The sequence below is a fragment of the Aotus nancymaae genome, unplaced genomic scaffold, assembly GCF_030222135.1.
Source record: "Aotus nancymaae isolate 86718 unplaced genomic scaffold, 86718_ANA_hifiasm-v0.15.2.pri h1tg000006l, whole genome shotgun sequence".
Taxonomy (NCBI): Eukaryota; Metazoa; Chordata; class Mammalia; order Primates; family Aotidae; genus Aotus; species Aotus nancymaae.
Window position 1 is genome coordinate 69,236,119 of NW_026988417.1, and position 54,209 is coordinate 69,290,327.

Here is a 54,209-nt window from a genome sequence, read left to right on the forward strand (position 1 = left end):
GTATTACACTGTGGTTTTGCTTTGCATTTCCCTTATAATTAGTGATGTCTAGCCTTTTTTCATATGTTTGTTGGCCATTTTCATATCTTCTTTTGAGAATTTTCTGTTCATGTCCTTAGTCCACTTGTTGATGGGATTGCTTGTTCTTTTCTTGCTGGCTTATTTGAGTTCCTTGAAGATTCTGGATATTAGTCCTTTGTTGGATATATAGATTGTAAAGATTTTTTCCCACTCTGTGGTTGTCTGTTTATTCTGCTGATTATTTCTTTTGCTGTGCAGAAGCTTTTTAGTTTAATCGAGCATCTGGACAAATTGTTACAAATCATTCCTGCAGGACTCCATTCAGCCTAGACAACCACACCTTTGACCCAGTTCTCACAGAATTTCTCCAGAAATCCTGTCTCCTCAAAGTAATAAAAAGTTTGCATTAGCAATCAGGCAAATATCAAAGATAATAAAAATAACTAATTGGGCTTCTTATGATGATTACCTACATAGCTTTCTCCATTAACTAACTCTTACAACAGCTCTGTGAAGTAGGCAGGACAAATATTACTATCCTCAGTTCACAGTTGGACTACTACTACTCTGCATAATAATAATTCTTGAGGGATTCTTAAATGCTGGCACTGTGTTAATTTCTTTACATTCATCGAATGCCCCCAATAACCCTATAGCTAGATACTATTATTTTCCCCATTTTCAGGCTAGGTAATTAATTAATGAAGCTTAAAAATGTAAGTAACATGCCCCCAAGAGTGCATAATTATTAAGTAGCAGAACCAATGCTTATATTTAAATCAGGAACACTCAGAAGTAGCAAATGACTTTAGTAAAACAGAAACACACTCTCATGCAATCCTTATTATGCGGTCACGTGCCTACCAGGGCCGACTGGATGGTACTTGTCTGCCAGAAGTGAGTCGAGGCAGAAGAATCAACAAAGGAGCTGGAAGGGCCTCTGGAAATCAGCTGGGGACCAGAAACAAGAGGCTGTGAGACCAAGAGAGTTCCAAGCCCTCCAGGAAAACATCTCCCTGCTAAAAGCCTTTCCCAACCTTTAGAAATATATTCCAAAAAAAAAAAAAAAAAAATTCCTTTTCCTCCTTTCCATCTTTTTTTTTTCGCTATCTCTTTACCGCTCTTCCTGCCTTCTTCCTTTCTTTCCTTCAGTAAACTTTTTTTGAAACGATGATGTGCAAAAAAAGACCTGATCCAGTCTATGGCGCGTTTCTATGAGATGATGAACACGCCTTCCCAGCAGAGTAAAGCATGATTATACCAAGGACCGGTTCCCTCACCCTTTCCCCGGCCAGGTCCACGTCCCCAGACGTCGGAGAAGGGGTTGGGCAGCGCAGTGGGGCCTCTGAAGTTGTCGAGAACCCCAGGCAAACGCGGTCAGCCAGTGGCTACGCGGTCTCCTAGCGACAGGGCGGCGGCAGGGCACACACACCGCCCAAGCCCGGGCGGTGGCCGCGGAGCTAGGGCCACCATGGCGGACAGCAGGCGGCGGCGCGAGCCGGGGATGTTGGCCCCGGTGTCTGAGGGCGTGAACTGCAGGTCCGGGTAAGAGCGCGGCGCACGGGCCGAGGGCGTATCCCACGTGGGCCGCGCGGGGGCGCCTGGAACCCGCGCTTGCGGGGGCGGGGGCGGGGGCGGGGAATGGGCTCACAGACGCAGAGGGTCTGGGGGAGGTCCCGCCTGTCTGCCTGCCCTCCTCAATGCCCCCTTACGTACACCGTAACACTATAAGACAGCCAGTGCTCGGCGCTGCTCTTCGCAAAGGACTTTTCCCTCTGTCCTCCTCACGATCCCCGCCTCCCACGTCCCCAGGGAGGTAGACTAATATACCCATTTCTGATGGGAAAGTGATGGTCGCGAGTCCTCTGCGGAGGCTGGTTTAGCCCAGGACTCTGAGCCCTCCTGCTAGCCACCCCCCCTTCTCCGGCCTGGCCAACCAACTGTTCTCCAGATGCCCCGGGTCGCCCGGAACCCTGTATCCGATGTTAGGCACCTGCTGCCCGTGGAGACTTTGGCATCCCGATGAGGGCTGTGGCCAAGTGGAACCCAGGGCTGGGAGCGCCTGGGGTACTAAGGAGGTCTGCTGACATTTTGTACGGTTGTCGTAGCCTCAGAGCAGGAACAAGGTTTTTGCCTTTGCCGACTCGTTGAGAATCCTTTGAGAATGGAATTCGTTTCTCTTGGAGACAGCACGATGTGGTGGTGAAGATTCCAAAGTCTAGAATCAGAAAGACTTGAGTTGAAGGCTGGTTTTCTTGTTTGCCTGGTGACTTTAGGCAAGTTGGTTGCTCCTTCTGGGCTCACTTTCCTAACTATAAAATGGGGACAATAACTTAGGAATCAGCTAAAATTGTGAGGATTAATGGAGGTAACACATGTAAACTTGTCCCTGGCACATAGAATGTATTGTGTACATGTTAGCAATTATTCATAGTTGTTTCTAGTAGTTATTCATAAGAGCTTATTTGGGAAACTTCTCTCCCCATTTAAAAACTTTGTTTTGGCCGGGCCTGTAATCCCAGCACTTTTGGGAGCCACCGCGCCTGTAATCCCAGCACTTTGGGAGGCCTAGGCGGGTGGATCACCAGGTCAGGAGATAGAGACCATCCTGGCTAATATGGTGCAACCCCATCTCTACTAAAAATACAAAGAATTAGTCGGGCGTGGTGGCATGCGGCGCCTGCCAGTAGTCCCAGCTACTCAGGAGTCTGAGACAGAATTGCCTGAACCCAGGAGGCGGAGGTTTCAGTGAGCCGAGATGGCGCCATTGCACTCCAGCTTAGTGTTGAAGCGAGACTCTGTCTAAAAAAAAAAAAAACACACGCAAAAAAAAACAAAGTACTTTGTTTTGAAATAACTGTAGACTCACAAGAAGTTGCAGAAATAGTACAGAGGTCCCATGTACCCTTCCCCTAGCTGGTTAGCGTGGTACGTTGCCAAACCAGGAAACGTCATTGGCAGAATATGCTCGTTGAACTATATAGATCTTACTTGAATTTTATCAGCTCTTCTTGCACTCTGTTGTGTCTGTATATAGTTGTGTAACATCTGGTCGTATGTACCCATCGACACAAAACTGTTTCATCCCCACAAAGGTACCACTTAGTGCTACTCCTTTACTGTCACTTCTTTCCCACCCCAGCCCTGGGCAACCACTAAGCTGCTCTCCATTTCTCTAAGTTTGTTCTTTTGAGATTGTTCGATAAGTAGAATAACGCAGTTTATAACTGTTTGAGACTGGCGCTTTTTCATTCATCATAAAACCCTTGAGATCCATCCAAGTTGTCTGTATCAATAGCTCATTTTCGTTGCTGAGTCGTGTTCCTTGCTGTGGATGTATCACAGTTTGTTTGTCTATTCACTTGTTGAAGGACATTCATGTTGTTTTGGACATTCCAGTTTTTGGGCTATTATGAAGAAAGCTGTTATCAACATTTATGTACAGAATTTTATAAGAACTACTTTTTCATTTCTTTAGGATACATGTCCAATATTCTTTTGCAATTCTTAAAGAGGGAAATATCCACATACCGTGTACTAGTGTCTGTGAAAACAGTAAATACTTAGAAAAAATTGTTTTCAGTTTTATTTTATGGGCCAAGCAAGATTTTTCCTGAACCTAACATAATGCAGAGCGGTAAGCTTATTAGCTATGAGAGCCCCATGTGGGGTAGAGGAGAGCCCTCCCTCTAGACTGGTTGCCTCACTCACCTCTTGGAACTTATTGAAAAGAGGGAAGTGGTAGCTAGGCATGGTTGTACATGCCTGTAGTCCCAGCTACTCAAGAGGCTGAGGTGGCAGGATCACTTGAGTCTCAGAGGCAGAGGTTGCAGTGAGCCAAGATCATGCCATTGCACTCTAGCCTGGGAAACAGAGCAAGACCCTGTCAGAAAAAAAAAAAAAAAAAAAAAAAAAAGAAAGCAAGGAAAGAAAGAAAGGGAAAGAAGAAAGAAAAAGGAAGGAAGGAAGAAAAGAAAAGAGTAAAATCGCTCACGCCCAACACTTTGGGAAGCTGAGGCAGGAGGATCACTTTAGCAGAAGTTTGAGACCAGCCTGGGCAACAGAGCAAGATTTTGTCTCTACAAAAACAATTAAAAAAATTATCTAGGCATGGTGGCGCACACTTGTAGTCCCAACTACTTGGGAGACTGAGGTTGGAGTTTCCCTTGAACCCGGGAGTTCAAGGCTGCAGTGAGCTATTGAGCTATAATTGCCATTGCACGCTAGCCTGAGCCACAGAGCAAGACCCTGTCTTGAAACAAATGAACAAACCAGAATGAAAAAGAAAAGCGAAAAAAATAGACTGGATTTCTTTCAGGATCTCTGCCGGTTCTAGCATTCTATGAAGCTTCAGCTCACTGCCACATACATTTCCCATTTTGAGTTGTATGGCTGTGCTTAAACAAAAATATTTGTTTTCAGATTTGATTTCATGAAGTGCTTGGATGCTTGAATTAGTTGTAAACGTGCATAAAATAAACTTTGTGAAGATATTTAATAATATGGAAAGTTACTAATAGGTCATGCTGAATGGGTCATCAATCTTATGATTAGATGTAATTTCAACGTCTTTCTGCCATTTAGCTATTTAAGAATGAATTATTAAATGCAGAGAGTAACTTTTTGTAAATTCATCTTTTTGCGTCCTTTCATCTAGATTTTCACAGTAGAGTTGGGTTAAGCTCTTAAAACCACACGTACACATCTATGCAACAAGTAAGAAGTTTCTAGGACTCACTAGAAAAGAACTGGCATCAGGCTGGAACCTCTTAAAATTTGTAACAATGATTACATTTGGTGTAAAAAGACATTATAGATAAAAGGGGTTTGAAGGTGGAAGAGGCTCCAGGGAAGGACACAAAGACTCCAGAAGCATCTAAGACATTGCAGTATGTGAGGATAATGAGATGCTCAGATTCAAAGTCCTGGCTTTGGTGTTGGCTAGTTGTGTTAGGTTATTCAGGAGCTGGTTCTGTTTCCTTCCTGTTTGCCCATCTGCCTCTTCTGTCTCATCTCTATGCCCTAACTACTCAGTGCTAACAGGGGGCTGGTGGATAAGGAGGCTGAGTGAAGCAGGTGTATATACGGCATTAGGGAGAGGTGGAGTTTGTGAATGAGAGAGCACATGGTTTGTCTCAAGTGGGCAACCATTATACCTGTCATTGGCAGAATATGCTAATTGAACTATACACCTTACTTGGATTTTATCAGCTCTTACTTGTACTCAGGTGTGTTTGTATATAGCACACACATTATACCAATTGTGGCTCCTTGGAAAGTGGACCCACACTGTTCACAACTCTTGAAAAATCTGTTTTTTCAAGAGGAGATTTTTTTTTTTTTTTTTATTGTTTATATTCAAAGGAGTATATATATATATTTTTTTTTTTGAGAGAGAATAGGAAAGAGGAAAAAGGAAGAGAAAGAGAGAGAGAATGGGGAGGAGGGAGAAGGAAAAGAAAGAGGGAGAGAGAATGGGAGTATTGCTTTCTTGCCCAGGCTAGAATGCAATTTAGTAATGGGTATTGAAAAGCTCTTTTATACTGATAATTATACTTAATGATGTAGTCAGGAAGGAATAAGGGAAGAAGATAACAAACAAACAGCCAACCAATATTTAATTTAAACCTATGAAATGCTATGCGATTACTGAGGAGTGATTTACTTCCAATTATATAGTCACCTTTGGAATAGGTGTGAGGTGGTAATGTATGTTTTGTGTATTTGAAGTGGAGAGTTCTATAAATGTTTATTAAGTTTACTTGTTCCGGGTCTGAGTTCAAGTTCTGAATATCCTTGTTAATTTTCTATCTCGTTGATCTATAGAATCGTTAGCTCTTCTTGTTGCATTGACCCTTTTGCCATTATGTAATGTCATTCCTCGCCTCTTTTGATCTTTGTTGCTTTAAAGTCTACTTTATCAGAGGCGAGAATTGCATCTCCTGCTTTTTGTTTATTAGTTTATTTTTATTCTCTGTTTGATTGGTAAATCTTCCTCCTTCTCTCTGAGTCTTTGTGTATTGTTGCATGTAAGATGGGCCCGGATGCAGCATACCGATGGGTTTTGGCTTTTTATCCAATTAAAATATATATAGGTTTAATACCGGCGTTTGATGCTAGCTGGCTGTTTTGCCCATTAGTTGATGTAAATTTTTTATTGTGTTAAAGTTCTTTGCTTTTTGATATATTTTTGGAAAGGCTGATATTGGTTGTTCCTTTATATGTATAGTGCTTCTTTCAGAAGCTCTTGTAAAGCAGGCCTGGTGGTGGTGAACTCTCTAAGTACTTGTTTGTTCGCAAAAGATTTAATTTTTCCTTCGCTCATAAAGTTTAGTTTGGCTGGATAGGAAATTCTGGGTTGAAAGTTCTTTTCTTTAAGGATGTTGAATATTGGTCCCCACTCTTTTCTGGCTTGTAGGGTTTCTGCTGAGAGATCTGCTGTAAGTCTGATAGGTTTCCCTTTATGGGTAACCTGACCTTTCTCTCTGGCTGCCCTTAGTATTTTCTCCTTCATTTCAACCCTAATAAATCTGGCGATTATGTGCCTTGGGGTTGGTCTTCTTGAAGAATATCTTTGTGGTGTTCTCTGTATTACCTGGAGTTGAATATTACCCTGCCTTGCCAGGTTGGGAAAATTTTCCTGAATGATATCCTGAAGAGTATTTTCCAACTTGGATTCATTCTCTTCATCACATTCAGGTACACCTATCAAACGTAAATTAGGTCTTTTCACATAGTCCCATATTTCCTGGAGACTTTGCTCATTCCTTTTCATCCTTTTTTCTGCATTCTTGTTTTCTCGTTTCATTTCACTGAGCTGGTCCTCGACTTCTGATATCCTTCCTTCTGCTTGATCAATTCGGCTGTTTAAACTTGTGCATGCTTCGCGAAGTTCTCGTGTTGTGTTTTTCAGCTCCATCAATTCACTTATATTCTTCTCTAAATTGTCCATTCTCGTTAACAGTTCGTCAAACCTTTTTTCAAGGTTCTTAGTTTCTTTGCATTGGGTTAGAACAAGTTCTTTTAATTCACAGAAGTTTCTTATCACCCACGTTTTGAAACCTGCTTCTGTTATTGGAACACACGTGTAATCTATTAAGCCTTGTTCCGTTACTGATGAGGAATTGCAATCCCCTGTAGAGGGAGAGGCATTCTGATTTTGAGTATTCTCTACCTTTTTACGCTGGTTTCTTCCCTTCATTATATATTTGTCCGTCTGTTGTCTTTATAATTACCGGCTTTCTAACTGGGTCTCTGACGTCCAACTTGTTGATTCCCTGTGCCGAGATCTGAGCAATCCACTGAGCCGGCCAAAACAGTGGTGTTAAGATTGATGGTGCTTTTCTGCCCGGGAATCTCCGGACTCTGCACCAAGAACTGGCGTGCTAAGGCACCAGCAAAACCACCACGCCGGCCACAAGAGTCGCCCTGGCGACCCGTGGGGCTCCTCCACTGGGAATCTCCTGGTCCGTGAGCAACAAATATTCGTCTGAAAGTGTGGCGTCCTCTCGTTCTTTGCGCTTTCACTGGGAGGTACGTGCCCGAGCTGCTAATCATCAGCCATCTTGGATCTCTCTCTGAGATGTTTTTCCTGATTATTTATGTGAACATTTTTATCTATCAGAAACTCTAGTAGAGTGATTAAGCACCTTTTCCTGGAGCCACACTACTTAGGTTAAACTCCCAGCTCTACCACTTATTAGCCATGTGAACTTCGACAAGCGTTTTTGTTTTTTAACTTCTTTGTGCTCAATTTTCTTAACTGTAAATGGGAATAATACTTGTGCCTAATTCATAGGGTTGTTATGAGATTTAAAAATGCTGATATGTGTAAAGCACTTAGAACAGTGCCTGTTATATTGAAAATTCTCAATTTATGTTAGCTATTATGATTCTTATTAAAACATAGGCGGACCAAATGACAGGTTTGTTGGCCCGATGTAGCCCATGGACAGCCATTTTGCGACCTTTGATCCCCTGAGTTTAGGGGGAACCCACAGAGGTTATATGAAGAGCCAAGGCCATTCAGCTAGTTAGAGACTGAGTTGTCACTGGGATCCAGGCTCTTCCCACCCCACTGCACTCTGTCCCTTTTAGTGAAGAGAAAGGGTACTTGGGAAAGGCAACAACTTGAGTGTCCTTCACAAAGTGATTGGAGAGATGAAATGTGGCAGCAATTGAAATAATGAATTAGATTTATACAGAGTGACATGGAAGGGTCTTTAAAATATAGTGCTGGATAAACAAGGAACAGAATATTACCATTTAGGTAAATTAAGAATGCATGCACCCAAAAGGACACTTCAGAATTTCAAAGATGGTACAAACAAAGGATATATTCCAACTCCACTAGAGCAGTTTTGCTTTTGCAAGGGAGACCAGTGAGAGTGGGATGCAGGGATAAAATAGACATGAAAGCAGGAGAGGGGCCTTGTACAGAGCAGCGATACCGTGCTAAGAACTAGGAGTATGATTAACTCCTTCTTCCCCTATCCCTCACCCCAAAAGCTGGAGACCAGCCTTTGTACAACCTCCTTCTCCCACCCAAGTCCTGTGGTCAATATGAACACGCATGTTGTCTTCTAGGTACAAAGAGAATCTACCTTGCAGCAGTTTCACAAAGCACAAGAATGGGCTGAAGTTCCCCACCTCCCTGAACAGCCGGCAGTAGGTATTTCTAAGAAAGGGGCCGGATGACTTCAAGAAGGGCTGCCCCCCTTCCACCAGTCTGGCCACTCAGGTCCCTGAGAAGGGCTTTCTGCCCCGGATTTATCACAGAGCTCCCCAACTGGACCCAAAGAAGAGGCAGATCAGGCTGCCCAAGGAAGCAGACCTGCTTTCCAAGCTCTCGCCAGCCCAGCAGGCTCGGAAGGCATTCCTGGAGAATGTGGAGGCCCGCCTGACCCCACGTCCCTTGGCTCTCCACCCAAATCTGGAAGAAGCTATGCCCGTAGAGGTGATCTGTCCTGGGGTTTGTGGGAGGGGCTTCACTGGGGCCTTGCAAATAATTTTATCTAAATGTCTAGAGAGTCCCCATGAGAGGATGACATATTTATTAAGAGGGGCAATGAAAGTCTCCCCCAGTGTGAGTTCTTACGGGCCTCAGAGCAGCCTTCTGTCCTCTGCTCCCAGAAAACACAACCAGCAGCAACATACACAGTGCTCTCTTTGCTTCCTATGAAGCGCTTCAACTTACAAAGGTGCCACAACCAGAAACATATGACTTCTGTTCCCCATAATTTCTACCCATCTGCTGTACTTTGTGTTGTGATTTTTCGGGGGGAGGAAATAATGAGAGGGAATTGTCTAGTCTTATTTTTGTCTCTTTAGCCTGGTATTAGGAGGTGCCCTTAAATGCTTATTAACAGGTGGAAAGAATGAGACCAGAAAGGATGTGGGGAAAATCCACCTAAGGGTCCAGGCCAGGGCTGGACAGCAGCAGCTCTGTGATGTCACCAATGTCCCAGGCCTCTCCTGAGCTTTAGCTCCATAGTACGCATCTCTTATCCTTCTATCTCAAAGTGGCTTCCATGCTTCCAGGCACTGAATCTGTATTTCAGACAAGAAAAGCGAAGGGACAGAGGCTAAAGGGTGCAGGCCAGCTGACTGTCTTTTAATTAGGCAAATAATAGCTTTCCTCTGGTGTGTGCTGCGTCCCGAGCTGCAAAAGGATGCAAAGACCTAAGAGGGAACGGTGAGGGTTAAGGAAAGACACAGACACAGACAGAGAGAAAGCTGGGCCAGGTGGTCCGAGAGGTGATGGTGTGAGTCTCTTCAGCCCCGACCTGCCTCAGTGTACTTTATTTTATATGTTTACAAAGCACATAGCAGAGGGAGGGTGCAGTACTTAGAACAGCCTGTGGATATTATTCTCGTACTTCAGTTAACATACTTCAGCTAGAAACTATCTTACAGCAAGGTCAGAGAAAGCTGGTTATCTCTCTCTAAAACCATTTGTTCTTCTCCGAGGTATACACATTCTCCTACTGTAGTTTCACTTCCCTGAAGTTCGACCAAAGTTCACAGCAGCCTTGCTGCTGATCCCCCCAGAGCGGGTGGGCTACTCTGGCTCCCTACACTTTCCCAGTAAACATCTCTTTCATCTGATTATTCCTAGTTGGTAGGGAATCTAGCAAATTGAGTTTCAGAGCTGGGCATTGAACCTGAGCAAAACCCAGGTTCTATTAGGTTTAAGGAAGAAAGGCAGAGTGCATTTTGGGCAGGGAGCTAGCAGTGACTGCAACCCCATCCCCATTCCTGCAGCCTGTATTCTACACAGAGAGAAAGACAGTGATTCAGAAAGGCGAATCTCTACTCAGAGCCCTCCAGTGCCCCTTCTTATTCAGAGAAAGCCAGAGTTGTTGCCGGGGTCTGAACGGCCCTGGCGTTCTGCTCTCCACAGTACCCCTGTTCTGCTCCCTCTCCAGCTGCACTCCTGCTCTTCTGCCCTCACTCCTGCCACTCCAACCACTCTGGCCTCCTGGCTGCTCCATGAACATTATCAGCATTTCCAATTCAGCTCTCTGTTCTGGTGCCTGGAACACTTGCTCCAGATGGCTGCTTGGTTGACTCTTTCACTTCCTTCAGATCAGTGCTCAAATATCTTCTGATTAGAGAGGCCTGTATGTAATAGCACTTCCCTTCTACCCTCACACGCTACTTCTTACTGTGCCCTATTTTTCACTGTAGCACTTACCGCCACTGTTCTCCTCCTACAGTAAAAGCTTACAAGAGCAGGGACTTTGTGTTTTTCACTGTGTACCACCAATCCCTGTCCTATGGCGGACACGCAATAAATAATTTTGAATGAAAGAATAAATTAATGATCAGTGGCAGAGAAGTCTACAGAAAGGACAGCTAGAATCGCTATCAGTTAATTACTCTCTGGGTCTTTCCTTCACTGCCTCCTGCAGGCCAGAGCTTCTGAGTCCGTGACAGAGAGATTGTTTTCACACACCTCAGATGGCACATGGGCATGGCTTGGGATTGTGGCACTTATTTTTATGTGTGTCCTCCCCAAATAGGTGTGTTGGCTTCCTGCAGAGGCAGGTTCTCTTATGGTGCTAAGGTGGCCGTCAGAAGATCCAAGTTTAAGCCCTACCCACTTAGCAACCCCAGTAGAAAAAGAACACATTTTTTTGCGTGATCCCAGAAAAATTCCATAGCCTAATTTTCATGGGTCCAACTTTGATCATGTACCTATTCCAAAGTCAGTCACTGTGGTTCTGATTATCTGGTCTGCCTGAGGAGTGAGGATGGGATCAGGCTAATTTACACCATGCATATTGAGAGTGGAGAGAAAGGTGGTTCTCCAAGGAAAAATCCAGATATTAATAAGAGGGAAAGTAGATAGTGGGCAGTCAAAAACCACAGAAATCCTTTAGAGGCACTTCACTCAGTGGGCGTTTGGGGACTAGGCCCCCTCTAGAATGGACATATTCCATTCTAGAGGAAGTAGAATTTTAGTAAAAGCCTGTATACCCAGTGTCCAGGTGATGGGAGGTTTATCCCAGTGGTGCTGATTATATTTCTAAAAGGCATAGTCCCAAACACCATAATCGTGAATGTTGAGATCTCCAAAGTCTAAAATCCCACAAATCACAGTCTTGAAAGATTAAATTCCTGAATATTGAAATCCTGAAAGCCAAATCCTGGGGAAGGGATTAGTGTGGTTTTGGTTATATGCAGGATAGTTGCATCATGGTGGTTGGAGCTATTACTTTGCTATTGTCTTTATTTGGAAATTAAATACGGTTTAAGGAGATGAGTATGAGCGCCAACCTGACAAGGGGTCGACTTGGGGACTTGATTTTAGGTGTCAGTTTGACTGCATTAAAGAATTCCTAGAAATGTGGTAAAGCATTATTTTGGATGTGTCTGTGAGGAGGTCTCCAGAGGAGATTAGTGTGTGAGTCTGAGTGAAGCAGGTCAGGAAGATCTGCCGTCAGTGTTTCAGTACTTCAAAGATCATAGGATAACTGAAAATGCAGATGAAAAATACGAGATCTCCTCTGCCAAATTATTCAATTGTGTACAGTTTCTGCCCCTTCACGTATAACACAATGCTTGCTTTCAAGCATGTGACACCCTTTGTGAGAGAATTACAAGAATTTGGCAAGCTCAGCGACCTTGTCATTTGCTGATATTGAGATTCCTCCAGTGTTATAACCACATAAAATGGTGAACTATTTTTGGTTAAAGATTTGACTGTTAAGAAAGACAGACTTCTTATATTTACCACTAAATCTAACATAGAAAAACTAGTGCATGTTTCACTTTGGCTATTGCGTGGCACTTTCAAGACTGTCCCCACTTCTTAAAATCATTGATATACAATTCATGCCCCTGTTGGATCTGGAAATTCTAAACCTGATCTGCTTCTTTATATGTTAATGACTAGAAACAAGTGAAGTACTTTTTAATCACTTGTTTGAGGATCTGGGGGACTGTGCAGAAGATTTCTTTGAATCCCCAAACCAAAATGACAGGTTTGGAATTAAGTGTAATTAAAGCTTCTAAAAGTGAACTTGAGTTACCAATAAAGTTTTTTTTTCATGTAGTCCAACACATATGACAGAAATTCAGATGAATGGATTGGCTATGTGACATGGCAATGACAGAAACTTCAGTTTAAAAATAAATCATTTCATGATCCTACACCCAGAAAACTAAAGATTCATGCAAAAGACTCCTAGATGACTTCAGTAAAGATTCAGGATACAAAATTAGTGTTCAAAAATCAGTTGTGTCTATACATTATCAATGCTGAAGCTGATAACCAAATCAAGAACTCAATAGTGTTTACAATTGCCACAAAAACTAAAATACCTAGTAATACATTTAATGAAGGAAGAGAAAGACCTCCACAAGGGGAACTACAAAACACTGATGAAAGAAATCATAAATAATGCTAACAAAGAGAAAAATATTCCATGTTCATGTACAGGAAGAATTGATATTGTTAAAATGACCATACTATCCAAAGCAATCTACAGATTCAGTACTATTCCTATCAAATTACCAACATCATTTTTCAAATAATTAGAAAAAAACAATTCTAAAATTTATACAGAATCAAAAAAGTACCTGATTAGCCCAAGTAATCCTAAGCAAAAAGAACAAAGTTGGGGGTCATTATGTTATCCAACTTCAAACTATACTGCAAGACTACAGTAACCAAAACCGCATGGTATGGGTACAAAAACATGCCCATAGATTAATGGAGCAGAATAGAGAACCCAAAAATAAAGCCACACACCTACAGCCAGCTGATCTTTTACAAAATTGACAAAAATAAACAATGAAAAAAGACACCCTTTTTAATAAATGGTTCTGGGAAAACTGGCTAGGCATATGCAGAAGAGTGAAACTATGTTCCAACCTTTCACCATATAAAAAAATTACCTCAAGATGGACTAAAGACTTAAATGTAAGACCTGAAACTATACAAATTCTAGAAGAAAACCTACAAAAAACTCTTCTGGACATTGGCTGAGGCAAATAATTTATGACTACAACCTCAAAAGCAAATGCAACAAAAACAAAAACAGACAAATGAAAATTAAGCTGAAGATCTCTACACTGCAAAAGAAACTGTCAGCAGAGTAAACAGACACCCTACAGAATGGGAGAAAATATTTGCAAACTATACATGTGACAAAGGACTAATGTCTAGAATCTATAAGGAACTTAAACAATTTAACAAGAAAAAAAAAAAAAAACTCCATTAAAAAGTAGGCAAAGCCAGGAGGTCTCCCTGGGAGGTTGAGGCCTCTGTGAGCTGTGATTGCACCACTGCTCTTCAGCCGGGTGACAGAGTATGAAACCTTGTCTTAAAAAAAAGAAAAAGAAAAAAAACAAAGCATGTACAAAGGACATGAACAGCCACTTCTCAAAAGAAGACACACAAGCAGCCAACAAACATGAAAAAATGCTCAACATCACTAATCATCAGAGAAAAGCGGATTAAACCACAATGAGATAACATCTCATATCAGTCAGAATGGCTATGATTGAAATTAAAAAAATCACAGATATTGGCAAGGATGCAGAGAAAAGAGCATGCTTATACACTGTTGTTGGGAATGTTGGTTAGCTCAAACTTTATGGAAAACAAGATGGAGATTTCTCAAAGAACTAAAACTAGAACTACCATTCAACCTAGCAGTTCCACATCTACCCAAAGGAAAATAAATTGTTTTATCAAAAAGACACCTTCACTCATGTTTATCACAACACTATCACAATAGCAAAGTCAACCTAAGTGTCCATCAATGATGGAATGGATACAGAAAATTTGGTATGTATATACCACAAAATACTATGCAGCCATAAAAAGAATGAAATCATACCTATTGTAGCAAGATGGATGGATGGCCATTATCCTAAGTGAAATAACTGAGAATCAGGAAATCAAATACCATGTGTTCTCACGTATAAGTGGGAGCTTAACAATGGGTATACATGGTCATAAAGATGGAGATAATAGATACTGGGGCTTCTAAAAGGGGGCGCTGGGAGGGTGTTGAGGATTGAAAAATTACCTATGGGTTACTATGTTCACTATTTGGGTGCTGGATTCACTAGAAATGCAAATCCCAGTATTACACAACATACCCATGTAATATACCTACACATGTACCCCCAAATCTATAATAAAAATTTAAAAGATAAAAAGTTTTTTTTGAAGGAAGAAAATAAACATGAAAAAAAGTGTCATTTGTTTGCATTGGCATTCCTTACAGCTGCTGAAATTCCAGGAGGTGTTAATAAATTAAAGCCGTATTTGCCTGAAGAGATCAGTGATGTTACTAATTGGTTAAAAAATAACTATAGGCTAAGTGAGATAAGAAGATGGTGTTGCTGTTGGATCACCAGTATTGTTTATGCCAACTTTGGGGTTTGTATATGAGTACATATGAGTATATATTGAATCACAGAAGAATTTTAAAAAGAGCAGTGCCATGTAGAAAATGAATATGAACGTATTCTCCAAGGGGAGCCCTAAAAGAAAAAAAGCAACTCTTTATTGTGATGCAAGACTTCAAAATATAGTTAGTGATTGTAAATGCCTGCCAGTTCTTATGGACTACCTCTGTGTAATTTTCCATAATATCTCTCTCATTCTGTCACCCAAGCTGGAGTGGAGTGGTGCAATTATAGTTCACTGTTACCTCAAACTCCTGGGCTCAAAGGATCCTCTCTTCAGCCTCTTAAGTATCTAGAACTATGGGAGTGCACCACCATGCCTGGCTTCTTTTTTTTTTCTTTTAATTTTTTATAGAGATACGAGTCTTGTTATGTTGCCCAGGCTGGTCTCAAACTCCTGGCCTCATGCCATCTTCCTGCGTCAGCTTCCCAAACCACTGAGATTACATGCCTTAGCCACTGCACACGGACCCATAATGCTTTTTGATTGATTTTGTCAAAAGGCTTAGGTTGTCCATCACTGTATTTCAGATGACTAAAATTATGAAGCAGAGTGCACAGAATTGCCAACCATAGTGATATGCGTTTATGCATTTCACTTTTTAAGCTATTTCTTTATGAATATGGTTTGCCTGCTCATATTATAGCCATGTGACTTTTGCTAGTATACCTGAGTGTTTATGCTTATAAAAATATGTATATTATTGTTGCCTAGTTCATTGTGTATAGTGGCCTATGAAATGTTCTCTCATTTTTATGTTTCTCAAATAAATCACCATTTAAAAATTTAAGTGCCTTTAAAATAATTTTTTGTAATTTTTTTTCCAGAATTATTGTTTTTGGATTTTAATCTTTGGGATTGTGATTTTGAGGATTTTAGACTTTAGGGATTATGATCTTTCAGGATTTTAGCATTTAGGATTGTGTCTTTTGGGACTATGGTCCAAATCTATCCATAGCACTCAGCATGATGCTTGGCACAGAAGTTGGTGAACAGCACTGATGGATTGAAAAGGAAAATGAAGGGCAAGTTGGTCTGTTTTGTTGTAGAATGGGGACTCTTTTCATCAGCATGTTTTTCTTTACCTCTAAGAGTATTTTCTGTTTGCAGCTCTTATTAAGCGTGCTGGAAGTGCTCGATCCTGACCAGAAGCTGGAGGACACATGGGCTTATTGTCAGGATGCCAGGAAGGGAATGAAGGAACCCACAAAGCTTTTAAAACAATGTTCTACCCAAGTCTACCCGGGACCGTGAGTATTGTTCTTAAGCCCTCGACCATTGCCGTCACCCGATGAAACATTCTAGGAATTACCTTCTTAAAGCTTCTCATCTTTAGAATAATTCTAAGGAAGCAAATGTAACTAAGTTCTCAAGGAAGAGGAAAAGGAGCCCTAGGTACTGCTCTGAATAGTGCTTATTTCTTCAATGGATGTGATTTATCCAGCAATGACGCAGACACAAGTGTCTATAAGGAAATTCCAGAGGGAGAGTCCCTTCCTATGCTCCCTATGTTATGATTTTCTAACAGTGAAAGTTAGAAAATTCTTGGTTTTGGCCGGGCGCGGTGGCTCATGCCTATAACCCCAGCACGTTGGGAGGCCGAGGTGGGTGGATCACGAGGTCAAGAGATCGAGACCATCCTGGTCAACATGGTGAAACCCCGTCTCTACTAAAAATACAAAAACTTAGCTGGGCGTGGTGGCGCGTGCCTGTAGTCCCAGCTACTCGGGAGGCTGAGGCAGCAGAATTGCCTGAACCCAGGAGGCGGAGGTTGCGGTGAGCCGAGATAGCGCCATTGCACTCCAGCCTGGGTAACAAGAGCGAAAACTCCATCTCAAAAAAAAAAAAAAAAAGAAAAGAAAATTCTTGGTTTCGAGGCAGCTTCTAAGGCTTTCCAATTTCCTTTAATTCAAAAGTGCTCCACATGCCAAAGCAACATACTTTTTGAGGTATCATCCTTTGTGCCCCAAGAAATGTTAAGGCTGGAGGGCAGTGAAGAGATTATAACTCACTGCAGCCTTGAGTTCCTGGACTCAAATGATCCTTCTGCCTCAGCCTCCTGAGGAGCTGGGACTTCAGGTGTTTACCACCATGCCTGACCTAAGCCTATTTTCTGAGTATAGGTCTACTGCTTGGAGTTTCTACCCATCTTTTTTGCATAACTCGTACCTGTAATACTACCTTCATTGACCCTTTTCAAAGCATTGCACTTAATGAAAGCATCTCCCTTTTAGAACACTTTTTTGATTCCCTAGTCAATATAATATTTAATTAAATAACATAAATGCAGTGATAAGTATTCTGGACACAAATAGATTTGGGATACATATGTTTTCTTGTTTGTTTGTTTTTGAGACAGTCTGTCTCTGTCACCCAGGCTGGAAGAGCAGTGGCGCAATCTTGGCTCACTGCAACCTCTGCAACCTCTGCCTCCTGGGTTCCAGCAATTCTCGTGCCTCAGCCTCCTAAGTAACTGGGACTATAGACACCCACCACCACGCCCAGCTAATCTTTGTATTTTTGGCAGAGACGGAGTTTTGCCATGTTGGCCAGGCTAGTCTTGAATTCCTGTCCTCAAGTGATCCGTCTACCTCTGCCTCCCAAAGTGTGGAGATTATAGGCATGAGCCACCATGCCTGGCCTACATTTGACTTTTGAAATTAAAGACCTCATTGATGGTTGCTGAAGTGTGTGGTGAACTAGAGAGTAGCCTGTCCACAGCACCCAGACACTTCGAGGGGTGTGGACCGTGGTCAGTGTGTTTGGTGGGGGCCATGTAGAGCTTGGTGGTTCACACACATTACCTACATGGAGGTGGATTTAGAGAGAATCCACTGCATTACATTATGTATGTTTGTTAGGGTAACACACAAGGTGAGAGGAACTCTACTCTTGTGATATTTCAGTCCATCTCCTGGTAAATGTAGGAAGGGTAACTGGGCATGCTTGTCTCAGCTCTGCCTTTCTTTCATGAGGAGCAAGATGGCCCGTGGGAAGCACAATTTCTTCTTGCTTCTGCCTTCTAGAGGAGAGGACTGCCCTGGTCCAGCCCTGCAGGGGACTGAGTGGAAGGGTCTGCCAATTTCTGGGTCCTCTTGGACCTAAGCCATGTTGTCTATCAGGGCTGCTGTTAGCAGAGAAGGAGATATTTTGACTTTTGTCTTTGCTCTCTGTATTATTTTTCAAGTTGCTTAGAACTTGGGTGGGGGAGTGAGAGGAGTGTTATTTGTAGGAATCTAGGATATAATAAATATATTTGGTCTTTGTCCCCTGTTGCTGACACAGGGCTCCTAAAAACCTTGGGATTTCATGAGTGACAGAGATGCTTTTTGTTATTCATAACGAGTCCCTTGTAGTCACTGCAGAATTTATGCTAATGAGGTGCTCAGGTTGGGGCCCCCAGATTGTCTTAGAATGTGACTGGTTACCAGAAAGACCAAGTGATTAGAGGGTTAGAATGCTCAGTCCCACTCAGTGACTGCTCAGAGGTGACGGCGGGAGGCATGGCTGGAGATTAAAAATTCTTGAGCAGATAATTTGATGAACCTCCAGGCTGATGATCACATCCAAGTGCTGACAGGATGCAAGCGATACCAGCTCCCCCTCACCATAGAATCTCTCCTTTCCTTTAGAGCAAAATTTTTTGAAAGAGTCATTCATACTCAGTCTTCTTTTTCTCCCTGAATAGCAATCAGGGCTCTTATCTCCAGCACGCCACTGAAGCTGACCTTAGTCAAGGTCACCATTGACCTCTATGTTACTAAATCAGCTCTCAGGGATCACCCTACTTGATGTATACATAGTAGCAATTGACATAATTGATCATGCCCTCTTTCTCATAACACTTTCTTTACTTGGCTTCTGGAATGTCCTCTTTGACGGACCTCTCCATAGTCATCTTTTACTTGTCCCTCTTTGCCTTTCAGTGTTGAAGTACTTTGGTCTTGGAGGTCTTTTCAGCACATTTACCCACAAGCAAGTGACCTCCTCTGGTTCATCTGCATGTGGATAATTCAATATTTGTCCTTGGATGTTTAACTGGCATCTCAGACCACACAAACCCAAAACTGAACTCTTGGTTTCTCCCCCAAACTTATTCCTCCTTCTGTCTTCCCCAGTTCAGTAAATAGCAACCCCATCTTTCCAGTTTTTTCTGGAACAATAGTTGCAAGCAACTATTGCTGCCAGCAAATGGTAGTGGCTTTACTTTTGAAATGTATCCAGAATCTCACCTTTTCCACACCAGTCTTTTCCAAGATTCCATCATCTCTTGCCTGGATCATTGCAGTAGCTTACTAACTGGTCTCATGGCCTCCACCCAAGACCCCCTCTCTCAAGTCTGTTTGTCACACAGTAGCTGATATGATCCTTTTAAAAACTTAAGTATAATGTTATTCCTGTGCTTGAGATTCTCCGGCTGCTTATTTTTCTGAATAAAATAGTAAAATCCAAAGTCCTTACAACTGTCTTTAAAGTACTATATGATTAGGTCCCTGTCACCGCTCAAGCCTCATCCTCTGCTTTTCTACTCTTTAGTTACTCCTCTCCGTGGGACTTTGTTGTTCTTTGAACATGCTCAGCACACTCCCAGCTCAGGGTCTTTGCACATGCCATTCTTTTCTGTCTATTATCTGCATAACTGGAAATGTGCATGGTTTGATTCCTTTCTTCTTTTAGGTCTTTGATCAAATTTTACTTTACTAGAGACACGTTATCTGTACAAATAAAATGTTCCCTACCATCACTCTCCATCCCTCCTGTCCTATTTTATTTTCTCTATATCACTTATAATCACCTGGAATATGTTTGTTTGCTAACTGTCTCTCCTATTCAATTGTATACTCTATGAGGACAGGGGCTTAACTTTATTTACAGGTCAATTCTAATGACTGGCACATAGTCAGTGCTTACTGAATATTTGTTGAATGAAAGGATGAATGTTAATATATGAGTGCTGTGAATAAAAGGTACAGGGGCTATGAATAAAAAGTAGGTCCAGGGGACAGCCAGCCGGTGGGGATGCCTCACTGAGGAAGACACATGTATGTTGAGACATGAAGGGGATGAGGAAATGGTGACAGCATTGCAGTCAGGTGGAACAGCTCAAGCAAAGGCCCAATGGCTGGGAGTAGCATGAATTCACAGAACTGAGAGAAGACCACATTGGCTGGAGCTCAGAGAGTGAGAAAGAGTAGTAAGTCCCAAAGAACCTGGAGAGCCAGGCCTTGCAGAGCCTTGGAGGTTGTGTCAAGATTTCAGTCTTTATTGGAGAATGAGCAAGAGGCTGTTGAACACAAGCTTGTGTCCATAGCAGCATTGTCCCTAACAAGCATGAAGTGGCAACAACCCAAATGTCCATCAACTGGATGTGTTTGTGAGAATGCATAAACAAAAAATGGTCTATCTAGACAATAGAATATTGGCCATAAAAAGGAATAAATGACTAATACATGCTACAACATGGATGAGCCTTGAAAACATTATGCTAAGTGAGAAAAGGCAGACACAAAAGACTACATATTGCACGATTTCATTCAGATGAAATGCCCAGAACAGACAAATCTACAGAGACAGATAAGCAAGTTAGTTGTTGCCAGGAGCAAGGGAAATGGGGAAGTGGGGAGTGATTATCAATGGCTACTGGGTTTCTTTCGGGGAAATAAAAATGTTCTGGAATGAGATAGTGGTGATGGTTGCACAACTTCGTGAATAAATAAAGGGTACTCTTTCATACACGTTTGAAGTGCTAAATTTTATTAACTTCATGGTGGATGAATTATATCTCAATTTTTATAAAGAAGCTATTGATGGCGATGAAGGTGAATGCATTTGTTATGTCCAGAGCTGCATTTTGAAATGACTGCTTGGACTGCATTATAGGGAATGGATTGGGGGTTGGAGGTTGGGGGTGGCATAGGAGTTGATGATGCAGAGACACTAGCAAAGAGCATTTTGAGCAGTCCAGAGAAGGAGACAGAGTTAAAAATCTGCCAGACCGTAACTGGGCTGGATTTTGGGAATGATAGAGAAATCAGGGATGACTCTTACTTGTCAAGGTTGCCGAGGTTTTGGTAGACTTTGAGCACGGTAATTTGGACTTTTACCCAGTACATGTTTTAGTAAATGGTACTCAAAATTTTAAAAATCAATATATAATGGTAAAATGCTATATAAGTTTTAATTATTATAACTAATCATGATATACTAGTCATTACAATATTGGTAATGAGAATGTGATCTTTGAAAAATTAAAATATAATTTGTATGTGAGCTTGCAAAAGACTGTTAGAAACACTTGCTTTATGATCTCCTTTTGCCTCCAAAACCATCTGAAATCCATTTGAATTCATTGTGTCTCATATTGTAATTATTTAATGATCTTACTATCTTTAGTTCCAAGAAGACTTCTGTGTCAAACTCAGGCCAATGGCTTTATGAAGAAAAGCCACATAAAATGGATTTGCCCCATGAAAAGTCTTCGTCTTCATGAAAATGTACGCAAAGCAGTTAGTGACTTCTGCAGCTGGGTTACTACTTTTGTAAGTTAATAGTAATACTTAAACCTACTTTTAAATTACAAGCTCAAAGTCGCTTTTATTAAAAAACAGTGTTGGATAAAATCTAAATCGAATCATCAAAGTCATAAAGGAACCATTGTCTTCTATCATTTATGAATAGAAATATTTCTGGTAGATGAAATTTCTGGAAAGTTTGCAAGCTTGTGGCTAATTTGACCATTTATGTTTACATCTCACATCATTGCAATTGTTTCATATTTTCATTTTCCATTTTAATGTCAGGACTTTCTTTTCTCTCTGTCTTTTACTCCTTCAACTCATTATTCTAGTTATATTTGTCCAGGAGTACTTGGGCAGGGATCCTTGACTATAATCTTCACACAAAAATGTTCTAACATGCCAGGTGCTGGGGCTCACGCCTGTAATCCCAGCCTTTTGGGAGGCTGAGGCGGGTGGATCGTTTGAGTTCAGGAGTTCAAGACCAGCCTGGACAATACGGCAAAACCTTGTATTTTTGTATAAAACATAAAAATTAGCTAGGTGTGGTGGCATGCCCCTCCCACACAGGAGGCTGAGGTGGGACGATTGCTTGAGCTTGGAAAATCGAGGCTGCAATGAGCTGTCATCATGCCACTGCACTCCAGCATGGGCAACAAAGCAAGACCCTGTTTCAAAAAAAAAAAAAATCTGACATGAAGAGACTTTTGACTCACATATCAAAGTCTTCCCTTCTGCTCCATCCAAGAACCTATATAGTTCCTTATTCCTGTTCCTAAGTCTCTGTAGATGTCTAAATACCTGATGCTTTTCTTGGATTTAAGGTCTCTAGGATTTGCATTCCATGCCCCCACCCCGTCTTTTGAGTGTTAGTTTTAGTCAGTGTACTTTTTAGTACTTCTAAACATCAAGCTACTTACTTCATTAGCAAGTGACTGAAATATAATTCAGATTGGTTTGAAAGAGAAAAGGGAAGCATCCAGATACAGTAGGAACTTCAGGCACAGCTGGATCCAAGTGCTGAAATAATTTTAGGTGTTCCTATCTCTTGGCTGTGCAACTTGGATTTTATTCTCAATCAGTATTTCCCCAAGAAATGGCAAAAGTAGCCAATAAAATTTCCAAGCTTATATCCTACTAGCAAGCAACATAAGTGTGAAGACAGCAATGCTTTTCCATCCAAGGATTACTCTCACTGGACTAACTTGGGGCACATGCTTGTGCTTGAATTAACCGTTATGATTAAGATGATGGAATATGCTTATTGGCTAGGCCAGGACATACACCTAACCCTGAAGCCAAGAGTGGGGGTGTCCAGCCCACTGCAACAGAGTGAGAGTAAGAACCAGAGACTCCTCAGAGGGTGATTGGAGCAGGGATGCTGGATGAGGCAGATGGCGCCCACTATGTCTGGTATCCAAATCACCGCTTGTCCATCATCTGTTCAGATTGGATTGCCTGATTTCCAGCGTCCACTTCTCCCATTCCTGCTGCTGGAGACGATTCCTCTTTCAAGGCAGGAAACTTAAGGGACCTTGGAGTAAGAGTGTAGTTTCTCTGGTAACTGCCTTTGGTTTTAGACCCTGTGACAAAGCTCCCTGACTCTTCACTGTCACTCCACAAGCTAGGTCCCTGCCTCCTCACTCTGTGGTCTTTTCTTCACAGCACTAGCTTGTGCTTTTCCTTCCATGCTGTTTGTTTATTTTTCACCTCACTGATTCTGCTTGCTTTATTTCTGCTCCTTTATTACTTTAGCCTCGCTTTGAATGTACTTGTCCCTTTATGTCTCTGACTCTGTTTCATGACTCCTCTCTAAATTTTACTCCAAACATGCCAGCTGCTGGTGACTTCACTCTCTCTGTGTTTCCCAGTTTCTATTTTCCAGCGTGAGATTCTACTGAGTCTAAGCTCTTTTAACCTTAAGCCATATCATTGGTAAATGCTCAGCATACAGATTAGCTGCTCTTAATGTGACCATCTCTACTCCCACCAGCTGTGGCTGAGGGAAGGAAACGGTGAAAGTTTTTCTGTGTACAGAATGCGGCTGACTAAAACCACTCCTTGAGTAGGAGCTGTGAACCCGGCAGCTTCCCTTATACAGAGTTATCGGCAGAGAAAACACTGCTGTATCTACACAAGTCTGGAAAATCCTTCTAGGGATGCCACCGCTATAAAGTGCTGGAGAAGTTTGCTGTCGATCAAACTGAATTTCCCTCAGGCTCATGATTTCCCTCACTTAGGACTCCTGCAAGGTCCTAAGCTATCTCTTAATGACAAAGCCCTCCAGACCCCAAACACTTCTTGTCTTCAATGAATGCTGACTAAGCATTTCCCACCTCTCCTCAAACTACCTCTTCCCCCAGTAATGGCCAACTACCTCCCTTAGATTAAAGAAGAAAGCAAGGAGCATTTCACCGATGGGCCTCAATTCATGCAGTGTGAAACTCTTCCAGGGAAGTTCGGCCATTGATGAAGAGTTCATCTTGAAACAGTTTGACATTGACTGTCAGACCAAACCAAGCCATGATGCGCTCCACATGGTGAGGCTAAATCAGGTTCCTCTGGAGCTAAAGCATAGTGTGGCACAGTATATAAAGTATATAAAGTATACTTTATATCCTTTAGTAGGATATAAAGTATATAAAGCATAGCTAAAGCACAGTAAACTGCAGGAGCCAGAGTTCTTCCAGAAACCAGGATACGAGAGGAAACTCCAGAAGCCACAGGTAATTGCAGAAGGGAATCAGACTGAAAATCAAAGAAAATTGTATTGAAGTCTTAAAGTTCTTGAATTCTAGTATGTCAAGGGTGCTGGCTTTGTAAAGTATAATTCTTGATTTTTTTCATGATTAATGTTTGTTAAACAAATGCATATTTAATATCTATAACAAAGTCGGTTATACAAACAAGGCATGCCATTTGGGATTATTTTTAATATCTGACCAGTCATTTGCCGAGATAATTTGTTAGGTGTTTTATATGTTGAAATTTTAAAGGTCAGTAGAAATATACATGAATGCAAGAGTAAAATCCTGCAATTAATTATTGTGAGTGCTGTTCATATTATGTCTAAAGCATGTTCGAATTTTTGCTGGAGTCTTACTGACCACAAACCATCATTCTTGACCACATGCTTGCCTAATGATTAACAAGTTTCCTCAGCACCAAGTTGCTGTAAAGATGGAAGAACAAGGTGATAGAAAGGAGAAATAACATGCCATGTTCCAAAGGGAAGGACTACAGGCCCCTAAGTTACTTTTTTTACTTTTCTACACAGTGTGTCACTGCAAACATACATAACAAGTCAAGTGGTGTGAGTCAACAACAGATTTAAGTGCCTAAATTGGAGGGGAGAGCCCTTCCCTGAAAGTGAAAAACAATATTTTATTTCTAATTATCTTCTGCCTTTTACACATAATCTTTGATATTATACTTCCAATATTTGGGACCTATTAATTTTGTCCTTTACAGTTGAACACATTTGCCAACCTATTTTGACACGCATGATGTTTCTATCCTTGACTCCACTGCGTAAGGTTTATGAAGATTATGCATTTCATCATGAATATCAGCACTTTTATTTTCCCATTTTCCTTTCATCTTTCTAAAAGGTAAAATGCAAAATGATATTAGACAGGCAAATTATGTCCATCACACCCAAGGCCTGAACCACTGCTTGTCCTGAATCTGGGCTGAATCAAATTGCTCAATTCCCAGTATTTAGAAATAGTTATGTAAACACTGCTTTACAAACCATAGCAGTTATTGCCAAAATCGAGCTTTTGACTGGGAAATGGAGGGTCACTATACAAAAGTTGAAAATATATTTCTACATAGTGTCTTTTTTCTTCTGACTAGAAGACATCTTTTAACATTTCTTCCAGTGTGGATCTGCTGGTGATAGATTCTTTCAGCTTTTGTGTGTCTGAAGACACCTTGTTCTGCCTCATTTAAAAAGATTAATTAGTTGCCTGTTACCTGTTATCTGTAGCGGTTACGTTCCAAGATCCTCAGTGGATGCTGAAACTTTGGATAGTACTATCTCCTATATATGCTGTGTTGTCCTGATTTGGTAACAGGCAGTTACTCAGTGACTAAGGACGGGTAGTGTGTACAGCGTGGATGATCTGGACAAATAGATGATCATATCTCTGGAGGAATGGAACAAGGATGGCTTGAGATTTCATCATGCTACTGAGAATGGCACACAATTTAAAACTTATAAATTATTTCTGGAATATTCCATTTAATACTTCAGACCATGGTTGACCACAGATAACTGAAAATGCAGAAAGCAAAAACGTGGATAAGGAAGAAGTTTGTATTTTGTGGGAAAAGAATTCTAGTTCAAAGTTAATTCACAGTTTTAAAAATTTCAGTACTTTAAAGATATTGTGTTACTATCTTCTTGGTTGTACTGTTTTGATGAGAAATCTTACATCATCCTCATCTTTGTTTTTCAGGATGTGCTTTTTCTTTGGGTGATTTTAATATGTTCCCTTTGTCACTGGTTTTGAACATTTCAATTATCATAAATCTTGCTATATCTTCATGCTTCATGTACTTGTGGCTTGTTGAGCCTCTTGGATTCATGGGCTTATAGTTTTCATTAAATTTGGAAAATTGTTGATCATATTTCCTTAAACTTTTTTTTTTTTTTTTTTTTGGTCTTCCCAGAACTCTAATTACCTGTAATTAGGCTGCTTGAAGTTGTTTTCCAGCTCACTGCTTCTCTGGTCAGCTTTTGAAATTCTCTTCTTTTTGTGTTTTTATGGCTATGTCTTTAAATTCTCTAATTTTATCCTGCAATGTCTAATCTGTTAAATCCCATATAGTATTTTAAAAAATCTCTTACGCTATAATTTTCATCTCTAAAAGTTTAACTTAGGTCTTTTTAATTTATATCTTCCATGTCTCAACTTCACCTTTTGCACATATAAAACATAGTTATAACAATTGCTGTGATGTCATTGTTTACTGATTCTAACATCTGCATCCGTTCGGTGTCAGTTTCCATTAGGTGATTTATCTCCTGATTATGGGTCATACTTTCCTGCATCTCTGTGTGCCTGGTAATCTTTGATGGATGCTAGGCAGTGTTAATTTTATCTTACTGGATGTTGAGTATTTGTAATTTTATAAATATTCTTGAACTTTGTTCTGGGATGCAACCAAGTTACTTGGAAGTTTGATCCTTTTGAGTTTTGCTTTTAAGATTTGTTGGGGCCGGGTGTGGTGGCTCATGCCTGTAATTTTAGTATTTTGGGAGGCCTAGGCAGAAGTATCACTTGAGGCCAAGAGTTCAAGAACAGCTCAGGCAACATAGTAAGACCTCTGTCTCTATAGAAAAAAATTTAGAAAAGAAATTAGCTGGGTGTGGTGGTATGTACCTATAGTCTCAGCTACTTGGGAGGCTGAGGCAGGAGGATTGCTTAAGCCTAGGAGTTCAAGTGTATTGTGAGCTATGATTGTACTCCAGACTGAGTAACAGAGCAAGACTTTGTCTCTATTTAAAATGTTGGGAAAGACCAAAGTAATATGGGGTTATTATTCCCTACTATTGAGGCAAAACCCTTCTGTGTGTTCTACCCAGTGTCCTGTGGATCCTTAGGTTTTCCAGGAAGAAGGCACTGTTCTGGCCCTTTGTAAGTGCTGGACACTTTGCCCTCTTTTCCTTTTGGTTGATTCTTTCTCCGACCATGAGCAGTTTCCTCCCACACAGGCACAAAGGGGCACCCTCTGCAATTCCCTGGGGTTCTCTTTCTGTTCAGCTCTTTATTTTCTGATACTCTGTGCTGCAGACTTTTGCTGCCTTGATCTTTCTGGACTGTCGGTTCTGTCTTCTCAAGTCAGAGTCCACTGGGCTCTTCCTGTGCTCTCTCTGAAGGCAGTGAGCTAGGGCAGTCATGGGGCTTATCTTGTTTGTCTCTCAAGGATCACTATCCTTTGTTACCTGGTGTCTTGTGTCTTGCATAGTATTAGTTCATGTATTTTTTTCTTGTTTTTTGGTTGTTGCAGGTGAGAGGGTAAATCTGGTCCCTATTCTGGAAGCGGGCATCCCTGTCTTTATTTTTTGACTCCACATACCCTCAAGCCTACTCAACTGTAGTCTTTGGTGAATGAGCTTTCCTGCCACCTTAACCTTGCTCATGGTATTCTCGCAGCCTGCAATGCCCTTCCACTCCACGTCCATAGGTTCTATCTTCCTTTAGAGACAGGAAATATGCTGATTTTTCCATGGAGCTTTTCTAGGTCCCTTGGTTGACATTAATTTGTTCTTACATCTAATCTCTCACAGCATTCTGTGCCTCTATTTTATATATCTCTCTTTGCCCTCCATATTAATTCATCCATTTGTGTATGCATTTATTAAAAAACAGTAGTAGGTTTCTGAGCACCTACCACTATGTGTTCAAAAGTGCTGGGAATGAATGAAGCAAAAATGGAGGACTGCTTCCTGCACTGACGGAGATTACAGCCTAGTGGGGTCAACAGGTGAATGAGTATAGCGAAATGATGTCATGGTGTGTGCAGGACATAGGAAGAAGTAATCAATTCCATCAAGCACAGGGTGAGGGCATGTTCACAAAGGTGTCACATGAGGAATTACCGTTTATGTTGAGTCTGGAAAGACCACCAGTTACCCAAGAGCATAACATATTACGGAACTCAAGTTCTTCAGCGTGGCAGTGTATAGATTCCATTCCTCTCCTTTTCCCCTCTCTTCTCCAATCTCTTTCCTTCCCTCTTTCATTTCAGTGGTTCTCATCAGAGGGCAATTTGCTCTCTTTCCCCCACTTCAGGGATATTTGGCAATATTTAGAGATGACATTTTTGCTTGTCACCACTTGGGGAATGCTATTGGAATCTAGTGGGTAGATGCCAGGAATGCTGCTAAATGTCCTATGATGCATGGGACAGCCACACACATCCAGGAATGCTGCTAAGCATCCTATGATTCATGGGACAACCATGCACACACAGACAAAGAGTTCCCCAGTACCAAATGTCACTAGTGCCAAAGCTAAGAAACCTGACTTTCAGGTTAAGCACCCATTATGTCCTAAGTATTATTCTAGATGCCAGGGAGATGTAGCTGGGAATAATTTCTGAAGCTTATATTTTAGAGGATGAGAGGAGAGACAGACAAATGATCAGAAAATATACAACCTAGAAATGGTAATAAGGGTCATTAAAAAAAGTGAGGCAGAGAAAGAAGGCAAAGAGTGTGGGAGAGGGTTGCCATTTTTTAAATTGGATGGCCAGGGAGGATGCCACTGAAAAGATGACATGAAATAGGTAAAGGAGCAAGCCACTGTTCCCATTACAGCAGACGGAACAGTGTGTGTAGAGGCACTGAGGCAGAAGTATGATGGGGTGCTCTGGAAATAGCAAGGCGGTCCGTATGCTTGGAACGGAGAGATCACAGTGCTGAATCCAACTCTAGAAGAGATTCCCTCCTGTCTATCCTGTCCCATTCTTTCTATCTTAGACAGGCGTATCTGGCTCAACTCTAGAATGCCTCACACATTCCACCATATAGTTTAAATGTGCATGAGAGGAGAGAGGGACAGAATCTTTGTGGTTTCATGTTTCTAACATGCAAGAGTTAGAACCCCTTTTGTGATGAGACAGTGTGGGTATTGCACTCACAGTATCAGTCTATGAATCAACAAGAGATTCTCCTGATGTCCTTGATGTGCTACTGAGGAAGTGGGGAAAGAAGGGAATGAGATAGGTTCATCTTCCTCTTTTTCTCTTCCAATTAAGTCAAGAGCTTGGTGTTAGCAGTTTGATAAAAAAATAGTGTAGCATGTGCAAGGCTGAGCACTGTGCTGGGCTCATGGTAAGTCTAACAGCTGATTGTTTTGGTTGACTGAGTATTGTTCAAGGTCTTTACTCTAGGGGGAAGTATGTGATTTTTATGTGATTTCTAGCTGCGTTACATACATTCTCTCCTTTAATCTTCACAGCAGCCCTGTAGGGGTATATACTGTTGTTATCTTCATTTTACAGATGAAGAGTTTATGTAATTTGATCATGAACTCACACCTACTAATTGGGGGAAAGCTGGATGTGAACCCTGGTCTGTCAAAATGCAAAGGCCATGTTATTAACCACTGCATTATTTTTTAAGTCATGAACTTTAATATTTACTTTGTAAAATCAAAGCATGCTGAAACTTCACAAAATACTTTGGCAAGAACCAACCTAAATTCAAAGTAATGATCCTGTTTTCCTAAGTTAAACTTTAGATGTATTGAAATGACAAACAAACAAAAAATCAATGGCATTGGGAATTATGTTACTCTCCGTAGAATCCTTGTAAGCCATAGTGGGTGAAGATGAGGTATACAGAGTGGTATTTGAACCCCAAGTTGTGGAAAAAGCAAAGAGCAGACAAGCCTCTGGTTGACCCTGAGGTCCCACATAAAGCTCAAGAGGAGAATTTTAAAAAGGAGCTGCAGGAACAGGTATGTATTTACGCTAAGATTTGATCATCTGAGCTTAAGGTGATCGCAGTGTGTCCACCACCCTCGTACTGAACCAGACTCTGTGGCATAATGCAAAGGCTCCTGAAAGCCCTACAACTTGCATATTGAATTCAGCAGGAAGTAAGCCAAGTCATATTATGCATAATGTGTAATAAGCAAGACTTGGAATCTCCTGGCTTCATGGTAGATATGACATCATTAAAGATTGGACAGCTACTCATGGTATTCCACCATTCTTGGAACAATTTATCCCAAGGATAATTGTTCAAAGGGTGGTGTCACTTGGTAGGACCACCTCAGTGCCCAGAATAGATATGATATCATGAGTTCTCTTTGGGTAACAAAATATGAAGCTTGTTTCCTATCAGCTGTGGGTGAATGTCAAAAAATTCAAAATTTCAACCAGGAAATTTCTGTTAGGCAATTCGTCCAAGTTGCAGGATCTGTCTGAGAGGAAAGGGACAAAGGTTCAGCACTGTTTGATATTGCAAAGCAACAAACACTCGCAACAAGGATGTGCTCTAATTTTACTACAGACAAACTCTGTGCCTGCCCATTGCTTGTGTAAAATTATCTAATGGAAAGAAGATACTCATTATAGCCCTGGACATTTGGAAATATTGATGCAACACTTGCATAGTACTCTAATGAGGATATTTGTGAACCTCTTTTTCAACAGACCCCAAACTTCTCCCAGATAGCATGTGAAAACACTTTGAGAAAATCAAATACAATATAAATTAGACTTATTATTCATCAGTAATCACTCATCAATTGTCTTCTTCAGATTGGAAAGTTAAGACAGGAAGGATGGTCATTTTAATCTTTTACAGTACTGGATATAAATTCTTACTTTCAGATGTGAGATATGACACAAATTTATGAGCACCACATGTTTATATAAGTCTCAAAATTTCTTAGTATGGTTTTTGGAGAGCCTAAGTTTATGTGAATTTAATATATAACATAAAGCTATTCCAGTTGCACTTTATTATTAAAAAAACACCATTTTCTCAAATTTAATATTTAAAATGAAAAATACCTATGAACAGTGTCTAGAGCTCTCTTTTTAAAAACATATCCTTGGCCAGGCAGGGTGGTTCACACGTGTAATCCAGCACTTTGGGAGGCCGAGGCAGACGGATCACAAGGTCAGGAGATCAAGACCATCCTGGCTAACACGGTGAAACCCCGTCTCTACTAAAAATACAAAAATTAGCCAGGCATGGTGGCATGGACCTGTAGTTCCAGCTACTCGGGAGGCTGAGGCAGGAGAATCGTTTGAACCTGGGAGGCGGAGATTGCAGTGAGCCAAGATCGTGCCACTACATTGATGACAGAGCAAGATTCCATCTCAAAAAACAAAACAAAACAAAAAACCATATTCTTAATGACTAATTCTTAAAGACTTCAAAAGTTTTACAAGACATATTTCATTTTGATGACAAATGCTAGTAAAGATGTTTGTCAAAATGGTTATGGTGAACTAATAAAGTAGCATTATTTAAATTTTGGAAATATAATTGATATAACTCTTATAGTAAAAAATTGTTTATAAGGAAGTTTAGACACAGGTAAGATTCATAAGAATGGAATTGTTCTACAATAATTTTTATAAATTACACCTCTTTAATACCCGAGGAATGGTGTACCTTATCTACTATAGGTGGTACCACTAGGCTGTGGCACCCCAGTTTACAAGACACAGGCACTTTGGGGTACTGGTAAGAGACAGTAATTATGACAACATGACTGTCTTTCTGGGAACTCATGAGTTTTGACTGTTCTTGAAAGATTTTGTTCAGAAGGTTAAAATGGTCTTATCAAGTACTGAATTGCAATTATGTAAACTTATGCATCCAATTTTAATTAAAATAAATGTAAAGGAAAACTAAAAATATGCATAAATATTGCAGATGCTGCAACTGATCAAATCCTTTTTTACTGTCATGTCCTTTGGAGTTAAGATCTATGAATTGTGGACATACTGTTAATGTTAAAAAGGTTAGATTCCAGACATCATAGGTCAATAATTGTCTGATTGCTAAAATGTGTTGCCCATCCGTAATACACGGATAAGGAAAAGGGTAGGGGAAGGAGAGGAAGTTGGACATCTTTAAAAGCCTTCTTCTTCATCAACTCATGAACATTATACACATATTCAACAACAATAAGGACATGGTTTAAATGAGATACTTTATAAAGAGCTACATACTTTTGATGAGAACACATATGAAATCAACTTCTAATGGCTGATCTTTCTTTAAATGTGGGTACTCTCAGGAGGAATCACTTGCAGACCTTCATGGAACAGTTGCCTTTAAGGATTTCATTCTAAGCAGGAGCTACCAGATGCCACGTGTGAGCAAAGGGTCATTTCAGAAGGCCGTGCTGAGGGGCTCTGTGGCTCACAGTTGTTGATGGGAAGAGGTTATGACCCTGACAAAACCCAAATACTTCTCTGATAGGCACATACCAAGACAGGCCCCTGGAAGAAAGGGCATGCTTTTCCCCAGATGGGGACTCAGAGATAGGATATGGCATTTTGTCCTTATTATTCTGTCCATTTGGTTTCCGCTACTGTCAGAGATGCTATTTCCTTGCTGGTCTTTGACTCATTTTTCTTGGGTTTGCCCTCAGTGGGAGGTCTATGTACAGGGCATGGGCCTTGCAAATTCCAACTGTTACTCAACACCCTGAATCCTCTAGGAAGTTTCAAGTCTCCTTTACATCCTCATCTAAGGACAAAGAGCTGTGGCTTGGGTTAGGACAAAATAGAGTTGGGATTTGCAATTTTACCATTGCATTATTAGCTCTGCTTCAGGTGGAAACAGGCTGAGGCAAACGTTCACTTCCCGGGAGGCCTAGTCAGCGTCTTCTGTCTTTTTTCCCTTCTTCTTTTCTGCCTCCTGGTTTCCCCTCACTAACTTGTAAAGATGGCCCCAGCACCTCCACACGATGCACCTCCCTTTGGATGGTCACTTGTAACAGGGGTGGGGTGGGAAGTTGGCAGAAGGGAACATGGAGCAGGAGGGACTGCTGCCTGGAGCAGTGTGCCCAGATCAACCCTGTCACCACAGCAGGAGACAAAATAGGCATCTGGGGCTGAAGTGATAGCTGATAATGTCATGCATTTGTCCACTGTCCTCCGTGTGCCCGTACCTTGGAGGCTTCAGGGGACAGTACAACTGAGATGGTCAGAAGTTCCTGGAAATGGAAGATTTGATTTCTGTTTTTCCAAGAGTAATAGAACTAGCAATAGCTAATACTTCTGGCAAATAAATGTAGGACCAAGTTCAGAATCAGCTGGTTTCAGAGTTAAATCAGGCAAGTCTAGAACACGAAATGGAGATTTGAGATTAGGAAACTCCATTATATAACTGGTTTGGAGGAGCTCCTTTAGCTTTGAATATCAATAATAGGCCTGCTAGATATATTTAATATACTTATACAAATAATGGCATAATCTGTATATAAGGTTTACATAAGTATATTTATATATATATCAAATATGCATATATAGCTTTAGTATTACATGTCTGTGTGTTTACATGTCCATATTAGATATGTGAAGATGTACCTCTGTGGTATATGTGTGTGTATATATAAATCCTTATTTGCTCTTGATATTATTGTGACTCATTTTTGTATCTTAACATTTTTAGTGGCAACACACTTTTTTTTTCCATTTTGATGTGTCCCCTATTGATTTAATCCATGCTATTGATGAACATTTAGTTCAGTTTTGGGCAAAAGGAAGCATGCCTGACACACTGGCTATCCTCTTTTCAGTCACATTGACTAGAGAGACGTTGCCTCTGATCACAACGGAGTCCTCTGAGAACACCTGTCACTCAACACCCTACAATATTTTGTCCCTTTATTCTTACATCCTGCTTCTTATTTTACCAATAAGATTTCAGCTGAATGAGAGAAGGGACTCCATCTCAGGGAATAAGATATATATGCATTACACACAGAGTGTATAAATATATATTTGTGTGTGTATACACAGTCATTAAATATATATGTGAACATTCATTCTTTTTTTAACCACCCGTGTATATATACATTCACATATATTATGTGAACATATGCACTTACCTACATTCCAGGATCTGCTGCTGGAATATCTCATAATGCATCAGCCACAACCTCATTCCCTCTGCTGCACAGATGGTCCCCAAGCCTTAGCAGCAGGGATGGGCAGCACAAGGCTATGTCTAGCTGGGCTGGGCCAGGCTTGGGTGCAGAACAAGTGTGTATTCCATCTGAGTGTTTCTGATGCTGTGTGACTACCTTCCAAAGACCAACATCTATCATTGTCAGATTACTAACGTGATTTTGTGTGGTGAAAGCATATATATCAGAGTGTGAAATTTTGAGTTGGGTATGGTAGTGGCTATGAGGGAGGACTGTACTGTACCACTTTTGTTTGTCAATCTAATGAAGGTTCTTTCATTTTTTTTTAGTTCCTTGAGAATATGTATATCGGGAAGGAATGTAAACGTGTGTGCAGTAAGTCTCCTATAAAACGAACTCAAGCATAGAAGAATCATAGGAGAATGATTAAGCAGATTTTATTACTACATACTTGGCTATTTCTGTGTCTTCTTTTAAAGATTAAACAAAATTTGTGTCCCACTGTGGATGTTCAACTTTGACTTGGCAACATCTATTAATGGAATAACTGATACTTATAAACGTTTCTCAATGGATTTCTGCTTCAGTTAATCAACATTTTGTATACTTTATCATCCATGAGATCAATAGTCACATGTAATCTCACATTTTTCTAGTGCTGTCAATATTATATAGTCATATCAACTATTTGTAAAAATAAATAAAACCATAAATAAAAACAGAATTACTCTATTACGTTTTCCCAGGTTTTCCCTCTGGTATTGAGTGAGTACCTCCTTTCCTCTTCCTTTACAATATGATTTTCTTTCATTTTGAATTAAAGTTACTGAGATGTTTTTTCCTTTTGTTGGCATTGCCATGAGTGGATATGGTTTGTTTGGCCCCTCTAAATCTTATGTTACAGTTTGATCCCCAGTGTTGGAGGTGGGGAGTGGTCCGAGGTGTTTGAGTCATGGGGGTGGATCCCTCCTGAATGCCTTGGTGCCATTCTCACAGGAGTGAGTGAGTTCTCACTCCTAGTTCCAGTGAGAACGGGTTATTGTAAAGAGCCTGGCTCCTTCTCTTTCTTGCTTATTCTCTCATCATGTGATGTCTGCACATGCTAGCTCCCCTCTGACTTTTGCCACGAGTGGAAGAATCCTGAAGCCCTCACCCCTCACCAGGAGCAGATGCTGGCACCATGCTTCTTGTACACCCTGTAGAGCTGTGAGCCAAATAAATTTCTTTTCTTTACAAATTACCCAGCCTCAGGTATTCCTTTGTAGCGATACAAATGGACTAAGACAGGTATGTTAGTGTTGATAATAAATGTGTATTTATAATATAAGGTCATAGGTCAGAAAGTTTAATGAAAACTCAAGATGACATGTGTTCTAATTACCTTTTAAAAATTATATTTTATTTTAAAATGTTAATGCTGTCTGTGTATGACCACTCACTCCTATAATCCCAGTGCTTTGGGAGGCCAAGGCAGGAGGATGGCTTGAATCCAGGAGTTCAAGGCTGCAGTGAGCTAGAATCAGGCCAGTTGCCCTTCAGCCTAGGTGACAGAGTGAGATCTTGTGTCTGAAAAAAAGTTAATGCTCATATTAGAAAAATCAGAAAACATAGACTAGCAAAAAGAACATAGAAAACACGAATTCTTCCTTTAGGGTCAGCAGTAACTGCTCTTCACTCATTGGAATGTATCCTAGATTTTTTTCTATGAAACACAATGGGAATAATTTAATCAAAAAATGATTTATTAAAAGGAAAATTATTTATTAAAAAGATACTCTATTCACAGAATATCTATTTTAAAATTATTTTACTTTAAGTTCTGGGATACATGTGCAAAATGTGCAGGATTATTACATAGGTATACATATGCCATGGTGGTTTGCTGCACCTATGAACCTGTCATCTAGGTTTTAAGCCCTGCATGCATTAGGCATTTGTCTTAATACCCTCCCTACCCTTGTCCCCCACCCCACTGGCAGGTCCTGGTGTGTGATGTTCCCCTCCCTGTGTCCATGTGTTCTCACTGTTCAACTCCCACTTATGAGTGAGAGCATGTGGTGTTTGGCTTTCTCTTCTTCTGTTAGTTTCCTGAAGATGGTGGTTTCCAGCTTCATCATTGTGTCTGCAAAGGATGTGAACTCATTCCTTTTTATGGTTGCATATTATTCCGTGGTGTATATGTGCCACATTTTCTTTATCCAGTCTATCACTGATGGGCAATTTGGGTTGGTTCCAAGTCTTTGCTATCGTGAATAGTGCTTCAATAAACATATGTGTGCATGCGTGTTTATAGTAGAATGAGTTATAATCCTTTTGTTTTTTTCCCCAGTAATGGGATTGCTGGGTCAAATGATATTTATTTCTGATTCTAGATCCTTAAGGAATTGCCACACTGTCTTCCACAATGGTTCAACTAATTTACACTCCCACCAAAAGTGTAAAAGTGTTCCTATTTCTCTGCATCCTCCCCAGGATCCAGTGTTTCCAGACTTTTTAATGATCGTCATTCTAACTGGTGTGAGATGGTATCTCATTGTGGTTTTGATTTGCATTTCTCTAATGACCAGCGATGATGAGCTTTTTTTCATGTGTTTGTTGGCTGCATAAATTTCTTCTTTTGAGAAGTCTATGTTTATATCTTTTGTCCACTTTTTGATGGAGTTGTTTGTTTGCTTATTTGTTTTTGTAAATTTGTTTAAGTTCTTTGTAGATTCTTGATGTTAGCCTTTTGTCAGATGGGTAGATTGAAAAAATTTTCTCCCATTCTGTAGGTTGCCTGTTCACTCTGATGATAGTTTCCTTTGCTGAGCAGAAGCTCTTTAGTTTAATTAGATTCCACTTATCAATTTGGCTTCTGTTGCTATTGCTTTTGGTGTTTTAGTTATGAGGTCTTTGCCCATGCCTATGTTCTGAATGGTATTGCTTAGATTTTCTTCTAGAGTTTTTATGGTTTTAGATTTTACCTTTATTAATCCATCTTGAGTTAATTTTTATATAAGGTATAAGGAAGAGGTCCAGTTTCTGTTTTCTGCATATGGCTAGCCCATTTTCCCAGAACCGTTTATTAAATAGAGAATCCTTCCCCATTGCTTGTTTTTGTCAGGTTTGTTGTAGATCAGATGGTTGTAGATGTGTGGTGTTATTTCTGAGGCCTCTGTTCTATTCCATTGGTCTATTCTGTTTGCTTTGGCACCAGTACCATGCTGTTTTGGTTACTGTAGCCAGGTAGTATAGTTTGAAGTCAGGTTGCCTGATGCCTCCAGCTTTGTTCATTTTGCTTAGGATTGTCTTGGATATGTGGGCTCTTTAAATTTAAAGGAGATGTTTCTAGTCCTGTGAAGAAAGTTAATGGTAGCTTGATGGGAATAGCATTGAATCTATGAATTACTTTGGGCAGTATGGCCATTTTCACAATATTGATTCTTCCTAACCATGAGCATAGAATGTTTTTCCATTTGTTTATGTCCTCTCTCATTTCCTTGAGCAGTGGTTTGTAGTTCTCCTTGAAGAGTTCTCTTTCACATCCTTTGTAAGTTGTATTCCTAGGTATTTATTCTCTTTGTAGCAATTGCGAATGGGAATTCACTCATGAGTTGGCTCTCTGCTTGTCTATTATTGGTGCATAGGAATGCTTGTAATTTTTGTACATTGATTTTGTATCCTGAGACTTTGCTGAAGTTGCTTATCAGCTTAAGGAGATTTTGGGCTGAGATGATGGGGTTTTCTAAATGTACAGTCATGTCATCTGCAAACAGAGACAATTTGCCTTCATCTCTTCCTATTTGAATACTCTTTATTTTTTTCTCTTACCTGATTGCCCTGGCCAGAACTTCCAATACTATGTTGAATAGGAGTGGTGAGAGAAGGCATCCTTATCTTGTGCCGGTTTTCAAAGGGAATGTTTCCAGCTTTTGCCCATTCAGTATGATATTGGCTATGGTTTGTCATAAATAGCTCTTATTATTTTGAGATATGTTCCATTAGTACCTGGTTTGTTGAGAGCTTTTAGCATGAAAGAGTGTGGAATTTTATCAAAGGCTTTTTCTGCATCTATTGAGATAATCATGTGGTTTTTGTCATAGGTTCTGTTTATGTGATGGATTACATTTATTGATTTGCATATGTCTAAACAGCCTTGCATCCCAGGGATGAAGCTGACTTGATCGTGGTGGATACGATTTTTGATGTGCTGCTGGATTTGGTTTGCCAATATTTTATTGAGGATTTTCGCATTGATGTTTATTACAGAGATTTGCCTGAAATTTTCTTTTCTTGTGTCTCTGCCAGGTTTTGGAATCAGGATGATGCTGGCCCCCATAAAATGAGTTAGGGAGGAGTCTCTCTTTTTAAACTGTTTGGAATAGTTTCAGAAGAAATGGTACCAGTTTCTGGTAGAATTCGGCTGTGAATCCATCAGATCCTAGGCTTTTCTTGGTTGGTAGACTGTTAATTACTGCCTCAATTTTAGAACTTGTTACTGGTCTACTCAGGGATTTGACTTCTTTCTGGTTTAGTCTTGGGAGGATGTATGTGTCCAGTAATTTATTCATTTCTTCTAGATTTTCTAGTTTATTTGTGTAGAGGTGTTTGTAGTATTCTCTGATGGTAGATTGTATTTCTGTGGAATCACTGATGATATCTCCTTTACCATTTTTTATTGTGTCTATTTGATTTTTCTCTCTTATCTTCTTTACTAGTCTGGCTAGTGGTCTATTTGTTAATCTTTAAAAAAAAAACAGCTCCTGGATTCATCGATTTTTTTGATGGGTTTTTCGTGTCTGTATCTCCTTCAGTTCTTCTCTGATCTTAGTTATTTCTTGTCTTCTGCTAGCTTTTGAATTTGTTTGCTCTTGCTTCTCTAGTTCTTTTCATTGTGATGTTAGGGTGTTAATTTTAGATCTTTTCCACTTTCTGATATGGGCATTTAGTGCTATAAGCTTCCCTCTGAACACTGCTTATATGTGTCCCAGAGATTCTAGTACATTGTATCTTTGTTCTCATTGTTTTCAAAGAATTTCATTGTTTCTGCCTTAACTTTATTATTTACCTAGTAGTCATTCAGGAGCAGGTTGTTCAGCTTCCATGTAGTTGTGTGGTTTTGAATGAGTTTCTTAACACTCAGTTCTAATTTGATTGCCCTGTGGTCTGAGAGGCTGTTTGTTATGATTTCTGTTCTTTTGTATTTGCTGAGAAGTGTTTTACTTCCAATTATGTGGTCAATTTTAGAATCAGTGCAATGTGGTACCGAGAAGAATGTATTTCTGTTGATTTGGAGTAGGGAGTTCTGTAGATAGTTATTAGGTCTACTTGGTTCAGAGCTGAGTTCACATCCTGAATATCCTTGTTAATTTTCTGTCTCGTTGATCTAATATTGACAGATAGTAGTCAATATTAGACTTTAACACCCCACACAATAATAGTGGGTTGTTAAAGTCTCCCACTATTATTGTGTGGGAGTTTAAGTCTCATTGTAGGTCTCTAAACTTGTTTAATGAATCTGGGTGCTCCTGCATTGGGTGCATATATATTTAGAATAATTAGCTCTTCTTGTTGCATTGATCCCTTTACCAGTGTAATGCCCTTTGTTGGTTTAAAGTCTGTTTTATCAGAGACTAGGATTGCAACCCCTGCTTTTTTTTTTTTCTTTCCATTTGCTTGGTAAATATTCCCCCATCCCTTTATTTTTAGCCTATGTGTGTCTTTGCATGTGAGATGGGTCTCCTGAATACAGCACCCTGATGGGTCTTGACTCTTCATCCAACTTGCCAGTCTATGTCTTCTAATTAGGGGTATTTAGCCCATTTACATTTAAGGTTAATATTGTTATGTGTGAATTTGATTCGGTCATTATGATGCTAACTGGTTATTTTGCCCATTAGTTGATGCAGTTTCTTCATAGCATCAATGGTCTTTACAATTTGGCATGTTTATGCAGTGGCTGGTACTGGTTGTTCCTTTCCATGTTTCGTGCTTCCTTCAGGAGCTCTCATAAAGCAAGGCTGGTGGTGACAAAGTACCTCAGTGTTTGTTTGTCTTTAAAGGATTTTATTTCTCTTTCACTTATGAAACTTAGTTTGGCTGGATATGAAATTCTAGGTTGAAAATTCTTTTCTTTAAGAATTTTAAATATTGGCTCCCACTCTCTTCTTGCTTGGTTGGGTTTCTGCAGAGAGTCTGCTGTTAGTCTGATGGGCTTCCCTTTGTAGGTAACCTGACCTTTCTCTCTGGCTGCCCTTAACATTTTTTCCCTTGTTTCAGCCTTGGAGAACCTGATGATTATGTGTCTTGGGTTGCTCTTCTCATGGAGTATCTTAGTCATGTTCTCTGTATTTCCTGAATCTGAATGTTGACCTGTCTTGCTAGGCTGGGAAGTTCTCCTGGATAATATTCTGAAATGTGTTTTCCAACTTGGTTCCATTCTCCCTGTCACTTTCAGGGACTCCATCAGTCATAGGTTTGGTCTTTTCACATAGTCCCATGTTTCTTGGAGGCTTTGTTCATTCCTTTGCATTCTTTTTCCTCAAATCTTGTCTTCAGACTTTATTTCATTAAGTAGATCTTCAATCTCTGATATCCTTTCTTCTGCTTGATCAATTCAGCTATTGATAGTTGTGTATGTTTTACAAAGTTCTCGTGCTGTATTTTTCAACTCCGTCAGGTCATTTATGTTCTTCTCTAAACTGATTATTCTAGTTAGCACTTCCTGTAACCTTTTGTCAATGTTCTTAGCTTCCTTGCATTGAGTTACAGCATGCTCCTTTAGCTTGGAGGAGTTTGTTATTATCCACCTTCTGAAGCCTACTTTTGTCAATTCATCAACCTCATTCTCTGTCCAGTTTTGTGCACTTGTTGGAGAGGAGTTGCGATCATTTGGAGGAGAAGAGGCATTCTGGTGTTTGGGATTTTCAGCATTTTTGTGCTGTTTTTTCCTCATCTTCATGGATGTATCTACCTTTGATCTTTGAGGCTGATGACCTTTGGATGGGGTTTCCATGTGTGGGGGTCCATTTTGTTGATGTTGATCTTATTGCTTTCTGTTTGTTAGTTTTTCTTCTAACAGTCAGTCCCTTCTTCTGAAGGTCTGCTGCAGTATGCAGGAGGTCCACTCCAAACCCTATTTGCCTGGGTATCACCAGCGGAGGCTGCAGAACAGCAAAGATTGCTGCCTGCCCCTTCCTCTGGAAGCTTCGTCGCAGAAGGGCACTGGCCCGATGCCAGCCAGAGCTACCTTGTATGAGGTGTCTGCCAACCCCTGTTGGGAGGTTTTTCCCAGTCAGGAGGCATGGCTGGAAATTCTCACTGCAAGCACAATAGTCTGAAGTCTGAGGAGGCAGTCTGTCCCTTAGCAGAGCTCAAGTGCTGTGCTGGGAGAACCCTCCTTGTCAGGATTCACTATTCTCTTCAGAGCAGGCAGGCAGGAACGTTTAAATCCACTGAAGCTGTCCCCACAGCTGTCCCTTCTCCCAGATGCTCTATCCCAGGGAGATGGGAGTTTTATTTATAAGCCCTTGACTGGGGCTGCTGCCTTTCTTTCAGAAATGCCCTGCCCAGTGGAGAGGAATGTAGAGAGGATGTCTGGCCACAGTCACTTTGACTCACTGTGTTTAGTTCTGCCCAGTCCTTAGCACGGTCGGGGAAAGCCACCTACTCCAGCTTCAGTAATGGTGGATGCCCCTCCCCACACCAAGCTCGAGTGTCCCAGATTGACTTCAGACCGCTGTGCTGGCAGTGAGAATTTCCAGCCAGTGGATTTTAGCTTGCTGGGCTCCATGGGGGTGGTATCCACTGATCAAGACCACTTGACTCCCTGGTTTCAGCCCCTTTTCCAGGGGAGTGAACGGTTCTGTCTCTCTGGGGTTCCAGGCACCACTGGGGTATGAGAAAAACCTCCTGCAGCTAGCTCGATATCTGCCTGAATGTAGGGTCCAGCCCTGCAGGGTCCCATGAGTCCCTCTTTGCTGGTGTGGAGACGAGAAACTGTAGAAATAAAAGACACGAGACACCGAGAAAGAGAAAAGAGAGTTTGGGCCCAGGGGTCCACTGCTACCAAATTACAGAGACCAGCAGTGGCCCTGAGTGCCTGGACACTCTGACTTTAATTGAGTACAAAGCAGGGGAAAGGCAGGTAGGATGAGGTAATGGTGGTCAGTGATAGGGTCAGGTAAATCACGTGTCTTGGAGACAGGGGGCCCAAGACTTTGAAGAAGCCTAAGGCGTCAGCACTTTTTCATACTTATCAAGAAATAACAAGGTCACTATGATTTAGGTTACCATTACTAATTCTTATCTTCTAAGGAAAAGAGGAACCAGGTGCAGAAGCAGAACTTGAAAGTAGACATGGAGCGTGACCGCTGAAGCACAGCATCACATAGAGACAATTAAGCCCCTGGATGTCTGTGAGCCTCCCTGACAGCCGTCAGGCTTACCACAAGAGCTTGGGAAAGCGGAGTTTTCTCCTTACTCCCCTGAGGAAGGTGACGTCTCGGCCATCTAGGATGTGTCCTTCCCTAGTTGGCTAAACAGCAGGTGTTTTCACAGTGCTGACACTGTCGCACAGCCGAGGCGCCCTCCAGCAGCCCTTATGTGGGCGTGACAGAGGACTTAGAGCATCTTGCCTTAGGGTCACCTCTTTTCCAATGCCACTTCAGTCCCATACTTCTTGACCTGAGACTTATCAGTAAGATTAAAGATTCTATGATTATATATGTGTATATATTTATGATTACATATGAATAGCTATGTGATTATGATTATATATATAGGAATAACTATGTAACTGTATCTCTAATTCTTTTCTAATTCTATGTTTATATGAGAACATGATGAGGCTTCAGACACATGCCTCGGCTCTTGCAGGGTTTCCCCTCCACACCTGAATAGCTGCCCAGTTTTGTGCTTGAAACCCAGGGTCCCAGTGGTAGGCACACGAGGGAATCTCCTGGTCTGAGGATTGCAAAACCGTGGGAGAAGCGTAGTGTCTGGGCCAGGTAGCACAGTCCCTCACAGCTTCCCTTGGGTAGCGGAGGGAGGTCCCCAGCCCCTTGCACTTCCCAGGTGAGGCGATGCCCCACCCTGCTTCTGCTCACCCTCTGTGGGCCGCACACTGCCTAACCAGTCCCAATGAGATGAACAGGGTACCTCAGTTGGAAATGCAGAAATCACTCACCTTCAGCATTAGTCTTGCTAGGAGCTGCAGACTGGAGCTGTTCCTATTCAGCCATCTTGCTAGATCCCCTGCTTTTCATCTTGATCCACAGAATATCTTCACGGACAGAGGCTCAGATTTGGAATCTGCCCTCCCAGGAACAATACCTAAATTCACGCTTCAAAACTAAGCTGGCGAACACATCTTTACTGATGACCTTGGCATAGACGTGGCAACCAGCACGAAGTCACCATCATCAGATGCTGGAATCACCCCCAGGGCCACCATCACTGCTGTCTTTGAAAATAGATGCAACACTATTGTCAGCACCTTACCCAGCAGCATCCGTGCCCAGTGTGGGTTCTGCTTACTCATCTCAGGGTCTCAGTTGCAGGACCTAAATGGTGGAGCCAGATCCATGCCTATGAGTGAGGTAAGGAGAGAAAAGTCGTGTATGGCTTTCCAGCTCCAACAGTGTGAGGGGACTCTGCCACAGGTCAGGGAGTTCAGGTGCCTTTTAGAACACGGAATTCAGATGACTAGCCTCTTGAATGCCCAATATCAATATCTACTTTTTATCATAAAGAATAAAGCATAAGAAACAAAAAAACCCTTTCTTCTGGCCAGGTGCGGTGACTCATGCCTGTAATCCCAGCACTTTGGGAGGCCAAGGCAGGCAGCGAATCACAAGGTCAGGAGATTGAGACCATCCTGACCAACATGGCGAAACCCCATCTCTACTAAAAATACAAAAAAATTAGCTGGATGTGGTGGCGCACGCCTGTAGTCCCAGCTACTCGGGAGGCTGAGGCAGGAGAATTGCTTGAACCCAGGAGGCAGAGATGGCAGCGAGCCGAGATCACGCCACTGCACTACAGCCTGGGCGACAGTGCAAGACTCCATCTCAAAAAACAAAATTAAAAAGCAAACAAAAAAAACCCTTTCTTCTAATTAATACAACCATAGCTCCTACAGACTAGGACACAATCATCTTCTCAAAAACGTTGAGTTCAAAATTTTATCCATTTCTGCATCTGCCTTCAAATGCAAAATCCCTGGGTGCTGGCCTTTCATCCTCTGGGCCTGTCATGATCTCATCTCAGTAATCTGTATGCTGAACTGACTACATTGTAAATTTGATCACTGATAACACAACCTTAGTGGAGAAAGAGACAAGGGAAGAAGAAGAAACTTTTAAAAAATGGCATATACATGACATGGCAAGAAAGAAAATGCAACAGTATTCATTTCTACAATAGATGCAACAGTACTCATTTCTACAACTGATCAAGAGGCCATAGTTGCTATAAATAATTTCCCTACTTCCCATTTCACATTCTTTTCACCTTTGGCCAGTCCCTTAGCTGCTAGGAATTATTGACTCAAGAGAGTGACCTAAACCTTTATTTGCAAAGGGTCTGAGGCTTGGTGGTCCTGACCAGCCAGGACATTTTTATTAGTAGACATGACAACACTAGGTGGAACTCCAAGGGATCCTTTGATTTCCATGACTCTATTGTAAATCAATTTTCACTTGTTATTGATGACTCATATAGTTCTCTCTTTTTCTCGTTCTTCAGGGATTGTCAGGAGCCCATACAATGACCAGGCGGCACTCTCAGATTCTAATTCAATGAAACTATTATTTTTTTTTTCTACTGATAGACACCTTATCTCGAGCTTTTAAATCACCAGCTAAGCAGTAACAATTTTGTAAGTGGTTCAAGTGCTCCTCCTGATGCTATACCCATGTATGCTGGATATGGAGAAACAGCATATGTGGTTGCTGGTGCAGAATAAATACTGCTGTTTGAAAGGTATCGTCTCCCAGTTGAAGCTGTAAATGAGTCTTTGCTATACTGTCTATGAGGCCAGACACTTTCGGGTGATGGAGGACACCACAGAAGCAGTGAGCCCAATATGACAGCCCGTTGCCTTGTTACTTTTAGTGTAAAATTAGTTTCTTAGTGAGAACCAATGTTGAGTGAAATACCATGGTACGTGTTCAGTAAGTCTATGAATGTTGGTGTGGGCAGATATTCGCTGGGCAGGGTCAGCAAATCCCAATCCCGAATAAGTTACTATTCCAGTAAAGATAAATTACTGCCCCTTTTAAGATGATGAAAGAAGTCTGGAACATTCTTTGAACCCACTCACTCAACAACCATTATGACTCCCTCCTAGCTTGCCTTCCTACTGTAGAGGACGGAAAATTAATGGCTGCATTTCCCATACTCCCTTAAAGTTTCAACTCATTAAAGTGCCCACATGTTTGGAAGTTCAAGGGAGCACCACGGGGAGAGCTGATCCTCTGCAAGCCAGTCTGGCTTTCAGGTGCTGAGCAACAGAGGCTGTTAGTGGTAGTCTGTAGAGAAGCCAATTCTTTACCCAGGCACATTGTTTCTGGCTTTGTTCCATTCAAACCTAATTCACATCAGGGACTTAAGTTTAGTTTTATTTCCTGGACAAATAAGTATTCATCAGAAGCAGTGGCCAGATCAGGTTTGATGAGGGAAATCCAAGTTGCTGAACCCCCATGGAGCCTTTGTTTCTGCCACGAGGCCTACTTCGTTCACTGGGCAACACTGGAGTGTCTGCAGAAAGGAGAGTGTTGGCATGCAGGGGCCGGGTCAACCTCGTCTCTTGACTATTGAGCACCTACCTCCTCTCCAGTGGAGGCCTTTGGGTGGCCTTCACAAAGAACCAAATATCCTCATACTCTCCATTCATTCTCAGAGATCCCATAGATACCTCTTCCTCCAAACCTCCTTGTCACCAGAATTGCATTCTTTATCCTTTCATGTCTTGGCTATTGAGCTAAACCGTCAGCTACTGAGCATTAATTGGTGATATCTGCACCTCATACCATTTCTCCTTTCAGACAAAGTGGTCAGCAGGATGAAATGCTTAAAATTCTGCCTCTGAAAGATTCCCCTTTGTTGATCTTTAGGGTCACCTTCAAATTGGGCTATAATGTTGCTGTCGTCCACTTGTGGCTGGTGCTGTCATATTGTCATAGGAGTCAGAACACCGTGCAATTTGTTGTGTCTTCAATTTCTGCTCAAGCCCATTCTCATATAGGAAATTTCCATTTGATCATAAGAAGCAATACAATTTGGTAACTTAATATGGGTACTTTAAAGCCAAAGATCCTGGGTTCTAACCAAGTCCTGCCACTTATTAGCCAAATGGCTATGGTCAGATTGCTCTTACCCTCTCTCTGCTTCAATTTTCTCATCCAAAATAGGGATGATTACAATAATAGTACTATTTCCAGGAAATGTGGTGAGGATTAAGGGAAATGTTACAAGTAAAGCACTTAGAGCAGAGCTTGGCACACTGTGCACACACACAATGTTAGCTGACTTTACGGCGTGGTGGACCAGATAGCCCCCTTATGATGGGCACCAGCCATGAGATCATGCTGCTGTATTTACCAGTACCCAACAACAAGCCAACATCTGTTTCTCAAAAGGAGAAAAGTTATATGCCACAGAATCCATGACTTGGCTGCAAAACCCTGAGAACCTGTTCTTTCATTCTTCTTTCTGGATGTTCCAAAGCTCCATTCAGCAGCCCTGTCTGCCACAGGCTTTTCAAGAACATTGGATCCGCTGGATCAGAAGACAGAGCTTCCTGAATCAGCGAGAAAGCCTACTCTTGCTTCAGGCTGCACTCAAAATCGGCAACCTCTCAGATTATTTTTTAAAAATGAGCTGAAATAGCATGTCTAAATCAAGTCTCCAAAATTCAAATACAGTGCAAGCAGCACACGGTTATAGAGTATTTCCAACACCCAGATATAACACATATACATAATCTGAGCAGCATAGAGAATAATGAAAATTTATCAAATAACTAGGAAGTGATGAGTTTGTAATTATCTTTGCTTTTCATATCATTTATTTAACTGTAAGTATATATAATTTGTTTTAATAATGGTTGTGTTTAGCAATCAGCTCAGCAAATTTTTGAAAATTTGTCAGTTGACCTTTGTGAGTTGGTACAACCTGTCTGTAGCACCTTACTGACTGTAGAATTCAAGGCAATGTGGAATGTTAGGGGCAAAGAATGAAGACAATTGGTTCCCCCTACCTCCAGTAAGGTCACTCCCACAAAGAATAACATTACAGAGTCTTCATGAAAGATGGAAAAAGATTCATCATGAAGAAGATAGCCATCTGATGAGGAAGGCTGCATTAATTCAGATGTGCCAAGAAGCAGATGGCAAGATGGGAATAGACGTTCACGAGCTTTACTGAGGGAAGAAATGGGAAAAGACAGAGAGCCTTTAGACTATGATGCCTTTCTGATCTCTGTGGAAGGAAAAAGGGAAGGAAAGAGGATTGATATAAGAATAATCTTGGACTGCAGCACAATTCAAATAAAGGTTTTGCCAGCCCAGTGGAAAGTCCTAAAGTTGAAGTTACCTAGAGAAGCAGTCTCACATCTTGCTAGAATCGGACTACCTTGGTGCTTCTGGCATGCTGAGTCATTGGCTAGGGGTAGCCCATGAGATGGCCTCAGTGTGAGAGTGGAGGATCCGGGGAGGGAGCAGTTTGGTCCACTAGCCAATGATGCTCTCTGCAGCAGATGATCTGAGTAGCATATTTTCATAGGGTTGAGAGTTTAAGGTACTTGGAGCTGACTACATCTGCCCATATGTTCCCATTTCAGGATTCAGGGTCTCACTTTTTCCAATGTTCTGTCTTCACATAAGGTATCATACAAAGCTGTGAATTCAAATGATATCTTAACTTGGCAAACTAAACAGTCAATTATCGCTCTCTCTCCCAGTTACAAGACATGATATTTCTTTAGCAAATTCCAAAGAGCCTCTGATTTGGGGATTTGTGTTTGTTTTAAAATATGTCCACAAATTATTTGATACTCTTTCAAAATGTGGTGTCTAATTCCCCTCCACTTGAGTGTGGGCTGTAGTTAGTGACTTGCTTCTAATAAAGACAATGTGGGAAAGGCGATGATGCATGATTTCTGAGTCCCAGTCATATATTATCAGGTGAAATTGTGGCTTCCTCCTTGTTCTCACTTGGATTATCTGCTCTGGGAGTGTCTAGCTGCCATGTTGTGAGGACACTAAAGTTGTCTACAGAGAGGCTCACATAGCAAGGAAGAGGCTCACTGCTGGGCACAGTGGCTCACACCTGTAACCCCAGCACTTTGGGGGGCCAAGGTGGGCGGATGACAAGGTCAAGAGACACCATCCTGGCCAACATGGTGAAACCCTGTCTCTACTAAAAATACAAAAATTAGCTGGGCGTGGTGGTGCACACCTGTAGTCCCAGCTATTCAGGAGGCTGAGGCAGGAGAATCGCTTGAACCTGGGAGGCGGAGGTTGCAGTGAGCCGAGATCATGCCACTTCGTTTCAGCCTGGCGACAGAGCAAGACTCCGTCTCAGAAAAAACAAACAAAAAAAAACCTTAGCCACATGGAATGTAGAAAAGGCATCTGATGAGCTGGATGATCTAACAAAGGAGATTTTCATACAGAATATTGAAGATAACTACCTGGTTTCCATTTGCTGCTTACAGCAAAAAGCAAGAAGAAATAGATAAGCTAAAGAAGGACAGTTTAATAAAGAGGAACTAGGATTGTATGACTTTGAAATGTCTAGTCTCTTGAATGGCAGATAATGTTTAAATTAAGAAATGGTTTGGGGCAACAATTAAATCCTGGACACTGCCAGGAAAACATGGTCTAAAGAAGAATCTGAGGATGTAAGGATTTAATTGTTAAATCTTTTGTTAAGACCTCAGAAAGATCAAAGGTGGTAACTCAGCATAGTATTCAACTAGACAAAGCCTCCCTAAAATTTGTTTAAGTGTGTTACAGTTTCTCTTGATCAAACAAATAAAGCTTCTAAGAAGCTGAAGACGTTGTTCTTCAGCAGAAGCCCATAGTAGAGGAAGGTTTATCTTGAATTGATTTGTAGATTTGGCTTTTGAAAATGGTGTGAACCCAGTAAGATTCACAGGAAACCTGTAGAATTTTTCAAAGAATTGGATTGGCATAAAAACTACCAGCTTGGATTAAAAAGGACAAAGATGGTATAAAATGAAAAGAGGTCTCTGGATCTCCGTAGTTCTACTGGCAGAAAGCAGGCTGAGAGAACTCAGCTACACAAATGTGTTTCCATTATAGAACAGATGACTCAGAGGACAGAACCAAGAAAGGGGAAACAAAGGCCATGGAGAATTATTCCCAGTTGAACAAAGTTCTAATTGAGGAACTTCTATAATTTCCTTGGCTGGTTTTCAGAATTGCCATGGAGCAGTGACTCCTGTATGCCTCTATTTTCTCCTATTTTTGGAACAGGATTGCACATAGTGATTATATTGTGTGTTTTCTACCATTATATGTTGGGTGGTGTTATGGGGGGGTGGGAGGGATGGGAAGATACCTTTCTGTCTTCAGATTGAAAGGAAATGTGTTAGAATAATTGTACTTATGAAGTACATCTAAGCGGTCTCATCTGTACATGGGCCTGATTTAGAGTCTAACATTGTGGATTCCAAGCTGGTGCTGCAAAGGGGTTATAGGAAGATTTTGTAAGGGTGGGGCTGTGGGGGTAAGTATATTTTGCATATGAAAAGAATGTAAATAATTTGTGCCTAGAGGACAGATTGGTCGTGTCTTAAAATATGTTCACAAATTCTGTGATACTCTTTCCTTCAAAAGGTGAAGCTTAATTCTGCTTTTCTTGAGTGTGGGCTGTACTTAGTGGCTTGTTTCTAATGAACAGAATGTGACAGAAGTAGCAATGTGTGATTCCAAAACTAGACCCTAAGAGGCATTGTGTTCCCTCTTTGTTTTCCCTGGGATCACATGCTGTGGTACAGATTTTCTCAGCCCAGGCAATATTGACGTTTTGGATAAGATTATTCTTATTATTCTTTGTTGTGAGGGGCTGTTCTGTGCTTTGTAGAACATTCATTATCATCTGTGGCCTCTACTCACCCAAAATTCCCAGGAGTTGAATTGCTATGTCAAAGGTATATGTCCATGCAGCTACATACATACATGCACTTACATAGTTGTTTATTTATTCTGTCTTGTTCTTTAAGGTTTTGGAGATAGAGTGCTAAATTGCCTCCAAAAAGGCTGAATTTTTTTCCTTATTCAAATATCTTTATATTTGAATTTCTTTTTATCATTGGTGAACATTTTTAAAAATGAACATTTAAAAATGACTTTGGTCTATTGTATTTCTTTGTGACTTAGTCCAATTTTCTCCTGGGGCATGAGCAATGGTGTGCTCACAGGACCTGCTTTCTGTGTGGGCAGAACAGGCAGTATTACACATTCTGGTGTGAAGAGGTTGGGAAGCCCTGCTTTCCCCATCACCCTCCAAGGTAGGTTTGCAGGGATGAAATTCTTCCATTAGAAATGCATTATTTACCCACTTTTTAATGGAGTTATTAGTTCTTTTGCTGTTGAGTTGAGCTCCTTGTATATTTTGGATATTAGCCCTTTGTTGGATGAATAGTTTGCAAATACATAATGAAATCTTAGTTGGCCATAGAAAAGAATGAAATCCTGTCATTTGCAGCAACATAGATGAAACTGGAGGACATTATTAAGTGAAATAAGCCAAGCACAGAGAGACAAATATTGCATGTTCCCACTCATATTTGGCAGCTAAAAATGTTGACCTCGTGGAGGTAGAGAGCAAAATGATAGTTATTAGAGGCAGGGAAGGGTATGTAAGGGGTGGGGGAGAAATAAAGAGAGAGGTTGGTTGGTTAAGAAATACAGTTAGATAGAAGGAATTAATTATAATGTTTGACATCAGCATAACAAAGTATTATATATTTCAAAATACCTAGAAGAGAGGACTTGAAATGTTCCCAATACATAGAATGATGGATACTCTAAATATCCTGATGTGATCGTTACACATTCTATGCGTGTAACAAATACCACATGTACCCCACAAAAATGTACAAATATGACATATCAATAAAAAATACATTCTTAGCTGGGAATGGTGGCTTATGCCTATAATCCCATCACTTTGGGAGGCCGAGGCGGGCAGATCACAAGATCAGGAGATCAAGACCATCCTGGCTAACACGGTGAAACCCCATCTCTACTAAAAATACAAAAAATTAGCCAGGCTGGTGGCACGCATCTGTAGTCCCAGCTACTCAGGAGACTGAGGCAGGAGAATTGCTTGAATCCGGGAGGCAGAGGTTGCAGTGAGCCAAGATCATGCCACTGCACTCCAGTCTGGGCAATAGAGCAAGACTCCGTCTCAGAAAAAATATGCATTCTTTTAGTTTGTCTTCCCTCTAGACTAATTTTAAGTATCAAACAAGTTCACTGGGCTACATGTTGAGGAGTGGGATTGCACAGCCACCGGGTACATGCATACTTAGCTTCACAACATTCTTTTTTTTTGAGACAGAGTCTTGCTCTGTCACCAAGCTGGAGTACAGTGGTGTTGATCTTGGCTCACTGCAACCTCCGCCTCCTGGGTTCAAGCAATTCTCCTGCCTCAGCCTTCCGATTGCTGGGACTACAGGCACGTGCCACCACCTCCAGCTAATTTTTGTATGTTTGGTAGAGATGGGGTTTCACCATGTTGGCCAGGATGGTCTCGATCTCTTGACCTCAAGATCCGCCTGCCTTGGCCTCCCAAAGTGCTGGGATTACAGGTGTGAGCCATTGAGCCCGGCCCACAGCATTCTTCCAGAGTGTTTGTACCTGTTGACTCTCCCAACAACAGCAGCACACATCTTCTTTCTAATATTTGCTTCTCTGATGGATGTAAAATGGCATAATATCATTGTTTTAATTTGCATTTATCTGGTTATCAATGAGTTTAAACATTTTTGTGTCCAATCTTATTCAGCCAAAAATGACTGTGCCTATGATGTTCCAGTCATTGTTCTGGGCGCTGAGGAAAGAGCATCCCTCGTCCATTTTTACATTGGATCTCGTATCTTCTATTTTGTCAGTTTGTAAGAGTTCATTGTGGAGCTAAGTATTAATCTCTTGTCAGTTTTAGACAACACAAATATCTTCCCCCGGTTTGGCTCTATCTGGTAACTGTTTATGGTATCCTTCATTGACCAGATAGCATTATTTTAATGAAGTCAAAAAAATGTTTGTGGTCGCCTATGTTTGGCTATGTCACATTGCCAGTTTCCTGAATTTTGTTCTATTCGTAGTTTTACCATTTCCATTTAGAGCTTTATTTCATTTGGAGTCCATGATTTATGTGGTATAAAGTAGTAATACAGCTTTATTTTTCTGTAGATAGTGAGCTAGTTGTCTAACACAGATCACCCTTTTCTAAAGCTTTTATGACTTAGCATGACCGATGTCAGCCTTGAGTCTATTCTGGAACTAAGATGAGTCAGAGGTTTGCAAACAGTTTCGGTTAGAAAATGTCTCTGTGAAACCCGAAACTGGCAGCTCCAGCGTGACTGCTTTGCAGAGAGGCTGTACTTGCAGTTAACGTTTTGTGGCTCCCCAGGAGCCAGAGGTCTGACAGCAATGGACAGGTGCTGAGGGTGACAAGTGCATTCCCTTAATGGAGAGAGGGCTTGCAGAGAGTTATTACAGATCAAGAACAAGTCTGAAAGTCACCACAAACATTGAAACACTCACATAAGGGTTCTCTAGTGTCATATATCCAAATTTGTACACTTACTTCTAAAATCTATGCTTTGAAATTAGAACATAGTTTAAGAATCATCAGACTTCATTGTAACTAGGGTTTCAGAGCATGGGTCCTGGGGGTCAGAACGCCGGGTTCAAATCCCAGCTCGGTCACTCATTAACTGTGTGACCTTGGACAGATTACTTCCCTCCAAGCATTCCATTTTTAGGGATGAGATAATCTTTATAAAGCACTTAGCCAAGTGCCAGTATATTTTAGTTATTCAATAAACAAAAACAAGAAAAAGAAGGCCTATTAGAGGATAGACTTAACATTCCAGGGAATACAAAGATGACCAAACTGTGACCAGCAAGGGATTTATGATCTAAACTGGGGATGAGCCAAACCTCAAAAATACTGATACCAGAAGAGAAAACTTGACGTGATCTAAAGGGACCCATTGGGAATAACAGATCCCGAGGGTTCTGGGCTCTCTGCGCCAGCAACTAAAGGACAAAGAGCAAATCTCTTTCTTATTGTACCCCATCGTGGAGAGGCAACTGGACTCCAGCGGGGACAGCTCTCCTGCTGGCCAGGTCTCCTCCCAGGGGTCATTATCTACTTTCTCTGCTTTCCTGAAAACTCCAGCCGGATTTCCTTTCTCCCACTCAGCTGATAACCTCACTCCCTACTTCCTTTGTACAGAATGGCTCTTATTTTCATTCTTTTATTTTTTCATGCTCTTCTCCTCTCTTTCCTTCATCCAAGGCCAATTCTTCCACTGGTATTCTTGACCCATCTCCCTCTTGTGCCTTATGAAAGTCCCATGAAAAAATATTCCCTCTGCTTCTCATGTGTTTAAGCTCAGTCTCCACTGGCTCTTTCCTCCTTCCAGCTGTGCTCAAGTTTCTCTTGGTTTACATGAACTGCCTGAGTTCTGGTCTATTCGTTTTTTTTGTTTGTTTCTTTGTTTTTTTTGGTAGGCCGGGTTCGGGGTGGGGATCTCCCACTGTTGCCCAGGTTGGTCTTGAACTCCTGGCCTCAAGAGATCCTTCCACCTCAGCCTCCCAAAGCACTGGGTATCCTGTTCTATTCTTAAGCAACCCGTCAATTTTGCTCTAACGTTTTGGCTCCACATTTCTCTAGAGAGAGATAACTCAATGCTGGACTTCTCAGCCTTTCACAACATTTATACCTTAGCATTCCGAAACCCAACTCCCACCCCCACAAACACTCCAGAGCTACTGATGACCTCTTATGTGCCAGATGCAACCATTTTCCCTTCAGCTCTCATCCACTTAAGTTCCGCTAAGCAATGCCTTCATTCCCCCT

The 54,209-nt window shown here is 41.2% G+C and overlaps 1 protein-coding gene across 1 annotated transcript; it reads left to right on the forward strand.

Moving 5' to 3' along the window:
- The first annotated feature begins 1,492 nt into the window (after positions 1–1,492).
- Positions 1,493–34,510, forward strand: FAM47E (family with sequence similarity 47 member E). The gene is given in 9 exon segments (XM_064364500.1): positions 1,493–1,566; positions 8,632–8,977; positions 16,061–16,200; positions 21,344–21,424; positions 23,873–24,044; positions 24,117–24,191; positions 29,784–29,939; positions 32,244–32,321; positions 34,433–34,510. Coding segments are annotated over 9 exon segments (1,200 nt in total).
- The last annotated feature ends 19,699 nt before the right edge of the window (positions 34,511–54,209 follow it).